This window comes from Equus asinus, chromosome 1, assembly GCF_041296235.1.
Source record: "Equus asinus isolate D_3611 breed Donkey chromosome 1, EquAss-T2T_v2, whole genome shotgun sequence".
Lineage (NCBI taxonomy): Eukaryota > Metazoa > Chordata > Mammalia > Perissodactyla > Equidae > Equus > Equus asinus.
The window spans coordinates 160,768,576-160,831,134 of NC_091790.1; the positions used below are offsets into that span (position 1 = coordinate 160,768,576).

The 62,559-nt window shown below is 41.7% G+C and overlaps 1 protein-coding gene across 1 annotated transcript; it reads left to right on the forward strand.

The window, feature by feature from the left end:
• The first annotated feature begins 16,851 nt into the window (after positions 1-16,851).
• On the forward strand, positions 16,852-60,666 carry GARS1 (glycyl-tRNA synthetase 1). The gene is made up of 17 exons (XM_044765301.2): positions 16,852-17,207; positions 28,475-28,576; positions 29,328-29,430; positions 30,696-30,837; positions 32,092-32,180; positions 32,557-32,633; positions 36,278-36,423; positions 38,698-38,847; positions 42,396-42,558; positions 43,895-44,059; positions 47,205-47,312; positions 48,116-48,261; positions 52,994-53,079; positions 55,243-55,352; positions 58,031-58,124; positions 58,807-58,997; positions 60,374-60,666. Exons 1-17 carry the CDS (start codon positions 16,986-16,988, stop codon positions 60,497-60,499), a joined length of 2,220 nt encoding a protein of 739 aa, XP_044621236.1. The 5' UTR covers positions 16,852-16,985; the 3' UTR covers positions 60,500-60,666.
• Positions 60,667-62,559: the final 1,893 nt, after the last annotated feature.

Genomic DNA, 62,559 nt, shown 5'->3' on the forward strand with positions numbered 1-62,559 from the left:
ACAGCAGCTCCATAACTGACACTGGCCAGGGCCCTTACGGCCCTTGAAACAAATTCTGTCGTTTTCAGCTTTCCACACAATTAGAGTCAATAACACAAAGGCCACCCCACAAAGGGCCCATAGTCAAGTATTCCATGGACCTCTCATGCTCCCGCCCATCTACAGGCATCTGGTATTACCCAGCATTGGAACAGCCTCCTCAAAACTTAACCTACAAAGACTTCTAACTTTGCCCCCATCACCTCCTCCTTAGCTTGGTTGCTGTTATGGATGGATTGTGTCCACCCCACATCCAAATTCATAGGTCAAAGCCTTAACCCCCAATGTGTCTGTATTCAGAGACAGGGCCTTTAGGGAGGTAACTAAGGTTAAATAAGGTCATCGGGTGGGGCCCTGATCCAATAGAACTGGTGTCCTGATAAGAAGAGGAAGGGCCCCCAGAAGTGCTGGCACACAGAGAGAAGGCTGTGTGAGCACACCATGAGAAGGCAGCTGCCTACAAGCCAGGAGAGGGCTCTCATCTGACACCCAACTTGCCAGCCCCTTGATGGTGGGCTTCCAGCCTCCAGAACTGGGAGAGAGTAAATGCCTGTTGTTTAAGCTCCCCGGCCTGTGGTATTTGGTTACGGCAGCCCAAGCTGAATAGTCCAGTCACTGAATGGGCCCCGCCTAGAATGGGATCTTCTACTTCTGCCGCGGCCTGATTGATGATCAGGACAAAAGCGGTGGTGAGCTCTATAAACCTAGTTTGAAAACCTGGGATTCTACCCTGACCACTCCTGGGCATGATGCTTCTCTATTTCCCCTGAAAGCAACACCAGGCCAGGTTGGGGTGGACCCTCTGGGTGACAGACTAGCCAAAAAGGGACCAAGGGGACCCAAACTTAATTCTTTTTCAGCCACCCAGATTTTCTTGTTGGCTTGAGATAGTCCTAGATCACAAAGATAACAGCCACGTGGTCGAGAGCCCTGCACACTGAATCCTCCTGCGGTGGTCCGCACAGCACCGCGGTGGGTCTTTGTAAAGTTTGTGTAAGTGTCCTTGTCACTCTCACACTTGACCCTTCAGGACAGAAGGACTGGGCATATTGTGGGGATGACTGAAGGAAAGATGAAAGCACAGGCACTGGAAGGGGACGTGCGATTGTGCGGTGGTAGAGGGAGAACAATAACCCCAGCATCTGGGGGGCACACCTGGGACCCACCCTGGAGGTGTTGAGTTTTGGGCTCAGGCGTGCAATGAGTGGCGCCTTGTCCTCTAGACCCGGCACAGTCACAGTCTGCCTGGGTCAGGCAGCAGCTGCCGCTACAATCTGCCCCCCTGTGGGGTTTGTCGTCCCTGTCCACATGCTATGAAAATAGGAAAAATTCACATGGCTCTGGCCGCTCCTGAAGTATTCTTCTGGGCCTGATGCTGCCAGTTGTAGCTCTGGAATATGGCTCCCAGTATGATGGCATACTGTTCAAACACTGGACTGTGCAGCCTTGTTTCTATCTGTCTGATACGAAGTCACATGCTTCTGATGCCCAGGTGGTCCTGGGTCACGCCATGTGTGGCAATCAGGGCTGCAATGACTCCGTGACCTGTTTATGTTCCCTGACCACACCAATGTAATGGTGATCCAAATCACATCTGACAACAAATCCCAAACTGGAGTGACCTCTGCCCCTTGAACTGTATTGTTGTGTGTGAGGGGAACGGGCCACAGAACGTCTCTCTGGTGGGGGATGAATCTCAGCCTTGGGGAGGCCTTTCTCAAGAGAGTTTCTTCCTTGGGCGGTTTCTGCTTCAGTCCTGGAGCTCGTGCCTGCTCCTTATATCCACTATTCTAGTGCTCTTTTTATTCTATTGCGTAAAAAATATTTAAATAAAATTTACCAGTTTTAAATGTACAATTCAGTGGCATTAAGCATGTTCACAATGTTGGGCAATCATCACTAGTATCTATTTCCAGAACTCTTCCATCACCCCAAACTGAAACCCGTACCCATTAAACACTAACTCCTCATTCCCCCTCCCCCAGCTCCTGGAAACCTCTATTCTACTTTCTGTGTCTATGAATTTGCCTTTTCCGGGCACTTCATATAAGTGGAATTGTACAATATTTATCCTTTTGAGTCTTTCTTATTTCACTTAACGTACTGTCTTCAAGGTTCATCCATGTTGTTGCATGTGTCAGGATTTCCTTTCTTTTTATGGTGGAATAATATTGCATAGTATGTAGATACCACATTTTGGTTATCCATTTGCCTGTTCCTGTATTCTGTAGAATTCTCTTTACCTTTCAGTGTTAACCCTCTGTTATCAGTTAATAATTATTTGTATTCAGGCTTCCTGTTCACCTTGTGTAGTCTTGTCTCCTGATTGAGACCTGGCTGACACACCTGGCTCCAGGAACCTTCTCTCACTCCAAGTGCCTTTGATGGGGCCAATCATGGGACCTCATTTCCCTCATAAATCATGTTGCCCCATCAGTGAAACCAATATGAGAAGAGAAATAGAGATGGAAATGAGAAATGGAGAGGTTTCTAATACACGTCGGGGCAGCACAGCCTGAGAAGAAGGTTAGAACTTAGGGAAGAGAGGGAGTAAATCAGAAGGGTGAGCAAGAGCAGCCAGATGGCAGCAGAAACATCAGGAGAAGCGGGCATCATCTCTCACGATCATCCTGATAGCAAGAGAGGATGTTTTAAGAGAAAGGAGGGGGTAAAAAATGGCCTGGAAAACAGCCCCTGGACTGTACAGTAGGCTGTGGTGGACCCCAGTGAGAGCAGTGTCAGCAGAGTGCTCTGGGTTAGCACCTCTGCCTCCCCCTGCCCATCTCCAGGACCCTCGAGAGCCCTGGGCCCCGGCCAAACTTGCTGTTCCCTGAAGATGCCGCAGCTCTCAAGCTTCCCCAGCTCATCCTTTTGACCAACTTGGACCAACTCTCCAAAACTCAGCTTGAGCTCAGCTCTTCAGAGAGGCCCAGCAGCTCAGTTCCTTGACCCGGAGAGGAGGAGCGGCTCCTGCAGCACCCGGCGTGTCTGTCCTTGGATCACTTGTTATGCTGTTGGCTCTGCACGCCTGTCTCCTCCTCCAACCCGTGGCCTCCTTTCAAGCAGAGACTTGGGTGATGCATCTTTGTATTCCGAGCACTCGGCACAGGGCCTGGCCTTGAAAGGAGCTCGGTGCACACTGAGCAATCAACGCCTGCAGGGGTGTGCTCGCTGATCCTCTTGTCATAGGAGGATGTAATCTGGTTGCCATGGCGCTGAGAGAGAGGTGTATCCACCTGCTGGTTTCAGGAGGAACAAATCACACTGAGCTGACTGCATTTTGGCCCCTGGCCAGAAGGATCTGCAGAATCCAGCAGGATGGATGCCGGGCCAACCCCGAGATGGCCGAGACAATTTTCCAACTACACAGACCTTTTCAACCTTTTCTCCCACACATGTCAACTGCTGAGTAACTTCAAAGAATTTCCTTCTTTTTGTTGCTGGAAGATTTAAAGGGCTCCTCTTTTGCCAATATCCCCCTAGCTCTCACGCCAGTTTTTCTCCCCTCCTGCCTGGTCCTTTCTATCTCCTTGGCTGCTGCTTTCCCTAAGACAAAGGCTTCTAAACTATGGCCTGTGGGCCAAACCCTCAGAGGACGTCTGTCTTTTTCTTAAGGCCTTCAACTATTGGGTGAGGCCCATCACATTATGGAGGTTTACTTTACTCAAAGTCTACTGATTTAAATGTTAATCTCAGGTTAAAAATGCCTCCACAGCAACCTCCAGACATGTCTGGCCAAATATCTGAATACCATTGCCTGGCCAAGGTGACACGTAAAAGTAACCATCACACCACATGACGCAGTTCTGGTCAGTGAGAGGTTGGCAGGAGTTGCTGAGTGGGCTTCTAGGGCTCCTGAGGAGGGACGCAGCTACGCTGGCCCATGTCCTGTTCCCTTTTTCTCATCCCTTTTGGCTGAGAAGTTAGCCTAGCAGTTGGCACTTCATCAGCCATCTTGAACTAGCCCTGAGGGAAGAGCCAAGAGATGCTCTGAGAATTCAGCCCCAACATCCTTAAGCCTTGTGCCTGCCCTGGAGTTCTCCTCTTTGTGCTTCTTTTTAGATGAGAGAGAAATGGAGCACCATGTTGTTAGGCCTCTGTTTTTCATGTCTCTGTTACTTGCAGCCAAACGCAATTCCTAACTAATACACCACTCTCTGCTTCTTGGCCAGTCAGAGCTGTCTCAAGTCTGAGCATTCTTGGCCTCCAGGCTCTCATTGACTCTGTAAGTGTCCCTTCCACTAGATGACCTGTCATTTGGGCAGCCTGAATGGGATCCTGTTCGATCCAAGAGCCCTCACCCAGATAAGGCATAAGCCAGGTGGGAGGGACTGAGGAGACTAGGGGTGAGATGGGGGAGAGGGGACGGAAGAGATAAAAGAAAATGTTCGAGGTGGAGGTACAAGTACGTGCAGAGGCCACACCTCCTGCAGGTTAGCAAGGCTGGATCGCAGACTGTGAGGGGTACTGGTTAGAGTGAGGCTGAGAGGTGACCCCGGTGAGACTGGACTTTATCCTGAAGGATCTGGGGAGTCGTGGGCAGGTTTTATGTGTGTGGGAGTCACATGATCACATTTCCACATGGGGAGGCTCACTGTCAGTGTAGCAGGGAGCCAGTCTGAAGACAGAGAAACTTGCCGCAGGAATCCAGGTAAAGGACGACGGGGGCGGTGGGGAAAGGAGAAACAGATTTTACAGAGGCTTGGAGATAAATAAAATAAGCAAGAACTGTATCGGGTGGGTAAAGGAGAGAAAGACGTCAAGTTCAGAATCAAGAATGCTGGCTTGAGAACCTGGATGGATACCATTCCCTCCTCCAGCAGGCAGTTTATCATCCTCGCACCACACCCCTGTACCCGTGGAAGAGTTCCTGGTGGCCAAAGAACCTGTCATCTCTCATCCCTCTCCTGCAGTCACAATGGTCACAATCGTTCAGATGGTCTCAGCCAGCATCATCAAAGGTATTGAGCTCAGAACCAGGGAGGTGACGCTCTTTCCCCCTTAACTCTTGGTAGAACATATAGCAGGTGTGTCATGTCCAGTCTTGGTCTCTAACTACAAGGGGGGTTTTAACAACTGGAGCCTGTCCAGGTCAGGTGACCATCAGGAAACCATACCAGTGAGGAAGTTCTGAGGCACCTGGGACTAGACAACTTTTTAGGGGATAAGACTCCCGTGTGCACATGTCTAAAGGCAGAGGGAGCACAAGATTCTGTGTGGCCGAGAGTACAGGGCAAGGACTGGCGGGCGGAAGCTGTAGGGAGGTGATTGTTAGCCAACATAAAGAACCTTCTCTGGGCCAGAGCTGCCCCGTGTGGACAGGAACCCGGGGAGGAAATGAACAGCCCACCCTGAGAGCAGTTTGGGAGGAGGCTGAGGGGTCCCCCTTGCAGCCCTCCAGGGAAGGGTGGAGCAGAGACCACGGCTCAGACCCGCATGGGAGCCAGCGAGGCGTTGAGCCGTCCAGCCAAAGGCAGGCAAATTCAAGATTGAAACCAACACAGCGACAAACACTGTGAACCTGAGCATGGCCCGCTGCAGAGCTGGGGTCCAGTCACACCTCTGCCTTGGAAGGTGGGGGGGACGGAGGGCTGCCGTGACAAAGGCTCCCAACCTGGGGGTTTAAACAACAGAAGTGTATCATCTCACAGTTCTGGAGGCTAGAAGTCCAAAATCAAAGTGTTGGCAGAGCCACATTCCCCTTGAAGCCTCCAGGGGAGGGTCCTTCCAGCTTCTGGCAGCCCCCGGTGTTACTTGGCTTCTGGCAGCACAACTCCGATCTCTGCCTCCATCTTCACGTGGCCGTCTTCCCTCTGTGGCCAAACTCCCCCTCTTCTTATAAGGATGCCAGACCTATTGGATGAAAGGTCCACCCCACTCCATTATGAACTCAACTTAATTATAGTAATTACATCTGCCAAGAGTATTTCCAAATAAGTCGCCGTTCTGAGTAAGGGGGACACAATTCAGTCTATATAACCAGGAGTCTGAGGCCCCATCCAGCTGGAGACTTGTCAACCTGGGAGTGACCCCAGCTTTGGTGAGCCTTGTGTGTATCTGTCTGTTTTTGCCTGCCGTGTCTTCCTCGCTTGCATAAGCTTCCTCCTCCCCACCAACTGGCAAAGCCAGAGCCTGGCTGCTGTTTAGTTCTGACCCACCCTCTCTCTACAGGCGAGGCATTGGGGCCGGGGAGCCTTAGGTAAGAGCTCAGAGGGACTTGCAGGGCTTCCCTGGGCTCAGCCTCTGGGGCAGGGTATCCTGGGCTCGGAACTCTGGCTTAGAGGCTACTTCCTGCATGGAAGGCCCTGGAAGGCCCAGCCTGCACGTGCCTGTCCCAGCCCTCTCTGCCTGCGTGCTAGTTTGTGGAGAGCTGCTCCCCTCTGCTGGACAGAGGGAAACCTGCTCTCCTTCCATTCTTTAGGGATTCTGTTTCCCTAAATCACAAGTTCACAAACCCAGAAGAAGAGCACAAAGGGGCCAGCGGTCAGCAGGTCCAGTCCTCTTCACTGTTCACAGGGGAGACTGAGACAAGAGAGGGGAAAGGCCTTGTCTAAGGTCACCCAGAGAGTTAGAGGAGGAGCCAGGACTGGACATGTGCCACCTTCCTCACCCAGCAATTTCTGGGAAGCATCCTTTAGCATCCTGGAGGCACGGACTGGAAGAAAACCAGGTGGGGCTCCTGGGAAGCCATGCACACCTTAGCTTGGAGGACAAACAGTAGGAGACGGAGGAGCCAAAGGAGACGGGTGGGTACATTACTTCAAGGAGCGGCATCAGAAAGCTGGAGAGATACTCACTCAGAGAGGAGTACCAGGAGCACCAGTCAGTCCACTTACTCTGGATAATTCCCCCTCAGCCTGTGTGAGGGATCCCAGCTCTGCCTCACTTCATATTCCCATAAAGGCAAGTATAAACATCAACGGAACTTTCGTAAATCGAATGCTCTTTTCACCCTCCCCCTCCTTCCCCTGTGTCCCAGATGCTCTTCTCATCTTTTTCATACACAGCCCAGTGGTGGTAGAGTACTTAGGGCAAACTTCCTGCTCTAATGCACAGACCAGAATGTATCATGGCTCAAACGCAATGGGAATTTCCTTTTTGCTCGTATCAACAGTTCAAAGAGCTTATCAGAAAGGGGTGGGGAACGGCTCTGTTCTACATAGTCACTCAGGGACCAGGCTTTGCCCTCTTTAGCCTATGGACATTGATGTCCAGCAGCAGAAAAGGAAGCACATGGAGGACGGAACATGGGAGTTCTCACAGGTTAGGCTGGGAAGTAGTGTACAGCAAATTCAGTTGTGTTCCATTGGCTAGAACTCAAAGGATCCAGACAGGACAAGAAAAAACTAAGTCCTTGGAGCTGGCCCCATGGCTTAGTGGTTAAGTTTGGTGCATCCTGCTTTGGTGGCCTGGGTTCGTGGGTTCGTATCCCTGGCACAGACCTACACTACTCGTCAGCTGTTGCCCACAGCTGCAAAGGGCAAGGAATGACAGGTACTGCCAAGCCTACTTGGTTGTTTAAGCAATCAAAGTTTATTGATAAAGGGAAACAGAACAAGGAGCAGGGATAAAGGGGAACAACAAATCGGTACTTACAACATCTACACCACAATCAGCTGGGGAAGTCTCACTGAGGAAAGGACGCTTTGCCTCAGACCTGGACAATCGGCACTCCCACCTGCTGTACAAACTATTGGGACTTCCCTGGCTGATTGTGGTGTGGATGTTGTAAGTACCAATTTGTTGTTCCCCTTTATCCCTGCTCCTTGTTCTGTCTCCCTTTATCAATAAACTTTGATTGCTTAAACAACCAAGTAGGCTTGGCGGTACCTGTCATTCCTTGCCCTTTGTGGCTGCGGGCAACATCAGCCATGCTGTGGTGGCGACCCACATATAACAGAGGAAGACTGGCACAGATCTTAGCTCAGGGCTAAGCTTCCTCAAGCAAAAAAAGAGGAGGATTGGCAACAGATGTTAGCCCAGAGCTAATCTTCCTCAGCAAAAAAAAAAAGAAGAAAGAAAGAAAAGAAAAAACTGAGTCTAAACCTGGGTTAGATGTTGATCTGATGGGAGGTATGGCACTGCAAGAATACTCCTCACAGCCCTCCTACTACAGGGAATGTCATTGACCTGGGGCCCCAGCTGCTCCTCTTTGAAATCCATGACAGACTTGTGCCAAAGCACGACCCCCCACAGGCTGCTCCCTGCCAATGACTGAGAGCAGCTGACACGCTAAGGCAGATGGTTCCTGCGAGTCCAGGGGGCTCTTGTGTTGTTGCTTTGCTTCCAGAACTCCCCAACGGCTTTGCTGAACCTTCCTTAGACTATGTGGGAGGCTAGGATGCTTCGCACCACTGTCGCTCCTTCTCTCCTTCACTCTGGGTCAGACTAGCATGGTGGTCTGGTGGTTCTCCTGGCCTCCCCGGCTTCCTCCCTGTTTCCTTTCATGCAGGTGTTTCCTCTGATAAAATCTGTGCACACTTAATCCTGTCTTGCTGTCTGCATCCTGGGGGACCCAGCCTAGTGCAGGAGACTACTCCCTGGTATTCTGACCATTTCAGCTCTAGTTGGGGTCATCTAGTGCAGGTGGACTAGTCTTGTCCACCTAGTGCAGGTGAAGATGGACAAGACTTGTTTGAACAAAAGATGCTCTGGGTAAACCTGGAACTTGCTAATTTAACATAGCGGTACCAGGGGTTAGGATTTCAACATGCCTTTTTGGGGGACACAATTCAACCCATAACAGTCTCCATCCTCGGTTGGGCCTCCAGTGTGACCTGACTCTTTCCACATTTCTCCAATGGGGTTTATTCTGTCTTTCTTCACACAGGCTTTCTCATCCCTTCTCCGTCCTCCTCAACATGACAGCCCTGCAACCTTCTGCCTCTCATTCCACAAACGATGTGACCTCCTCCTTCACAGAAAAACAGACATTGACAGAAGGGCAGTCCCGTGACTTCATGCAGCGTCTGCCTCTCACCTTCCCCATCTCCTTCTCCAGCCCTCCCTTGCTGTATTCTTCTTCAGGTCTAATCTGTACCCTATTTTTTGGATCCCTTCCCTCTGAGGCAGGGACCCTGCTCCTCATCCACTTTTCTCCATATCAGGAAATGACATCACGTTCTACCCATTTGCTCCGGCTCACAATATCTATGAGTCAATCTATTATTTTCTTTTCCTGACTCTCCTTCCTCTTCCAACATGACTAATCCATCAGTGTCTGATCTGCTTTACCTTCAAAATATTTCCCAAATTGTACCCCTCTCAGCATCTCCACTGTTACTACTCTGACCCAGGCAATCTAACAGGCAGCTACAATAACCGCTTAACTGGTCTCCTCGCCTCCATTTTTGTCTCATTCCAGCCCAATCTCCACACACAGCCAGAATGATCATCTTAAAACAGACATCAGACCATTCTCTCTCCTGCTTAAAATGCTTCTGACATCCTATTGCACTGAAAAGAAATGTAAAAATGTTTACCACCGCCTACAAGATCTCTATGTTCTGGACTCTGCTTACCACTCTGGTTCTGGATCAGGGTCTCCTACAAGGGTAGAATCAAGATGTTGGCTGGGGCTGCCATCATCTGAAGGCTGGACTGGGGCTGGAGGACTTGCTTCCCAGATGGCTCACTCACATAGCTGTTGGCAGGAGGCCTCACTTCTTTGTCGGTCATTGGCACTAATCATAAAAAGCTGGAGTGGCTATATTAGTATGAGAATAAATAGATTTAAATATAAGAGGTATATTTAGAGATGAAGAAGATTATTTCATAACTATAAAAATGTCATTCATCAGGAAGATGTAACAATTATAAATGTGTATATGCCTAATAAATTCAAAATACTGAAGCAAGCATGACAGAACTAAAGGGAGAAATAGATGAATTCAAAATCACAGAGATTTTAACATCCTTTCTCAGTTATTGATAGAACAACTAGACAAAAAGTTAGTAATGATATAGAAGATCTGAACAACACTATCAACCACCTTGTCTAATTGACATTTATGAAACACTACACACAACTGCGTAGTGTACATTCTTTTAAGTACCCATGGAACGTTCACCAAGGTATGCCATATGTTGGGTCATAAAACGAGTCAATAAATTTCAAAAGTTTTTTTCAGACCACATGGGAATTAAACTAGAAAGCAATAATAAAAACAATAGCATATGTTTAAAAGCCCCAAATATTTGGAAATTAAACAACACTCTTCTAGATAGTCAATAGGTCAAGGAAGAAATCATAAGGGAAATTAGAAAGCATTTTGAACTAAATGAAAATGAAAACATAATGTACCCAAAATTTTGGGATTCAATGAAAGCAGTACTTAGAGGCAAATCTATAGTTTTAAATGTTAGTTTTAGAAAAGAAGAAAGGCTTACAGTAAATTATCTAAGTTTCTAACTTGAAAAGCTAGAAAAAGAAGGGCAACTTAACTCCAAATTAAGCAAAAGGAAAAAATTATAAAGATAAAAGCAGAAATCAATGGAACAGAAAATGGACAAAACAATAGAGAATATTAACAAAGCCAAAAGTAGGATGTTTTAAAAAATTGGTAAATTGGTAAATGCTTTGCAAGAATGATCAAGACTAAAGAGAGGAAGAGAAAAAAACAATTACTGGTCCCAGGAATGAAAGAGGAAATTTTACCTCAGATCTTACACATATTTAAAGGGTAATATTGGACTGTTACGAACAATGTTATGCCAATAAGCTTGACAACTTATATAAAATGCCCAGATTCCTCAAAAAAGAAAACTTACCAAAAGTAACAAAAGATGAAATAAAAAACATGGATACTTCCATTCTATGAAAAGACCTCTTCACAAATTCCCTGGTGAATTCTATCAAACAGTTATGGAAGAAATCATACCAATCCTACAAAGATTGGCATTTCAGGAAATAGAGAAGAAAGAAACTCTTCCCAATTCGTTTTATAAAGCCGACCTAACCTTGACACCAAGATCTCACAAAGCTATTGCAAGAAAAGAAAATTATAGGCTAATATTGTTCAAGAATATAGAGGCAAAAATCCTGATCAAAATACTAGCAAATCAAATCTAACAAAATATAAGAAGGATAAAACCAAGTGGGATTTGTCCCAGCAATGTAAGGTTGATATAACATTTGAAAAATCCAACAGTTTAATTCACCACATTAAGACAATAAAGGGGAAAAACCCTATGGTCGTCTTCATAGATGCAGACAGAGCACTTTTACAAAGTTCCACACCCATTCATGACAAAATCTTTAAGCGAATTGGAAATAGGCAGGAACTTCCTTAAAATGATAAAGGCATCTGCTAAAAATTCTGCATCTAATATGATACTCGATGGAGAAACACCCAATATTTTCCCTCTAAGATCAGGAACAAGGCAAGATGTTCACTCTCACCACTTCTATCCAATATTGTGCAAAATGACTTAGGCCATGCAATTAGGCAAGTGAAAAAAAAGCCTAAATATTAAAAAGGAAGAAATAAAACATTCTATATACAAATGACATGATTATTAACGTAGAAAATCCCAAGGAATCTACAACAACAACCAAAAAACCCAAATACTAAAATTAATAAGTGAAAGTCTCAGGACTCAAGATCACTACACTAAATCAATTATACTTCTATACACTAAAAACAAACCATTGGAAAACAAAATAAAACTCAGAGTGAAAGAATAAAATACTTAGGAATGGGGCCGGCCCTGTGGCTGAGCGGTTAGGTTTGCGCACTCCACTTTGGCGGCCCAGGGTTTCGCCGGTTGGGATTCTGGGCGTGGACATGGCACTGCTTGTCAGGCCATGTTGAGGTGGCATCCCACATGCCACAACCAGAAGGACCCACAACTAAAACATACAACTATGTACTGGGGGGACTTGGGGAGATAAAGGAAAAACTAAAATCTTTAAAAAATATATACTTAGGAATAAATTTAACAAAAGACATCCAAGGTCTGTGTTGCTAAGCTATCAATTCTCCTAAAATTGACCTACGGATTCACAATCCCAGCAGGAATTTTTTTTTAATTGACAAGTCAATTCTAAAATTTATATGGAAATAGAAAGGACCTAAAATAGTTAAACAATTTTGAAAAAGAAGAAAAGGTGGAAAATGTACATTACCTGACATCAAGACTTACTATAAAGCAGTAGTAATCAAGGAAGTGTGATACTGACACAAAGACTGATAGACAGATGGATCAGTGGAACAGAACAGGGATCACAGAAATAGACCCACACTTACTTAGTCAATTTATTTTCGACAAAGTCACCATACTTGATCAATGGTGAAATCAGTAATTTATCACAAGCCTTTCTTCTTTTCAACAAATGGTGCTGGAGCAAATGGATACCTACACAGGAAAAAACTGAACTTTGATTTCAAACTGTACACAGATATTAATTCATAATGGATCACAGATCTAAACACAAAAGCTAAAACTATTAAAATTTTAGACAAAAATGTGGGAGGATATCTTTGTGATCTGAGTGTAGGCAAAGATTTCTTAGGACCCAGAAGAAAACAATTGATAAATTAGACTTGATTGAAAGAAAAAAATTTCTGCTTATCAAAAATCAGTATTAACAAAATGAATGGGCAAGCCACAGACTGGAAGAAAATATTCACGAAACATACATCCGGCAAAGGACTTGTATCCAGAATATGTAAAACTCCTACAACTCAATATTAAAAGCAAAGAACCCAGTTAAAAATGAACCAAAAATTTGAACACACACTTCACAAAAGAAGACATACAAATGGCCGGTAAGCCATGAAAACGCATGAAACACCATTACACATGCAGGGAAAGGCCATTTAAAACCATAATGAGACACCACTACACCCATTGCAATAGCTAAAATCTGAAAGACTGGCAACCTCAAACGTCCACAAGGATGTGTAGCAACTAGAATTCTCATATGTTGCTCATGAGAATATAAAATGATACAGCCACATTGGAAAAACTCGTGGCAATTTCTAATAAAACTTTTGACCCAGCAATTCCCTCCTAGGTACTTACTCAAGGGAAGTGAAAACCTCCACAAAAAGAGATGTGTAAGAATATTTACAGCAGCTTTATTCATAATAGCCCAGAACAGGAAACAACCCAAATGTTCATCAACTGGTGGATAGATTAACAATTTATGGCATATTCATACAATGGAATACCGCTAAGCGATAGAAAGGATGAATTACTTATACATGAAACAACACGCATTAATCTCTCAGACATTAAGCTCAATGAAAGAAGTCAGACACAGAATACATATCACGTTATTCCATTTATGCTACAGTCTAGAATAGAAGAAACTAAACTAAGAAGAAAGAAACCAGAATAGTGGTTGCCTGGTTCTGCGGGGTGGGATAACTAGGAAGAGACAGAAGGGGACTTTGTGGAGTGAGGGAAATGTTCTTTATCTTGATTGGGGTGTGGGTTATAAGAGGGTATTCCTTTGTCAAGACCCATTGAACTGTACACTTAAGATATGTGCATTTCAGTGAATGCAAATTCTATTCCCTCAAATAAAGAAAAGAACTTTAACAAAGAAAGAAAGAAAAAAATATGACCATGAGTATACACTGTGAGGGCTTCTCGCAGGCCTGTGAAAGACCCCACCCAAATGAGGGGTCCTGAAGCTCACTTAAACCTTCATTAGTAATGAAAATAACAAGAAATTTTCGCATACTGAGGTACATGGGAAAGCAATTTTCATTTAAACCTGATTGGCCCAAACTTGTTTTTCCCAGAGCAGCCTGACTTACGGCCTGTCAAACATGCATTGTACATCTGCTTTAAACACTAAACATTATCCCAAAGCAAGGAATGCACTCTTTGAAGACAGAGATGAATGCCACCCTTCCCCTGACGTCAACACCAGTACTCCTTTGAAGATAAGCTTTCCTTCCCAGAATCTGCACCAGCTAACTGCCCCAAGTTGCTTAAACAGGCACTTAAAGAGTTGCTTAGTGGCTTAAAAAAGCAAAGTTCCATGAGCAGTTAACAGCTCCTCAAAGTAGCTGGGAAGTCCTTAAAACAACTTTCTATACCCAGCACTTCGTTTTGAAGTTAAGCTTGCTTCCAGGAACTAAGGTCACACATTGAGACAGAATGTTTTCAGATGGCCAAACCACAGAACTGGCCCAAACGAGAAAGATCCAAGATGGCGATGGGGTGCCACGCGCAGAGGGAGATGTGCAAAAGGTGCTAGGTGTAAAAGAAGACATGAGCAGAAGGCGCTGTGCATAAGAAAGGAGATCAGTGCGTGCCTCAAGACAAAGCTTCCTCTATGCATATTCATCCCCTACCCCAAATAAAAGGCACCCACTCCCTGTGCTCACAGAGCCATAGCTTTGTGAAATTATTCCCTATGGTCCCCATTTTGTTTGCTGCATGCTGTTAATAAAATTAGGCTTTGTGTGACAACTACTTCTGGTGTAGTCTGATTAACTCACCAAGGAGCGGACTCACTTTGGTCTGGTAACAAAACCAGGGTAAAGTTGACCCATACATGCAAAGTTGCAGCATATTATCTCCGTCTGAAAAAAAATGTATTCCTGTCATGCTTGACGTGTGTTTTTTGTTCTGAAACAGTACATAATCATGCCATAAACCATGCTTCTCTGGAGTGCTTTCTTCCATGGTGGAGACTGCACTTCTGGGCTAGTCCTCAGCGTGCCTCAAATAAATCTCACCGTGTCATTCTTATCTATAGATTGGTTATTGATTATTCACATGAACATTAGCCTCATTAGCTACATGGTAAAACTGACACTGCTCCCAACTCTCATTCTGGTCCTTCACTCACTTAGTAGTTGTGTGACCATGGACAAGTTGTTTAATATCTTATGCCTTGAATCCTGAATCTATAAAATGGGAATTACTATGGAGCCTATCTCATTGGATAGGTGAATAAATTACATGAGATAACTTAGAACACTAACTGGTACATAGTAAGCCCTCAAAAAATATAAGCTATTATTATTGTCTTGCAGATGTTGTTTTCTAAGGAAAATCGCTTAGGGGATTCTGCTAAGGGCCATTTGGACCTATTGAAGTGTTCTGAGCATAAGAGCAACATGCACAGCTTTGTCTTTTAGAAATAATCACTAAGGTGCAATGGGGAGGATGAACCCGAAGGGGGAAAGAAAGGACTTGGAGACCAGTGATAGGACTGTCTTCACATGAGACATTACTGATCTAAAGAATTAAAAAATATATATAATTGTATTCAAAGCGTACAGAATTTGAATGTTTTAATAAAAATGTAAATAAGAATGTGTAAAAATTAAAATGGTTTTTCATATTTAAAAATATTAAGATAAATTAAAAATTACCTATTAAAATAAAAATTACAATTAATAAATATCAAATCTTGAAATAATTTTTTTTTTTGAGGAAGATCAGCCCTGAGCTAACATCTGCCAATCCTCCTCTTTTTGCTGAGGAAGACTAGCCCTGAGCTAACATCCATGCCCATCTTCCTTTACTTTATATGTGGGATGCTTATCACAGCGTGGCTTGCCAAGCAGTGCCATGTCTGCACCCAGGATCCCAACCGATGAACCGGGGCAGCTGAAGCTGAGCGTGCACACTGAACCGCTGTGCCACTGGGCTGGCTCCTGAAATAAGCTTTAAAAGTATAAATTGTTTAATACTGCAGAAGGTTCTTCTGCACCTGCCCTGCTAATGCTAAACTGTCAGTACTTCTTTAGAACCATGAACTGAAACAGGAGAAGTAACATGGACTTTCATCTGCTGGGAGAGGCAACTTCATTCTGGTGAGGCTGTCTGCTCTTGCAGGCTCCTGGGGTGGAACTGCTGGTTACAGGGAAGATGTGTATAACCACAAACAGGTAGATACTGTCTAGCACTTCTTCAGAGTGGCTGCACCAGTTGACACTCCTCTCAGCAGCATGGGAGAGTCCCAGAGCATCACTTGGCATTTTCTATCATTTTCATTTTAGGCATCCTGGTGGGTGTCTGCAATGCTATTTCCATAACCAACACATTCTTTGTTTTTTTTTTATTCTCTCTCTGGAAAGGGAATCTAGCTTTTCCTGCCAACCCACCCTTGGGGCAGGAGGGAAGGAAGAAGCTGTCTCTGGATGGTCGATGGTCGTCAGCTGGGGCCTAACCACAAGAGGGGACTCTGCTGAGGCGAAGTCACACAGAGGGAATCCCGGGCACCTGGATTCTCATCTCCACTTCCCCTTACCTCATCTCTTTCCCTTTTGTCTTGCCTCAACTCTGCTGGTTCAAATCCTGCGTGCCCTGCAAACGGTGCTCAGAATTGACCTTCTCCAAAAAGCTCCTCACTTCCGCCTCCCCCTCTTCCCGCCCCCCAGCTTTTGTCTTGACAAGACATGGAAGTGAAGAGTTGGGCAAATCATTAACCTCTCTTGACCTGTTTCCTCATTTGAGGAACACCTGAGCTGGAGCAAGACTGAATCTAAGTCCCTAACTGATTTGATGTTTTATGACCCGTTAAGGCTCAGGGGGTGAAAGAACAGAAACAGAAGTGTTGTATTCCCATAGGTCAGCTCGAGCGTCAGTGCCCGTGTACGAAGCCTATGCTTTGAGGGTCCTTGCGCGTCTCAGTCTGCATGTCTCGGATGCAGCTCCGTCCTTGAACGTCCACCCTATTGGGGTGGCCTGACGCCTCTTTGTGCCAATCCGTTCGCAGGCAGGCGATCTGAGACCACGCAGCCCTCCCTGGTGCCCAACGTGAAGCAAGCCTTCTCTAGACTCAAGGATTCCAGCTCCTTTCAGGGTTCTGTGTCGAATCTGCCGGCGACGACGCGGCGCCGCGCCGCGGGGTGGGGAATGTGCGGCTGCGCGCGCGCCGCGGCGTTTACGCGGCGATTTCATCATGCTCCGGGCCGGGCCGCGCGCGCCGCTTCCGCCGCCGCCTGCTTCGGACCTGCCAGGGCCGCCGGCTCATGCCCTCTCCGCGCCCGGTGCTGCTTAGAGTCGCCCGCGCCGCTCTGCTGCTGTCGCTGCCGCCCCGGCTCCCCGCCCGGCCTCCGCCACCCGCCCGCCGGCCGCTCAGCACGCCCGCCCGCTCCCCGACATCGCTCCCCGCCCTCGCCTCCCGGAGCAGCATGGACGGCGCGGGGGCTGAGGAGGTGCTGGCTCCTCTCAGGCTAGCCGTGCGCCAGCAGGTACCGGCATTTTGCGCCTTCCCCTCGGCCCGCGGCTCTCCTCCCCTGGTCCCCTCCTGGTCATCCTCTGTTCTTCCCGGGCACCTGCATCTCGCCGGTTACCCCTCTCCTTCATCCTCTGAAAGCCCTTGGTGCCCTGGCATCTCCCTCGCCTCCCCCACTTTGGACCCAAGTCCCCGCGTGGGCCGGCCACCTGCCCTCCCGTGGACCCCGGTCCTCCCCTCTCCCTGGGTGACTCCTCGGATCCCCTTCGACATCCTGCGTCCCTCCCCTCGCGATCTGCTTTTCTTTCCCGTTCCTGGTGACTGCCCGCGCCTCCTCTTCCTACGAAGGATTTCTGACCTTTGGGTCTCCTCCTGTCCTCGCTCAGTCACCTCAACTTCAGTTTTCCAGTCTCAGCTGTCTTCTTTGTACACCCTGGGTGGCGAGGCTGCCAATTCTTCCCTGGTCCATTATGAGCCGAAGCTGCCGGTTCTTTCTTCATACGGCCACACTCTCTTTTTTAATCTTCGGGATGCTTTGAATACTGTTTCCTCTTTGTCGTCTTCCTCCATTCAGGGCTTAGTTAGCCGAATGATCGGCTAGGGAAATAAAAATAGTTGAAACGTGGATGTGGGGAGGTGTCAAACTTTTTTTTCCCCCTAATAATGATGTGAGTTCATCGTCCTTCGCTCTGGTCATCTTTTCTGGGTTCTGAAAGGGCCATTCGGAATGAGTGAGCTTTCAGACGGTAAACCTGGGAAACTGTAAATGTTGCTGACTTCCTCGGTGAAGTCAGCCGTCCTTCGTATGGAACATTTTGAAATTTGCTTTTGCAGAAAGGAGGGAGGTTTCACGGGCTGAAGGGCTTGTGATTCAATGCGGGCCTCCTTTTTCTGGGGGCACTGCATGGATGTCAGAATTTAGAGGGGACGGGAAAAAGGTTAATTCAAATGGATCCTCACATCCAGTCAGTTAGAGCCCAAAGCTTGGAATAGGACCCCGGGGATCGATCACCTAGTAGTAAACACCGAACGGGTTTCTCCTGCACGGGTGCCTGATGCAATAACTTGCCTTAGCTAGGGAGGGAGGAACCCTCTCTCAGAAATAATTCACTGGGGCAGAGCTGCTGCAAATTCAGCAAATTCTGCCACTTTGCCGTGTCGTCTTCTCTCCAGTTTGAGTCTGACTGATTCAGTAGTATGTTATTTTGAAATTTCACTGTGGGCCTAATTTTTTCTTTTTTATTGTTGGTATCAGAATGCTGTGTATGCGTCTCCCTCCACCCACCCTCCCCAAATAAAATTACGTGTGGCTCCTTTGTCTTTTCTGTAACTCTCAATTTTTTTTTTTCATCTCCTTCTCTGTAGAAGGCAGAATACATCTAATTTGGAAAAACACACACCCAAACCCCTCCCTCTGCCACGTTAGCCTGGAACTGCACTGCAAATTATCCATCTGTACTAAGACTGTGGAACTAGTTAACTGAAGTAAACTTTCATCGTGGAACAAGCGTCCGATGCGAGTACTGTCTTGTCTATTGTTTATGTTGGCTTGGTTGTTAACTTTTTTTGTACTTGAAGATATTTTTCTGAATGTGAAAGTTAGTTCAGGTTCTTTTTCTAATTTTCTGGGACCACACTTATATCAGTTAACTCTGGAGCTTTGAATCACACTGATTCCAGTGTCAGCTGGAAGGGAATTTACAGATTATTTAGTTAAACCTCTGTTTTTGTTTATGAGGAAATGGGGCACACTGTCACATCTATCCGTTTTACATATTTTCATTGTGAAGTTTGTGCAATTGAAGACATCCTTGGAGGGGGAAGGTGCTTAACAGCTGGCCTTGTTAGTGACGTGTTTCATGCAAATATGTGTTTTATATAGATTTGCTACTCTACTAGGCTATGTGGGTGCTGGGTTTTTTTTCTATATTTTTATTTTTTGTGAGGAAGATTGGCCCTGAGCTAACATGTGTTGCCAATCTTCCTCTTTTTGCTTGAGGAAAATAGTCCCTGAGCTAACATCTGTGCCAGTCTTCCTCTGTTTTGTATATGTGATGCTGCCACAGCATGCCTTGATGAGTGGTGTGTAGGTCTGTGCCCAGGATCTGAACCCATGAACCCTGGGCTGGCAAAGCAGAGCATGCAGTCTTAACCACTATGCAACCAGGCCAGCCCTGATGCTGTTATTTTTTAAAGGTTTGGTTTGTTGATTGACGGAAATGTATTTGCCCATGGCATTTCCTTCCAGTTATTTCCTGGAGAATTAGTTATGGAACTTGTAGGAAGGCTTCAGAGCATCGAGACAACTGCTTTCACTGTTTGCTGAAGAGCACCCTAGGACAATTGATTTTCTAAAAAATTGGGAAGTGTGTAGGGTGGCCAGTCTTTATTTTGCCAAGTAAGGGCATTAAAAAAATCAGTACAGTCATCAAACTACCCTCTGATTTCCCCTTTCTATTTATAAAAGAAAGGATATTTTAATACATAAAAAGGGCAGATCATACCCAGAGTAAAGGACAGTCTTTTTCCTTTTTCTTTGTTTTTTGTCAGCAAGATTCTCCCTGAGCTAACATCTGCTGCCAGTTCTCCTCTTTTTCTTGCTTGAGGAAGATTAGCCCTGAGCTAACATCTCTACCAGTCTTCTCTACTTTATATGTGGGATGGCTCCACAGCATGGCTGATGAGTGGAGTAGGTCCACACCCAGGATCCAAACCTGCGAACCTGGGCCACCAAAGTGGGGCGTATGGAAGTTGAACCCCTGGGCCACGGGGCTGGCCCCCAGTCATCTGTATTTAGTAGGTTTAGCTTTGAAAAAAGATGTAATACATTGTCCTTTGTTTCCCACCTTTTACCATATTTTGGTGAAAACTCTGTCCTGGAGTGTCTTGTTTGGGAATTGTTGGTCTAGGGCAGTGGTTCTCAAAGTGTGGTCTCCAGACCCTTGGAAGTCCCCAGGGTAACAGCCATTTTCATATTAAAATTAAGACATTATTTTCATTTTTCACTGTGTTGATATTTGCACTGACGGTGCAAAAACAGTGGTGGGTAAAACTGCCTGCGCTTAGCACTAATCAAGTAAGGGACACCAAAATGAGTTATTGTATTCTCTGTCATACTCCAACAGCTAAAAAAACCAAATCAGTTTTGCTTTGGAGTATCCTTGATGGAGTGTAAAAATTATTAACTTTGTTAACTCCAGACCTTTGTTCTTACATCTTATTAATATTCTGTGTGACAAAGTGGGAAGTGTGCATAAAGCATACTGAAATATGATTGTCTCAGGAAAAACACTCGTATGATTGAGTTGCAAGCTGAACTGTCTGCTCTTTTTCATAGAACATTGTAAAATGTCTGACGAAAGTACTGTTAGGCATTCATTTTCTGGAAAGTGAGTGAAGTGAGCCTGTCGTTTCGAGAAAACAATTGATAGTATTTGTGACCATCAAGCTTTTGATGTGATGAGTGGTGATATTAACAAATGTGGGGTTTTGATACTGTATAGTAAATGGATCACTATTTGGAAGATCTACTTAACTCCATTTACCAATATTTTCCAAATGACCAATGCATGATGTTATAAAATCAGGTATTGTTAAAAGATCCAGGGACCGGCCCTGTGGCATAGTGGTTAAGTTTGGCACGTGTCCCGTTAGCGGCCTAGGTTTTCGGGTTTGGATCCCCGGGTTCGTGGGTTTGGATCTCCCACGTGGACCTACACCACTTGTCAGCCATGCTGTGTTGACAACCCACATATAAAGTAGAGGAAGACTGGCACAGATGTTAGGCTAATCTTCCTCAGCCAGAAAATGAGGAGGACTGCCAATGGATGTTAGCTCAGGGCTAATCTTCCTCAGAAAAAAAAAAGATCTGGCCATTCTGAGTCTAAGATATGTTAATGGATTTAATGAAACAGAGTACCAAAAATTCATTGCTGTAGTTTCCAATTCCCTGTTGCTACTAATCTTTAAGAAATAAACTTTAAGAAACTATCACTTGTCAGAGTTTTGGTGTAGTATCAGAGAAGAATATCCACGATAATTTGAAAAGGCTTTTAAAATTCTCCGTTTTCTAACTATGTTTGATATTCTTCGTCAGCTTCACCCACAATCCCACATTGCGACAGAGCCAGATACACAAATCTAGCTGTCTTCTATTAAGCTAGAAATTGACATCTGCAAAATTATAAAACTATCGTTCTTCTCACTAGTTTTTGTCTTATTTTGGAAAATAGTTATTTTCACAAAATGTTGTTTTTACACATGTTAGCGCATATCAAGCTTTTATTACTTTAAAAAAATTAGTAAATATTATAAAATCTGCATTTTAATTTCTAATACAGGAAAAAATTGATAGAAATAACCCACAATGTCAAAAACTTTTTGGGGTCCTCACTAATTTTTAACACTATGAGGGAATTCTGAGACCAAAAAGCTGTAGCGCTGTTGCTGTAGGGAAGTGGAACTGTCTGATCTGTGTGAAGACAGATTTGGGCTGTTACCTGGAACTCAGCCCCCAGAAGCTCCATTCCCTCAGCCCATTTTTCGCTTTACAGGCCAGGGTTCTCCACTGTGTATTTCTCACTGTCTCTGCTTTCTCGTTTCCCGTTCATTCTTCTGTCTGCTGCTCTCTGCCCTCAGCCTCCACCACTGCCCCTGCCTGGTACCCTGAAGGGTGCTCTCCTGTGATCATATTTTACTGTCTTCAGCATTTAACTGTGTTGACCACACTCTTCTGTCAAGAGTTGTCCCCCTCCCCCGCCCCCCCCCCCCCCCCCCCCCGCCTTGACTTTGTCTAAACATTAAGTGAGAATCAGTAGCTGAAGAAGTATATGTCTCAAGGTCCCTCAGTGCCAGCAAACCTGTTCAGGTGGCGTTCACTTGATCTGGAGGTTTAGGGAGGAGCTGGTGTAGAGATTTGCTTAGGTATTTTTAGTATCATTGTCTGGACTTAAGAGGCTGCTTTGAAATGATTTAGGTGGATGTAGCTTGATGCTCTAGCAAAGTAACTAGTATGGAGAAAAATAACCAAGAAGCATTTATTTTAACTATTTTTTTTTTTTTGAGGAAGATCAGCCCTGAGCTAACATCTGCTGCCAATCTTCCTCTTTTTGCTGAGGAAGACTGGCCCTGAGCTAACATGCATGCCCGTCTTCCTCTATTTTATATGCGGGATGCCTGTCACAGCACGGCTTGCCAAGAGGTGCCATGTCCGCACCCGGGATCCCAACTGGCAAACCCCGGCCCACCGACGCGGACCATGTGAACTTAACTGCGGCGCCACTGGGCTGGCCCTGTGAAGAATTTATTTTAACCTGCAGTGAAACTTAATAATTGTCAAGATAGGAAAGGTTTTTGAAGAATGGCTAGATGGGCTGTCTTTATACCCCTGCCTATTTTTGTGTTGGTATGCCTGGGAATTAAAAGTGTAGGCTCTGAAATTATATTTCCCGAGTTTGGGTCTGACTCCACTATCTACTGGCTAGTGATGTTCAGCAAATTTTTTTAACCTCTCTGTAGCCAAACTTCTTCATCCATAATATGGGAATGGAGTTAAAATGAGATAGTTCATGTGAAGTGCTGAGAATGCTGCCCACAGTACTGAGTAAGCACTTGGTAAAATGTTAGGTATTATTCTGAAATGATTGTGGCTTATTGGAATGCTGGTTTTATGAAACCAGTGCTGGCTGGCATGGAGCTCACATATTTTCTTGTGATTGCCGGTTTGATAACATTTAGAATCTTTACTAGAGGATTGATGTCTTCTGGGTTTGGTAAAATAGGATGATAGAAAACCCTTTTTAATGATTTCTTGGGTGGTCTTTAAATGATGATTTATTGTCTAAATCATATAGGAATAGATGTGTGAATAACATTACTTGTGTTTTAGTATTTCATATTTTCTTGTACTGTAATTGGGAGGACACAGATAAAACCCAGATCTTAGTAGTAGTAAGAAGACTTAGGATTCTTCTTAAGTAGTAAGAGGAGCCCTGGATTTTCCTCTTCTTTGGTTTTCTGAACTGACAGTGCCCATTAAAGCTCTTGCTTAAACCCCAAAGGGCAAATGGAAAGTTTATGAAGTTTTGTCAATAGCTGGAAAACACTTGGAAATCTGAGATGAACTCATCTTAACAAGAACCCTCTCGCCCCATGTGTGTAAAGCCAAACACCTTACAAAGGTGAGGAACTGTTTTCCTGTTGTTCTTTCTTGGCCAGCTGGATATGCACCACGGTCTGTGTGAAGGATCCAAGAAGCAGATCCCTTGGAATGGTTTCTCATCTAGTACCACTTTGCTTTATAATCGCAGGCTCTTAGTTTGAATCTATGTCTTTATGGTAAGAGGATATTCAGGAACTATACTTCTAGTTGACATTTCTTAAGAGTAATTTAGAGATGTTGGTAATGTTTCTCATCAGTTTCTTTTAATACACACACCCATACCCCAAAATATAGTTGGATGGTGAAGAAAGAAGAAAAATAATTGGAAATTAGGAATCCCTAAGTACTTTCATCCACGTTTAGGTTACCTCCAATTCTTTTTTTTTCAGAATTGGATCATTACAAATCATTTTAATTATTCCATTATTCAGAATAAGCATCATTATTTCCTTTCTTTGTGCATTTTAGAGATGATTGACTCAGTGTAGAAATCCTCAGCCAGCCCTGGTGATCTAATAGTGGTTAAGATTTGACACACTCACCACTGCTCCCTGGGTTCATTTCATCGTCAGGGAACCACACTGCCCATCTGTTGGTTGTCACACTGTGGCAGCTGCATGTTGCTGTGATGTTAAAAGCTGTGCCACCGACATTTCAAATACCAGCGGGTCACCCATGGTGGACAGGGTTCAGTGGAGCTTCCAGACTAAGACAGATTAGGAAGAAGGAGCTGGCCACCCACTTCCGAAAAATAGGCCGTGAAAACCCTATTAGTAGCAGCAGAGCATTGTCTGATAAAGTGCCGGAGGGTAGTGGCACAAAAAGGCTGGGCAGGGTTCTGCTCTGCTGTACACAGCATTGCTAGAAATTGGAATTGACTCAATGGCACTAACAACCAGGAGTCCTCACTCTCACGCTGCTTCTGTGTGATAGCTAGCTCTCCTTGAATGTATGTGTGCCTAATTCTTTGCCCGAACCTTAAAAGATGAAAAAGTGATTCAGGGAAATTACTTTTAAATTTTTCCTGCCTTTACCTTTACTTGTGTTCTTGCTTGCCACTGTCCTTTGAGAAGCTCCAAAAGAAAAGGTAAGCTGAGATTCTCACCAATACTCTTAAGGGCCCACAAATTCTATGAGAGAAAAAGTAGATGAAATATGTGGGAGTGCCAGTACTTGACACACAGGGGTAGATGTTCAGAAGAACTGCTTGCCTGCTTCTGTCAGGCATTCAAAAAGAACTGCTACCTGCCAGCCTCTTTTCAGAACAAAGGCTTCCACAGGGTTCTCATCCCCATCAAAAAGCACTGTTGGCGAACATTTATGAGCTAGGTGTTCTGATAGGTAGAGGAAGGGAAAAGAACCACTGAATGCGTAAAGAATAAGCCAGTAGATACTAACTGAAAACTAAGTGCTTGGCACTGTGCTAGGTTCAGGTTGTGAGATCAGTCAACAAATATTTGAGTGCCAGAACCGACATGCCAAAATTCCTGTCTTCAGACGGGGGCAGGTAAAATGCGTGTATGGAAATAAGCCAACGCATTGATAGGGTGATTTCAGGTATCGTAAGTGTAACGAAGAAGCTAACATAAAGTTAGAAGGTGACTGAGGATGTTGCTTTAGCTAGAGAGGTCAAGATAATAGAATAAAAACTGCTAGTATAATAACAGAACAGACTCATTTGTGTATGATAAGGAATAAGAGAATAACTAATTCAGTGGCTCTGAACTCTCAGACCCAGTGTCCTCTTTTACACCAGATATTTTGGAATTCCCTGTTACTATCCTGTAATGAAATTCATACAAAATATCTACTAAATCTAATTAAAGAAAAAATACGTGTACTCATAATGCTCTAAATGTAACACAACGAAATAAAGTAATATGTACTTCAGTATGTAACTTTTTGGGTGTGATTCCATTAAAGTTATGCTGAAGCAAGCAGATGCTCATACCTCTACATAGATTTGCTGTGAATACAGGTGCTGTAAATGCACCAGGATAAGGGATAGTGTGTTGGTTGCTCAGATACCACAGCAGCATTGCCATTGGTCACATGATTTTTGTTTGTTTCAAGTAATAACTTCTTGTAAAATTCTGAACAAAGCAATATATAGCCTTCCTTTAAATTACATTTTCCTGGGTACGTTCCTGGGAAATTCAGTGTATTTTAAATCTGGGGCGGGCTGGCCTGGTGGTGCAGCGAAGTGTGCACATTCCACTTCGGCGGCCCGGGGTTCACTGGTTCGGATCCCAGGTGCAGACATGGCACTGCTTGGCACACCATGCTGTGGTAGGCGTCCCACATAGAATGTCAAGGAAGATGGGCATGGATGTTAGCTCAAGGCCAGTCTTCCTCAGCAAAAAGAAGAGGATTGGCAGCAGTTAGCTCAGGGCTAATCTTCCTCAAAACAAAACAAAACAAAAAAAACTGCAAAACTACTTCTGATTATAGGTAAGCTCTAGGTTCAGGTGATTATAAATGGTTGTTTCACCTCCTGACTGGGACATTCCACAGTAGCCTGAATTGCGGGAGAGGGAGACTGTCGTTGAAGGAGGGGAAGTAAGTGGGAGCTTGGAAAACGTCAACAACAAGGGGAAATGGTGATGACGGGTCCTGCAAAGGAGTTGGAGTTGTAGAAGGAGGAAAGAGGAATCAGTTTGAAAGTACAGAGGGGAATAAGGAGGACATTGATCCCATTTCCAGCCCCTGAGGATCAAAGGGATATGGGAGAAAACCCCTACCTGAGACAGCTTCAAGGGGAGAAACGTCCTCAAGGAGCTATTGTGAGGTTGGAGTATTAGGGAAATGCTTCATGAAGGATGTGGAAGAATTTCTTTAAGTGTAGGGAAGCATTTTTGGGTAAGAGGATAAACATTGTTGAAGGCATGGAGGTAGGAATAGTCATCAAATTGGAGAGGCTCTGTGCTGTGAACAGAAGCCTTGTGAAAGTGAGAGAGAAATGACATGAATTAGGGCAACTAGGGCCAAGTGTAATCTTAGTGTAGACACCTTTGGATGAGAGACAAACTGGTAGTCTGTTGTAGCAGTCTCGTCTATAAGGGGAGAAAGGGAGAGATTAGATTTGAAATTCTGAAGTGAAATTGACCAGAATTTGGAAATAAACTTGATGTTTCTTGTTTGGAAAATGGTAAATTTTGTTGCCCTTAACAAATGAGGAGCATTATGCAGGAGAAGAAACAAATTTGGGGCAGAGAAAAATAATTCAGTTCTGAACAAGTTGGATTCAAAGTATCTGAAAAATAACTTGGCTACAGTTAATTGAGAGGTTTTATAGCATAACAACAACTCATTTTTTTGTATACTTACTGTGTATTAGGTACTGTTGAAAATGTTCTTCCTAAATTGTTTCATTCACTCCTTATAAGAGTCCAGTGAGGTAAGTATTGTAATCTTGATTTTGTAGTTGAGGCAGCTGAAGCTCAAAGAGGTTTCAGCTTGCTCAGGATTTTGCAATTAGCTGATTAGGGAATAAAACCCAGGTCTTTAACTCTAACTCCTCTTAAGCACTCTGTTTTATACAGCTTGTCTAGGTATGGATTTTTGTTTTGTATATTGTTTAGATATCATTCTGTTTCCTAAATCTGAGAATTCATGTCTTTGAGCAGTTAGAGAAAAATTAGTAGCCAGTATCTTTTTAAATATAACCTTTATAACTTTATTCTTTTCTTCTGGAATTCTGGTTGGATGAATGTCAGACTCTCATTCTCTTCTCTATGTCTCATTACCTCATTTATATTTCTAGATCTTTTTCTGCTACGTTCAGTGGATTATCCATGGATAATTTCTTTAGGTCTGTCTTCTTGGTCACTAATTCTCTCTTCACCTCTGTCTGATCAGCTTTTTAACCTGTCTAGTGAATTTTTCATTTCAGTGATTCATTTCCAGATGATCCATGTGGTTCTTTTTCAAGTTCCCTGATTGCTTTTGGTAGTTTTGTTCTTTACTCCGATGTTTTTGATTTCTCCTTTTATTTTTTTTAGATTTTATTTTTTTCCTTTTTCTCCCCAAAGCCCCCCAGTACATAGTTGTATATTCTCTGTTGTGGGTCCTTCTAGTTGTGGCATGTGGGACGCTGCCTCAGCGTGGTTTGATGAGCAGTGCCATGTCCGTGCCCAGGATTTGAACCAAGGAACGTGCGTGAACTTAACCACTCGGCCATGGGGCCAGCCCCTCTCCTTTTATTTTTTAAAAACATCTTAAGTATTTAAAAAGGATATTTCATCATTCTATTACTTTTGGAGGATCTAATTCTATTATTTGTCATTTCTGCTGAGTCTCACTAATGGTGGCTTGTTTCCACATGGGTTTTAACATTTCGAATTGAGTGCTTGTTATTTTGATGAGCTTAATCTGTGAAAATCCTGAAAGCCCTATGTGGAAAGTTTACTCCTCTAAACAGCAGTTGCTTCCCTTGGGCACCAAGGGCTCTATCAGTCTGATTACTTTCTCAGCTTGAAGTACCCAGACCACGTATGTAGTGTTTTGTTTGTTTGCTTTCCCATAGTGCTTGTTCCGCCACATTACTGCAAGTGTGGGAATCAGTGGACAGATGGGAGGTTGTTGGAAATGAACAAAGTAATATAGAGAAATTACCAAGGAAAAAATTCTAAATTAAGAAAAAGGTAGAAGAAGATGAGTCAGTAGTGACTGAGAAGAGATGGTCAGAGAAGTAGGTGGAAAACCAAGACAGTCATTTTTCTAAGTGAGAGAGGAGAGATTCAAAGAGAGTGTGGTCTGTTTATTGGTTCTTCTGTGCTCTCAGTAAGAATCTTGCTCTTTCCTACTTTTATCAATGCTTTTCTCTCCTCCTTTCTACCTGTCCCCTCCCCTAAAAGAAAGAAAAAAACACACTAGTAGTAATCATCCTTAGAGCATAGTGATTTGTATACTTGTTTGTGTATTCTCCTGGGTTATAAATGCTGAGGGTGGAGACCTTCAGTTACTCATAACGACCTCTTGCATATTAAACATTTGAATTGCCTCATTCTTTCACAGATACTTTTTAAAAGGCAGGCTTAAAAACACATTTCTAACTTTTCTTGACTTTTGATTTTCTTGACTACTGAAACCAATCCTGAGTATAAATTCTCTTTGTTGGCTAGGGAGATCTTGTGCGAAAACTGAAAGAAGATAAAGCACCCCAAGTAGATGTAGACAAAGCAGTAGCTGAGCTCAAAGCCCGGAAGAGGGTTCTGGAAGCAAAGGTGAGTCTTGGGATCCTAAAATAGGAACGTAAATAGGTATAGGATTGTTCATCTTTATTCAATCTCTTTGGGTGGGAACGACCTAGAAAAGTTTCTGAACAAGCATCATTTGCTTTATCTCCGTTTATCCAGAATGCCTTCTCCTCCTCCTCTACCTCGGGACTCCTCATCCTTTCAAAGTACGCCTCAAAGTGTCACCTTTTCTGGGAAGCCTTCCTGACCCCTGACCTGCCCCTTCCCCCAAATGCTAGACTCAGTACACTCCATGAATTTCCCGGGAGGGCGTTATACTTGCTCTTCCTTATGAATTCTCCTATGCCTGGAAATAATGGTTTTGTGTTAAAAAATTTTTTTTAAGGGAAAGTTCTATCCATCTAATACCTGCTCCCAAATCTTTCAAGCAATAAATCTCCCATCACCAAACTGAAATAGTGTGGAGTGTTAAGTCACTATTTTGCTACAGTGAGCCACTAAAAGTTCAGATATTGCTCATGAGTATCTGCATCTAAGCAAGCTTAGTCTTGTAATCTTGGGAATGATTGTATACTTTCCTAAATAATTAAGTAATGGTATCTTTTCTGTAACTCAAAGGGGAAAAAAACCCTAAGGTTTCTGTTTTTTCTAAGAGTATCAAAATCTTTCTGATAAATTATATTGAATTCTACTGGGGAATAAACTAACTTCATGCATATAAATTCAAATTCCTACTCATTCCTCCAACTGCATGTTTTCTTTTTAAAAATCCTTACAGGAGTTAGCATTACAGCCCAAAGATGACATTGTAGACAGAGCAAAAATGGAAGATACACTGAAGAGGAGGTTTTTCTACGATCAAGCTTTTGCTATTTATGGAGGTAGGGGATTAATGATGGAACAGTTGTGTTGTCAGTGGCTTTACTATTTTTCTTAAATCAAAAATGTGGCTTGCCAGTTGATGTCTCACTGTATCAGCTCACATGCAGCAGAGGGTAGATATTTTGTTTTCGTTTGCCTAGAGTCATCCATTGCTGTAACACCTGTCCTTGTTTCCCTCCACCCTACTTAATCTTGAAAATGGCTTTTCTCCATTAGGACATAGGGAATTTTTGGCAGCCCAGGTCTTAAGCCTTTGATGTGTCTGTGTGCATATCAGATAGACTCTTCTTAAAATGCAGTTGAGATTTCGGAGCACTAGAGGGCCCTAGTAACACTGGCCAACAGTACTGTGCACTTCCACACAAGCGCACAAGAGCAGTGATAAACCTAGTTCCTGCATTGTTCCTTATGGCAACTGCCGGGAGAAAACACTTTTCACAGGTATGTAGATAAATCTCAACATCTTCCTCAATGCTATCTGAAGATATGTAGGCAAATAAAATGGACGGATTAAATATAGAATGATATTTTTCGTAGTCAACAGAGATCATTGCACCAATATTAAACTTTTAGTACTTTGCCACTGAAACTTGATTTGAATTTGGCTAAGCAGATCTCTAAATGTTTAACTTCTTGAGGTTTAAATAGTGGCTCAAATATCCAAGAATAAGTTAGAGAATTGGGTGCTAAAATTTTAGATCACTGCTATCAGCTGATGTAACATTATTGTCTAATTTCTATGACACATAACTGTGCAGTCATGCATCGCTTAACAACAAGGATTCATTTTGAGAAACGGGTCGTTGGTGATTTTGTCATCATGCGAACATCATAGAGTGTGCTTACACAAACCTTGATGGTACAGCCTACTACACACCTAGCTGTACGGTACTAATCTTATGGGACCACTGTCGTATATGCGGGCTGTCACTGACCAAAACGTCGTTGTGTGGCGCATGACTGTAATCTGCTTTCTCCTTCTATTTCTCCTATGTGGGGGAACTTCTTTTGCTTTTAGTTTTTTGCTAATCCTACTTGAAATTCTTAATATGGAAATAGTAAATGGAATAGGAGCTTTTTAATTTTACTTCTGTCAGCGAGCCGAAAGTAAGGCTCTTTGGTGTCGAGGGACTAGAATTGTTGACTTTAATGCATCTTTAGGGAGTATGTGAAGTCCTGCAGGTGTCAGTTTCTCATGTCTCCTTGCCTTCATTTGTCAGAGTGACCAGGTAAAGTAGACATTCTCCTTGTTCATGATTTACAGGTGTAAGTGGTCTGTATGATTTTGGGCCGGTTGGATGTGCTTTGAAGAACAATATTATTCAGACCTGGAGGCAGCACTTTATCCAGGAGGAACAGATCCTGGAGATTGATTGCACCATGCTCACCCCTGAGCCAGTTTTAAAGTAAGGTTTCTACTTTGACAGCTAGAGTTCTTTAACATGCATATATAAGTAACTTTTTCTGATTACAAAAACTACCCACATTCATTGTGAAAGTCTGGAAAATGAAAAACAGAGAAGATAGACACCTACTGCCCACATATACCCATGTTAAAATTGTTGTGTTTATCTTTCCTGTCTTTTTTCTCTGTAAGTCTCTATATCAATATACGTTAGTAGCACACTGCTTTTTTTCACATAATGTAGGTGAACATTTATTTATGTTATTAAATATTCTTCTACATTTTTAATGACAGTGTAGTATTCTATTTTGTGGCTGTGCCATAATTTATTTAGCTAGCACCATATCAGAGGCATTTAAATTGTTTCTGACTTTTGACTGAACTGAACAACCTGATAGATGAATTTTTGTGTCTATCCCCAATTATTGCCTTAGTATTGTTCTTAGAAGTTCTGGGCAAAGGTGTGTATACATTTTAAATCAAATACTACTATTTGTATTGAAGTTTCAAGGCAGAAATTTAGATTATTCCTACCAAATTTGTTGAAAGCAAGGCAGAGTTTCTCCAATATAAAAAAACTGTGAAAGGGGAATTCTTACCATTTTGTATCTCATCATTTCATTCTTTTAATGTTGCCTGCTTTAACTAAAAAGAGCTGATTTTCACTGTTTGCATTCTTTAGGCTTTCTCTTAATAATTTCAGTCAGTTAGGACAATGAATTCCTGATGATGGATCTAAAAGATCAGGACAACCTACGCTTTAGCAACTTGTTCCACTAATAAGAACCGTATAGAGATAATATCAGTGTCTTTACAGGTTTCAGTTGGCGGAAAACTCTTTCCTTAAGATTCAGTGTCTATACTGAATTATAACAAATTCTTGGTTAGCCAGATTCCCCGTGGTTTTAGCCTTTGCTTAGATCAAATAATAATAGGATAGGCATGGATTAATTGATTCTGCAAAGTAGCACAGATGTTATGACAACTTGTGAAAAAGTATAATCTAGTTGTCTTTTTTCCCGTGGGAAGCAAGAACTTGGGGAGAGGGTGGGAATAGATTCAAGGAAGAATTTTCTCTGGCATATACATTATTATCTACCATGGATGCACCTTTATAGATATGGGAGTGTCCATGTTTTGGATATACAAATATAAACTATTGATAAACATATAAAAGGAAGATTGTCTTATAAGGTAAAATCTATATGTTAATTTGTATGAAAATGACAAATTGGCTTGGTATTTGTTAACTTAGGACTTCTGGCCATGTAGACAAATTTGCTGACTTCATGGTGAAAGATGTAAAAAATGGAGAGTGTTTTCGTGCTGACCATCTATTAAAAGGTATGATTCTTCATCTCAGATAAATATCCTTTCAAGTAGGATTAATCAAAACAAAGGGTTTAGATTAAACTTTTCGCAAATATTTCTATTAAATTTTTTGGGGAGGCATAACAAATAAAGAGTAAAGTGCACAGGTCTTAAGTTTACAGATCAAGTCCCTTATTTTAAAGAAAGTAGTTATATACAGATAGAGATTCTAAGTCAGCAAAAGAAGACAGTATCACGACTATCTCTGTAAAATTAACCATGGAATTCATATAAGTTAAGAACAGTATCCTTAGATTCATTTTTTTACCTGTCCAGCATTGAAACTCAAAAGTGCATTGTCCTTTTTCCCAATGATTGAAATTGACTTGTACCAATACTGTTCTTATAGCTCATTTACAGAAATTGATGTCTGATAAGAAGTGTTCTGCTGAGAAGAAATCAGAGATGGAAAGTGTCTTGGCTCAGGTGAGTCCTTGAGAAATGTTGTCACAGGAACTCAGGTGGCTGCTGTCTTTGTCTCAGCATTTGATGACTGTTGAAGTCCATGTTGTGCTGGCCCAGGCCGCCATTGGAAGGAAGCAGAGTTTGCCTTCGCTCCCTCATAGCATCTCTTTTTGTACTTGTATTTTCTTCTCTCTCTACCTTTTGTGGCTGACCTTTTATATTACCCAAAACCAACAAGTCAGTGTAAATAGGCGTAGAATTTGTTCTCTCTCCTTGGAAACCAGTTTTCTGGATTTAATAGCAAAAACCCGCGGAGTGACAAATGATGAATGCTGTTCAGTGTTAGTGTGGAGATTGGGGGGCAATATCTTTATGAGCACTGTCTCATCAGCTGCTTGATCTGCCTCTGGTTGCACTTCCCCAAAGACATGCTGCTGTTCTTAGAAACTGGTCAGCAGACCCCTGCTTTTCCTGTAGACTAATGTTCTATAATTTCTATTTGAGTTGACAAATTTTAGGGAAGCCAAAAGGGACCATTGAGATAATCTATTCTGACTTTCACCAAGTGCAGGACTACCTTCTGTATCATAAGTAGTTCTTATCTTCTTTTTGGGTTACACAGTACTTTAAGAATATGATCAAAACTGCACGTCTTTGCCCCAGGAAGATGCACATGTCCATGTGTACATGTTGCTGATGTCTCACCTCATGTACCCATTTAAGCAAAGTACATTTCTGCAACACCATGTTTGATCATGAGGTCCGCCAATGCTCACCTCTTAAATTTTATTTACTTCCCTGGGTCAAAAAAACAACCACCACTGCTGTGTTTATATATATTTTCTTTACATTGGTATGTACATATGTGAGGCTGAAATGTAGGACTCCCCAACTGTTTGCTTTTTTCTCATGAGAATTTACTGGATACTCTTCCACTGTTGCCCTAATTTATTTTAACCTGCTAACTTTTCTCTGTGATGTCTAGCTTTCTAACATTAGCTGAGAAAGTTTTTCCTTCCTCATTTAAATTGAAAATCTTCTTAATCTGACTGTTGACTCATCTGCCAATTTATTTTGGTCCTCGTCAAGTATATTTTATCCCTTGCTTGAAGCTCACTGCTTTAGTATTGTTACTCATGGTTTAGAAAATTGATTCTTGTATTTTGACACTTATAGCTGCACATTTGTTTCTCATTTCCTTACTTTTCCAAAGGCATGATCTTTATTAGAAAGAAGAAATGAAAAGCACTTCTAATTACCCCTAAATTATTCTGTTTCCCATTCAGAATGTTAGATTTACTAAGGTTTTGTGTATATGTGTCTTCAATCCTAACAGTTTCATTCATTTTCAAGTGAATTGTCAGAAGCAGGAAGTAATTAGTTGATTTATTACATCATAATTTATGGTTTGAGCACTGACTTTCTGTTTCATCTCAAATTCATGTTCTAGGAGTGCACTCTGTTTTTTGATTTGCCTTATCGGATATAGATAGCTAGATAGGTAGATAGATACATACGGCTGTCAATATAATCTTCAGTGAAAAGTTAGGGGCTCATAGGAAGTGGCCCTGGTGGATTCATGGCTCAAGGCCTATCTGTTGCTTGAGCACATAATAGCATTTTCTGCACCTGTTAGTGTCTGTGACTCCTTTTCAGCTTTAATGAAGCATGATGACTTCTTTAAAAGGCACTGACTCACCCTCCGTGGTAGGAAGAGCTGTATTCCTCTTACGTGGATTCAATGCTCAGGATTAATTCTCTTGTTTTTCTTCTCTGTCCGTTTTTCCTGACCCATCTCTGCATGTACCAGTTTTTAAAATCATTTTTTAACTTTTTATTGTGAAAAATTCACTACATATAAAAATAGAAAATAGTATAATAAGTACTTATGTACCCATCAGCTTGCTTCAGTATTATCAGATTTTGTTGAATCTGTTCCCTACTCACTTTCCTGCCTTCTTCCTCTGAATTTTTTTTGTTTTTTTGAGGAAGATCAGCCCTGAGCTAACATCTGCTGCCAATCCTCCTCTTTTTGCTGAGGAAGACTGGCCCTGCACTAACATGCATGCCCATCTTCCTCTACTTTATACGTGGGACGCCTGCTACAGCATGGCTTGCCAAGCGGTGCCATGTCTGCACCTGGGATCCAAACCAGCGAACTCTGGGCCACTGAAGTGGAACGTGCACACTTAACCGCTGTGCCACTGGACTGGCCCCCCTCGGAATTTTTTTGAACATCAGTTTTTACATCTGCAAATATTTCATTATATATCTCTAAAAAATAAAAATCTTTTAAAAGCGAACCTCCTTGCTGTTACCTTGGTAAATATTAATAATTTTATGATATTGCCAAATTCCCCTCCATAGGGGTTTTGATTCCTGTGTGTAGCCTCGGAATCTTTTCTTCCTGACTTCTTTTTTCATTATATCTTCTATTGAAAAGCACTGTATATTCTTGAGTTGCCTGGGAACCACTGATGTTCCACAGACTCTTTGACTTTCTCCTCGAGTCCTGGGGAGACCAGCCAATGTTTATGGTATTCTTATCTTGAAGTCCCTGGAACACTTTCCTCAGTGATCCAGTCTCCTGGCTAATGGTATGAATATGATAGTTTGTGCATTCCCCCTAGAATTTCTATAGAAATAGAGTCCAGATGGCTTAATTTTTTAAAGAATTATTTATTCAAATTTGGAGCAGGTAGTTAGTGTGAGTAGGTTACCTTTCTGTGGAGTAAAAATGTTCATTGCATTTATGAGGGGAGCAAATTTAGTTGTAATAGTCGTCTTTTATTGAGTAGCTACTGTGTGCTAGGCCCTGTGCTATATACTTTACATATATTATTTTATGTATTCACTCTTCATAGTAGCCCTTCATAGTGAGGTAGATTATGTTCTCCCCATTTCACAAATAAGCAGACTGAGGCTCAGAGAGCTTAGGTAAGGACTTAATCTTGGGTCACACAACCCAAGTAAGTGGTAAAGTTGGGTGATTTACCCAGGTTTTTCTGGTTTCAAAGCCTCAGTTCTTATGGCCATGAGTTGATTTATCTAATTATTTTGTTTCTATTACGAGATTATTTCTTTTTAAGTTTTAAATATTCTTTACTATTAGATGGCTTGTTGAAGTCATTTGGAATTCTTGAATTGGAGGTCATTCATCATTTTAGGGGGTTGGCATTGATCATCAGTGTGTAGAATGTGGAGGACGCTGGAAAATGCAGAGATGAGTAAGACATAGCTTCTGCCTTCAAGGAACAACATCTAGCAGGAAAGGAAAGTTACATGCACATTTAATTAATAGGGAAGTGCACCTGACTCTTAAATATGCGCAGAGTGGTAAAATTCAACTTTGAAAACTTTACGTGATTTCAGATTCTTGCCAACCAGTGACTGTTGCAATTGAACAAGAGGTATTCTGCCTTATCTTTCATTGTGTAAGGGTGAATGTGTGGGTTTTAGGTCAGTCCCAGAAAGATACTCCGTTTCTCTGTTGGTAAATGCAAAGTGTATAGACTGGTTATGGTTTTACTGTGCATATCTTAAGAGTTAGGTGAATTGTAGTGTTCTTATTTTGTGTGAGTTTTAATGAAAGATGGGGTTTTATATGTAATATCTTATGCCTTGTTTTTTCTCAGTCTTAATTTTTTCCTTGACTTATTCTTTAGCTCGATAACTATGGACAGCAAGAACTCGGGGATCTTTTTGTGAATTACAATGTAAAATCCCCAATTACTGGAAATGATCTGTCCCCTCCGGTGTCTTTTAACTTGATGTTCAAGACCTTCATTGGGCCTGGAGGAAACATGCCTGGGTACGTATCACTTATTGTTTATGTAACACAGTTATTAAAATTGCTTGAAATAAAGGGTAAATATCAATATCAATCATGAAGGAAAAATTTTGAGAAGTGATATGTGGAAAGTGCAGATAAATATATTAAGGAGAAATAATGACAAACATATTCTTAAATTTTATTTCTTCTAATTCTTTCCGAATATAATTTTTTTTTAGTGAATATGATGATTTTTTTGCCGTAAAATAAAAGTGTGTGGTCATCTTATCTTGTAGTTACAGCTGCAAAGGGCAGAAGAGACAGTTGAAGAATGATTCTGAAAGTCATTGCACTTATGCTGAAGGAGACTGTAGATCCTATTTAGTCTAGATCAGCACTGTCCAACAGAACTTTCTCCCGTGATGGAAATGTTCTATAATCCGTGCTGTCCAATATGCTAGCCGTTAGCCACATGTGGCTGTTGAGCACTTGAAATGGGGCTCTGTGCTTCTGAGGAACTGAATTTCAAAATTTATTTAATTTTGATTAATTTAAATTTAAATAGACGTGTGACTAGTGGCCTACCGTATTGTTCAACATAAGTTTAGCTTGTTGATTTAAAAGATGTGGTTTTCACAGATAAGGAAAACCTGAGCAGTTTACAATGTCATCCAGAACTAGAATCTGTATTTCCAGATTCCTTGTCCATCGTTAACAAACTTTTCCAGAGTATTCCATTTCATAGCTTCAGATATTTTTCTTATGGTCTCATTTTAGGGTGAGAGAGAGTAGGTTTTTGCTAGGTGAAGCTAGATAGATCTTGTTTCCTGGAGTAGAAACTAAAGAGTAATAAACATTAATTGTGACAGAATGTATTACTGGGGTTATTTTAATAAGACACCGGATTGATTTGAGGTATTTTGTGGAAAAGAGGCCAAAGGTAAGGCTTTTATTTTGGCCATATATACAGAGATTCATAAAATTGTCCGTACCCTCTGACTTGTCATCCCACTGCTAGGAATTTATCTAAGGAAATAATTCAAAAGGAAAGGAAGGGCTGACCCAGTGGCGCAGTGGTTAAGTGTGCACGTTCCACTTCAGTGGCCCGGGCTTTGCCAGTTCGGATCCTGGGTGCGGACCTACGCACTGTTTGGCAAGCCATGCTGTGGCAGGCGTCCCATATATAATGTAGAGGAAGATGGACATGGATGTTAGCTCAGGGCCAGTCTTCCTCAACAAAAAGAGGAGGATTGGCGGTAGATGTTACTCAGGGCTAATCTTCCTCAAAAAAAAAAAAGTAAAAAAGAAAAGAAAAGAAAAACAAAGGGAAAGGAAACTATACTTACCAAGAGGATATAAATTAAAAGTAGAAATAACCTCTTTATCCAATAATTTAGGAGTGGTTAAATAAAGTAGATCATTTTAGTAGAATACTCTGCAGCTGTTAAATAGGAGCAATTTTTACGATTATTTAGAAAATGGAAAGTATAAAATAAATGAAAGGATACATAATTATATACATTCTGCTTATAAGTATGCATATAAACTGTAGCTATACGTATATTTGGATGAAATCTGGAAAGGACCACAAAAATGAAGAGTTGGTGTGTTAGAGTGAGAAGAGGGTAAAATTTTATTTTGTTTTTTGTTTTAAAGTTGTTTTCACAGAACATTTATTTTGAAGTAGGTTCTTGGGAACACTTTCTTAGTTGATGTTTTGTGCAGAATATTTTCTGTGAAATTGAAAAGAGGACAATGGCTGTAATGGTGTATTGCTTGACTATATCTTTAAAATGTGGAGAAATACAGAAGAAGCCTCTGGCTGAAAATGTAAAATACCGCAAAGAAGGAAAGAGTATGAAAAACCTCAAAAATTGCCTGGCTTCTTGTGATGAGTGAGCTCTAATGTTGACTGTTAGCCTGTACTGGCTTCCTTAGCTCCACAGTGCTGCTCTAATTCGTGGGTCTTATTTTCGAAAAGATCTAAAATTGTCATCTGCTTCCATGTACATGATAGTCAGGAGAATATCAGAGGTTTTGGGGACATTATGAGAGAGGTGGTGTTTGACTAATGAGTGATTAAATAAAAATTTAAAAAACAGTAGTATTGCTATACCAATTACCTGATACATTCTCTAATACTTGAGAATGTTTGTTATCGAGGGAAATAGCTATTTCTGAAACTCCGTTTTAGGGCCCGTACAGCTTTGTATGAATATATTTAGGACTTTTAGGATCTATATCTAGAATTTCAGATTTGTTGGAGAACATAATTTCTTTCTTTGTAACAGACTGATTTATTTAAATTTATAGGTACTTGAGACCAGAAACTGCACAGGGGATTTTCCTGAATTTCAAACGACTTTTGGAATTCAACCAAGGAAAATTGCCTTTTGCTGCTGCCCAGATTGGAAATTCTTTTAGAAATGAGATCTCCCCTCGATCTGGACTGATCAGAGTCAGGTACTGCCTGTGTTATTCTTCTGGTAAAATTAGTGAATGATGTTGGCGTTGAATTGGAAACGAAAGCTTGCTATTTTGAAACAGTTCTGCTTCATTCTTACATCGTTATGTATTTATTTTTGTCCTTCACAAAAGCATGTTTTACGTCTGTAATCTCCAGATGTAGTCTCTGGGATGACAGGCAGTTTTGAGTGATCTGGTGAACTTGAAGGGAAGGGAAAGGGGATGAAGAGTAGCTTCGGTTTCTGACCTGCTCCAGAACTGTCTTTTCTCTTTTTCATCGTGTTTTGATGATGGCAAGGTCTTGATTGTCTAAACCAAGGCATTTTCTGCTAATGGCGATATATGTCAGCGGAGGGTGAGGTGATGGAGTGATGGTTATGACAGGAGGATCATTCTAGGTGTCCAGGGCAACAGCATTGCTAGAGTTGGGGTGAGGGTGTTTCAATAACCCATTGGTGTTTGTCCAGATATTTGGGGGGCCTCTGTGACAGAAAGGCCAGCTAGCAGGCTTACCTCTATCTGCTCTAGTTCAGACACTCCCTTGCCTCTATTCTAATAACTTCCTGTTGTCACATGGATCCAGGAGTGTGTGGGAAGGCATGCTGGCACTGTTCAGTTCCATTTTTCCTTGGACACTTATTATGACTTAGCTGTTTATGGCTTAAGCTTTTTCTGATTTCTATACATTTTCTTACTGATATCTCTTAAGGTATTAAATTCCATATTTTAGGATGCATAGGTAAACTTTTAACTTTCTTAGGCTCCAGAAGTATTTCCCAACGCCCCACCCATTTCCTGTCTTTTCTTCTTACTCTTTATAATTACAGACTTCAGTGATGGTGTATCCCAGCCACTGACTCTACGTGAAAGCACCCAGAGCACTAGCCTAAACCTGTTAGTCCCCATGGCAGCTGAGGGAATGCCCCTATGTTCTGACCAGACTATATTTTCAAGCCTGTTGTCCCTTCAGCCTCATGGTCTAGAGAGGGGAGACAGCATGGAGGAAAGTGCTGGCACAACTTAGAGAAATGGAGGGGGGAGGACCCCTGGGCCTTCACGCGGAAAGAAGAGGTAGTCAGAAATTCTAAGCAGGATTATATCTATGGAAAACTTGTCAGATTTGAGTCTGTTTTATTACCCAACATCTGGGTTTTTTGTATCTTTTTCCGTTTTGTTTTTTGGCTTCCCCTCAGTTGCGGTGGTGTCTGCAAGCATGCTGTCAAAATACCGAGGAAGCTGTGTAAGGCTGACCTTGTCTAAACCCAGTGTTTTGGAGAGGATTTACATCAAGTAGCATAGCTATTGGCAGATTATAAAGGACCGTGAAGTGAGGCAAAAACCTGTGGAGTGAAAAGTGGTAAATAGGAAAACCAGCTCAGAACTGAGGAGCCATCCCGGGGGTTACGTGGTGAAAGGCCCTGGGGCTTTCTGACCTTTTAGTCCTTGGTCATTTTCACTTCCAAGCGTCCTGTCTGGATTTTGGTGGGTTTTGTTGCGTGCCTCTGCAAGATCCTGACTAGAAGTCCGCTCATTCTTCCATGAGTCAACATCCCTGTGGTTTTTGTGCCGTGGTAGGGCTAGGATTTGTTTGTTTAGTGTTAGGTTTCTTCTTGATGACGTAGCGTTACTAGTTGCTGATTAGTCTTGGTATAGCTGTGATTCCTTTTGTTCAGATTAGGAATATTAGATTGTTCATATGAAATTTTTAAAAACTTTAATTGTCTGGTTCGTCCTCTAGGTCTATATGTGCAGTTCCAGGTACAGTCTCTGAACTCAAAGATAAGAGACAGCTGGTAAAATCAGTGTTAGTGTCGATTTCTGTCTCCTCTCTGTGAGCTGGGATTATTGGACAGCAGATGGAAAGACTTTGGCAGCAGATTCATTTGGGATTCTGGGCAAGGCCCTTATTTTGATCTGCCCTGCATCTTAGATATTCTGTTGCTGTCAGCCCAGTTATAAGCCCTGTGAGGACAGATATCGTGCTTCTCCGTCTCTCTCATCTCTGTGTGGACATCGAAGATGTTTGATGGTTGTTGAAAGACAGTTAAGACATAGGTGCTGCAGGACCAAATAAGAAATACCATTAAAAAATAAAAGTTAAAAATCAGAGCTCTTTTGCAATGCGTTTCATGTATTTTTAGGACCCATTTAAGCAATTTTTCATTGCCTCTAAAACATCTGAGATAGTCATGAAAGTGCACTGGTAAATTTGTGTGTGTGTGTTTAAAGAAGAGAGATTTGATTTTGACTCATAAAATTAACTTAAAACTGTTTTTTCCCGAATAGCTACTAAATTGCCATTAAGAGAAATTTCTTTGGGAAACCATTACTATGTGGATATTTATTTCATCATTGTGCTGTTAGCTTATTCAATTCATGCCTTACGTCCTCTGCGTTGAATAACATTTTATTTAAGCAGCTCTTACTCTAAAGAAACCAGCTGTGTGGTGCCATTCTCAGTCATTTACTTGTTCAGAGCAATAAAAAAGAAGAAATCAAACTACTGTAAAAGCTAAAGAACAATTTCAATTTACTTTAAATTTCCCATTCTGAAAAGTGAAAAGTAAATATCAGGAGCTTCATTTGGTGTATATTTATAAAGACTTGCTAATGCTTTAAGGAAAGCCATTTTATTTGAAAGTCAGTATTCAATATGTCATTTCTTTTTTGTGTCTGACATTTGCTTAAATTTTCCTGATTTTAAAAACTGTATCAAAACTGTTCTTTAAAAATTATTTTCCATTAAAAGTAATAATCTTTTGTGGTTGTGGCTAGTGTTAAAGAAAAAACAGAGATGGACAGTAGTTAAAGTGGTAAGAGCAGATTTTATTCAGGACTGTTGCAGTAGGAGAGCAGAGACCTCAGTATAGAACAGGACTCGGTTCCAAATACGGCAGGGCAAGTGAAGATTTATAGCCAGGAGCAGGATGGGCTCAGTGGATGGAGAATTAGTAAGAGGGAACATCAGGAACGAGGGGGGCTCTCTGACTAAACCCACCTAACAGAGTAGAGTTAGTGCTGCTGAAGACAGGCCAGGGTGATCAGACATCACCTGGGGGATGGTGGAGGGTGACAAACCTGATAAAATACCAATGGTGATCAGACAGCAAGGCGGGGAGTGGTTCTGGTTAAACTGACTTATTAGCAGAGTTCTTGCTAAAACTGGGTTTGACAAGGAAGTGCACAGATGGGCCTAGGAGAAGGTTCAGGAGACTGACTGAAGTTTGGTCAAGTAAAGAATCCGGGACCAGACAGAAGGAATTAATATTTGAGAGAAGTTTGATTGTGTTTATTTATGTAGAATACTGTTTAAGGGAGGAATAAAGTTTTCATTAATGTGTTTAAAAATAGCAACCACCCAGACAAACCTAATCCAACTTTTTTTCTTTGGCCATTCCTTTAGGAGACAATTTTCTGTTTAGCGAAAAGAGGTTCCTGTAGCGTGAGGGCCTATATCATTGTAGAATGAAGTTGAAAATAAAGGCCTTGTTTATGTTTTTTATAGCTAATCATGCAATTTTTGCTCCTTACGTTTTTAATTTCAGAGAATTCACAATGGCAGAAATCGAGCACTTTGTAGATCCCAGTGAGAAAGACCATCCCAAGTTCCAGAATGTGGCGGACCTCCACCTTTACTTGTATTCAGCAAAAGCCCAGGTCACCGGACAGTCTGCTCGGAAAATGCGCCTTGGGGATGCTGTTGAACAGGTGAGATTCCATGGGCAACGTAATTGAGGTTATATCTATTCGGGTTTGCAGAACTTAGCAAATTCTGTGTACTGGCTGGCAAAACAGTTTATTTTAGCAGTCGTTTTATTTTTTTATACAGTATTTATGATACACTGTTATTATAGTGGGAGGAAATTACCTGAACATGCCAATTTGCAGGCCACTAGGGCTAACACGAAAAAAATGTTTAGCGGAGCACTTGGAAAAAAGATCTTGGTTTGAACTGTACCCCATCAATCCGACTTTTAACAATATGTACTACTTTTTGGGAGACATTTTGACTCACAGAAAGCAAGCCCTTTGGATTTTAAACTTCTATATTACCCATAGCAATTGGGGTAAAGTCTTGTATATAATAGAATTCCTCTAATTATTTGCCTGAAGAAATGAGTGAGTGAGAACTTTCCCGCAGTAGCTGCTGCCCAAGGGTAGAATGAATTGCCCTGGGGAACAAGAGCTTCCTGCCCCTGAAAATATTCGAGAGGCTGGCTGAGAACTTGGCGGCCATTTTGTAGAAAAGAGCCCTGCAGTGGGTAGGAGACGGGGCTGGATCATTTCTAAGGGCCTTCCGGTACTGAAATTGTAGGATTACGTATACTATGGGGTTCACAAATTTCGGTAGATAAGAATATGTTAAAATCCCCTCAGCATGTCATTCCTTTTGTTAATTCAGAAGGAATATATTTGCCATTCCGTAGGGTCATTATTATGCATGTCATTTTTGTATTGTAGATTTAGAAAGTGTAAGATGCTAGGCTGAATTTTTGCTGACCCAGTGAGTATGATAGAAAGATTTCGAATAACTCTGTTATTATGAGCTTGTTAACTTGACACAAACCCCTTTAAAAATGGCCGAGGGGCCAGCCCCATGGCTGAGTGGTTAAGCTCTCATGTTCCGCTTCGGGGCCCAGGGTTTCACCTCTTCAGATCCTGGGGGCAGACACGGCACCACTCATCAAGCTGTGCTGAGGTGGCGTCCCACATAGGACGACAAGAAGGACCTACAAGAAGAATCTACAACTATGTACTGAGGGGCTTTGGGGAGAAGAAGGAAAAAAAAAAAGAAGATTGGCAACAGATGTTAGCTCAGGTGTCAATCTTTAAAAAAAAAAAGACCAAGATCACATTCTGGGTATTTGAGATTATTCTGAAAGCTAGATAAATTAGCTTACCTTATATTTCAAATATTTTTCAGTAGATGATGAACAACTCAATGGAAAATGGTACCTTGGCCTTCAGAAGTGTTAATGTGTGTGATTTTTCCTTCCTCTGTGCTTGCTTACTTATTTATTTACTTTTTTTCGTTTATTTTTAGGGTGTGATTAACAACTCAGTATTAGGCTATTTCATCGGCCGCATCTACCTCTACCTCACTAAGGTTGGAGTATCTCCCGATAAGCTCCGCTTCCGACAGCACATGGAGAACGAGATGGCCCATTATGCCTGTGACTGTTGGGATGCCGAATCCAAAACGTCCTATGTAAGTAGAATAGGATGGTTTTCACTGCGTGATTTTCACTTTGTTAACTTGGAAGCATGGATGTCATAGTTGCCTTTTTTGTGCTTTATGTCAGAGTGAAACAAGAAGAAAAGAGATCTTTTCCTGAGCAAAATGGAAAAAGCAGTTGCCCCCTGCCCTCTTAGAAGGAGGGGGTGACTCTTGTGTTCCAGGAGCCCTTGGTAGGCCTCAGAGGCTTTACTGAGAGAATGAGAGAGAGAGGGAAGGCCAGTGATGGGGCAGTGCTGGCGTGTCCACTCCTGGGGTGGGCAGTGTTTCTGGTAATATCCCTGAATGCAGCTAAGATGGGGTGGCCTCCCTCCTGACAGGGACCCCAGCAAATGTTGGAGATGGTGGACTGAGTAAGGAAAGTCATAGTGCTGTTGGTTTAGAGAGCTTTTTGGTAGATCTTGGGGATAGACCAGTAGATTCTAATCTCTTGTTTAGGAACTACCTTTTCTCAAATTCTACGTATTTATTTAATACTAATTCAGAGAAGAGCTCCAGGTTACCTCTTCACTGTACTTTCCCATTCCTGCCCCCCGAACATGAACATTAGGACTGAAGGACTGCAAGGCATTTGGATATGGGAGATGCTTTCTGTGTTGGTGGCAGTGGAAACAAGGGGGCTGAGAGTTAGTGCTAGAGAGGCTCCTTGCCCAGGTAGAGACTCTAGCCAGGGTCTTTGGTTCCATGTGCTCTTGGCTTTACTTTTTATAGTGACTTTATTTTAATAGATTCATTTTTTTAATTAAAAATAAAAATTAGTCATTTAAAGAAAATAATGACTCCTTTTTGTGATACAAAAAGCAAAGAATAATTCTGAAGAATATTGTGTAGAAAGTGAAACTTCCAATTCTGTGCGCCCCTCCCCAAAAGTGTTTCATGTCTCTTTGTCTGGATCAGGAATTGGCAAACGTTTTCTGTAGTAAATATAGGAAATAGTTTAGGCTTGGTGGGTCTCTGTCGTCTCTCTTCTTTGTTGTTGTTTTTACAGCCCTTTAAAGATGTGAAAGCCATTCTTAGGCCCATGGGCCTTGTTTTTTCAACCCGTGTTCTAGATGATTTTATATGCATTACAAACATACAGATGTATACCTGGATAATGATACACATATGTCTATAGTAACTGTTATTTATATATTCTTTTTTCTATGTCAAATTAGGAAAGAATTACTATAATCTGTTAGGTTTTTCTTGTTACTTTATTGTCTTCACAAGCTTGCTTGACATATGTGTGCCAAAATGATAGCAGTAATTATTTTTTGATTGTAGATGATCATTAATTTCTTTATATGTTTTAGATTTTTGGGAATTTCTTGTTACGTTTAAATCATACCAATAAAATGTTTTCTGTTTTGTGTGAGAAAAGATTACTTTTTTTCTCTTTGTTCCACACCAGTTCCCTCCCCTAGTTTGCTCTGACCCTAATTTCAAGTTAAACCAGACACAGACTCTTGCTGTCTCAATGTAGATTCTGAATCTGGCCTGGATTACGTTTCATGTATTTCATTTGTTTGTGCATTCACCATTTGTAGTTGTTAAGGGCTGGATACCATTCTCAGTGCTTCACATGTGTAATCTTATGTAGTCCTCACAGTAGTCCTGTTCCTGAGGAAACCGGAGTGCTGAGAAGTTGTGTAACGGGCTTGGGTGTCACAGCTAGTGAGTGGTGGTGCTGGTGTAGGAACCCGGCCGTCCGACTCCAGGCCCACGCTCTTAACCACAGGGCTGCGTTGCTTTAATAAACCTGATGGCATTCCTGCTCGTCTTTATCTGAGGGCTGCTGTGAGCTGAGGCCAAGCCCTAGTGGGCCGGGGCTCAGAAAATGCGGGCCCAGCATAGAGGTTAGGCTGCAGTGTTTTGTGTAAGGTCATTGGAAGACAGGACTAAACAAAACCCGAGGTTTTGAAGTAACAGAAGCTTTTGAGGAGAGGGGAGAACTCCTTTAAAGATTTTAGTATTTCTTTTTGTGTGCTTCACATTTTATTTTTTTGGTAAAAAATGTTAGCAATGCAGCTAATGCTCCACCCTTTTGCTCTCCTTCCTCAGAGGTAACCAGTGTCCCAACGTTGTTGTTTATCATTCTCAGGCATGTTTTTGTAATTTTACCTTTTACTACATAAATATGTTAGTTGACATCTTTGGTAACTAACCACCAAGTTATATGTTTAAGAACAGAAATACACTAGGTGACATCTTTGGTGGCTGGCAGATGATCAAGGTGCGTGTGTTTAGGCTTTGTTCTTTAATTCCCTGTTGTTACCTGTTGGGCTTTCGGAGCTTATGTGAGTTTTACGTTTGCCCTCCATTCCAGGCACCCCAGGAGGTAACATGTGCTTGGAAAGCTTAGTCCTTGTGATGGGTGAATTTCCCCAAACTCTTTGGATCAAAGGGAAAACATAAATACTCATGAGAATGACTAATTAGATATCTACTAAAATAAGCATTTTACCTCTTTTGTTCTTATTCAAATAATACATTCTTAAGGGGCTTTGAAAACAATTTAGATTTTGCTTTTGAAAAGTATCTTAGGTATTAACAAGAAATGGAACCTGGTACTAATGTGATAGTAACGCTGTTGTTAAGTTTTGTTCCGTGACCTAAACATCATGTGCTCTTCCTGAGTTTTGTTTTGTTGGGTAGGGAGCTGAATTGAGCACAGGTGCTCAGGCTCGTGGCCGGCTGAGGTGTACATTAGGAGAGCTCTCTGATGCCCAGGTGTGAGAGCCGCAGACACTTCATCCAAAGAGAGTGGTGGTTTCTTCTAGATTCATTTTGAGTCCTGGTCACAAATTTAAAACAAAATCTACTGGTTTTGTCTAGGTTCACATTTTATTTCCATTATTAAATCCTAGAATATGTTAGTTTACCCCACATGTACAATATGGCAAAATCTGTCCAGAGAATAAGAGGACTACTCTGTGTACATGCGTAAATTACATTTTATAGGGTTGTTAGCTGCCTGATGTGTGAAACTATTCCCATTTCAAACCTTTGTAAAAGCTGAGTGGAGATTCTCTTATTGAATTATTCTCGAGTATGTGGAAGAGTTGTTATAATCCACATGCATCTGTGAATGAACCCAATATAAGTAATAAGTGTTTTGTCTATTGTGTCTTTTTAGGGTTGGATTGAGATTGTCGGATGTGCTGATCGTTCCTGTTATGACCTTTCCTGTCATGCACGAGCCACCAAAGTCCCACTTGTAGCTGAGAAGCCTCTGAAAGAGCCCATATCCTTTCTGGTCACTTTAAAAACTCAGGACTGAAGTGTAAACAGACATCTTGGAAATGGATAAGTCCAAGTCTGTATCTTGTTCTATGGATAAATTGAGGTGTTTTGGATATTGTGGTAACACTTACTTAAACACTTTTTAGCCGTCACCTTGCTCCTTTCCTATTCTCTTCACTTGTAATCTGACATGTGCCACCTCAGTGTTTGGTCCTTAAAAGCAGCCTATTCAGAGAAATGCTCTGAATGTCTTTCAGAGTGTTGACTAATTTTTCTCAGCCTTCTCCAAAGTGTATTTCTCCACACCTGCACCTGCCTACGCACTCTTTAAATAAAGAGTATCTAGTGAATACTTTCTCTATTAGAAGATGAGTGCCATTTTATAGTAGATGAAATAATAATTTAGCTTACTTGATCTGTAAGTCAGCAAGGTAGGAATTTCCTTCCTCTATCAGGCACTGAGGTTGCGAGCTGATCTCAGGGCAAGGCCAGCGACAGGAAAGAGCTCCTGTTCTGTTGGGACATTTTAGAAATGGATGAACTGTTATCAAAGGTTGTTAGGCTGTGTATCAGGTTATATCGCTGATTAGCTAATACTACTTTTACGGTGTTTGCTTAGTTTGAGAGAGGTTTGTCTGAATGGTTTTGTGGCTAGTTGTTTCCATCTTAAGTCAGCATCCACAGGATCTAGAATACCAATAGAGAACTGGTGATTGTATTCAGTCAGTGATTGATCGTTCTCAAGACCGTTTCTTGAAATACTGAGGCAGCTCTGTATTTTTGGATTCCTTGACTACTTCATACAAAACAGTCAATGTTGTTCAGTTTGAACCCAATAAGGGAGCAATTGGTAAGGCGTATAAGAAAGATGCAAAGCTGGTGATGGAGTACCTTGCCGTTTGTGATGAGTGTTACATTACAGAAATGGAGGAACTACTGAATGAAAAAGGGTAAGATGTAAGATGCAGGCTTGCCATGGACTCCAGTCAGATACGTCCTCTCTGCCAGGTTCTGAAGGTTCGGGTGAGATTAGTTTCTTCAGAAAACTTTTTGCAGGAAGGTATTAGACTTAAAAGACTGTGTTTGCCAAGATTTTAGCATTATAGCCTCAAAATAGATTTGAAATGGACTATAAAATGATTTTTCCCCCCAATAACTCTCTTAGAGGAAGAGACTTGTCCAAGATAGTGACTGAGAAAGGATTAGAAGCTACGCCTGTCTCTCAAGTCAGTGCTCTTTTTCTGAGCTTTGGAATGGTCTCTGTAGTTGTTCTAAGCATAAATATAAAAACAGTAGAGAAAAATCTTTAAAGGAATACAAGAAAATCCAGCACTGAACAATGTAAAATTTACTATGTCTGGCAAACAATAAAAATTTTCTAGACATAGAAAACATGAAAATGTGACCCATAATGAGGAGAAAAGTAAGTCAAAAGGAATACCCAGAAATGACAAACATGATGGAATTAATACATAAAGATGTTAAAAGAGTTATTATAAATATGCTTCGTATGCTCAAGGATGTAAGGAAAAACATGAACATACGAGGTGAGAAGTGGAGTATATATAAAAAAGAACCAAATGGAATATCTAGAGGTAATATTTCAAATGAAAATTTCACTAAATGCAATTAGCAGTATATTAAATATTGAGAAGAAAGGTCACTGAACTTAAAGACATAGCGATAGAAACTGTCCAAAATGAAGCAGAGAAAAAATAGCCTTTGGGGCAATATGAGGCAGTCAACATACGTGTAATTGGGAGTCACAGACAGAGGGCGTACGGAGAAAATATCTGAAGATACGTACAGTAGCTGAAAATTTTCCAAATTTAATGCAAACTATAAAACCGCAGATTCAAGAAGTTCAGTCCCAGGCAGAATAAACACAAAGAAAACCACATGAAGGCACGTCAGAATCAAATTGCCAAAAACCAATAATGAAGAGAAAAATCTGTAAACGGGGAAAAAGGCTCATTACATAAAAAGGAGCAAAGATGAGAATGATTAGAGTCCTTGTCAAAAATCATGCAAGTGACAGTACAATAGAATGAAGTCTTTTAAAGCACTTACAGAAATTCTATACTTAGCGAAAACATCTTTCAAAAATGAAGAGGAAGTACTTTCAGATAAACAAAAGCTCAGAGAGTACGTTGCCAGCAGACCTACACTACAAGAAATGTTGAAGTTCTTTAGGCAGAAGTGTGGAAATTGAGATCTACCCAAAGAAATTAAGATCTCTAGAAATGGTAAATGCGCGAGTGAATATAAATGACATTTGCTTTCATTTCTTTAAAATCACATCTCTTAATTTCTTTAAATGATAATGGGCTGTTTAAAGCAAAAACAATAACAATATATTGTGAAGTTTATAATGTATAGATATAAAATGAGTGCCATTAGTAGGCCAAACGATGGGAGCAAAGAATTAGGAACATGCTGTTGTAAGGTATATACATTATATGTGAAGGTGCATAATATTATTTGAAGGTAGACTATGATAAGTTTTAAAAAGTACAAATAGGAAACTCTAGAGCAGTTACCTGGAAAAAATCCCACAAAAACCAAAGGGATATGACTGATAAGCCAATAAGAGAGATAAAATAGAATAATAATGAAATACTCCAGAGGTAGACAGGAGAAGAGGAAAAATGAACGAAGAACAGATGGGAGAAAAAGAAAGTAACTTGTAAGATGGTAGATTTAAACTCAACAATGTCAATAATTACATTAAATACAGTGATCTTTATACTCAAATTAATAGCCATTGATTGTCAGACTGGTTAAAAAATTCAAGACTCAATTAAATGCTGTTTACAGGAAATTCAGTAATTGTAATAGATTTAAAAGTAAAAAGATCAAAATATTTCCCGTACAAATAATTAAAAAGTTGGAGTTGCTGTATTAATATCAAAGTAAACTTCAGAACAAAGAAAATTACCTGGGACAAAGTTGCATTTCATAATGATAAAGGGATCAATTCATCAAGAAGGCATGTTGCTTCTAACTGTGTGCAGCTAAAAACAACCTCAAAATATACAAAGCAAACTTGACAGAACTGAAAGGAAAAATGGACAAATCCACAGTTATAGTTGATTTCTTTTTCTTTTTTTTTTCCATTTAGCAAAAAGATAAGTTTAGTAATAGCCATGAATACTTCTATGGGAATATAAATTCTTTGGAATCCAAAGCAAATGTCTGTGTAAGCTTGGTGAGATGGGTATTCCTGTGAATTTCGGGTAGTACCCATCACTGAAGCCAGAGGGCTGGAGTGGGCTGGCAAATTGTTCAGAATGTCCTCCTGTTTTTCGTTTGTTTGTTTGTTTTTTATTGAGTTAATGATAGGTTACAATCTTGTGAAATTTCAGTTGTACATTAATGTTTGTCAGTCGTGTTGTAGGTGCACCACTTCACCCTTTGTGCCCACCCCCCCACCCCACCTTTCCCCTGGTATCCACTAAACTGTTCTTAGTCCACATTTTTAAATTCCTCATATGAGTGAAGTCATATACAGATTATCCTTCTCTAGCTGGCTTATTTCACTTAACATAATTCCCTCAGGGTCCATCCATATTATTGCAAATGGAATGATTTTGTTCTGTTTAGCAGCTGAGTAGTATTCCATTGTATATATGTACCACATCTTTATCCATTCGTCTGTTGCTGGGCACTTAGGTTGCTTCCACGTCTTGGCTATTGTAAACAGTGCTGCAATGAACATTGGGGTACATAGGACTTTTGGGATTGCTGACTTCAAGCTCTTTGGATAAATAGCCAGTAGTGGGATGGCTGGATCGTATGGTAGTTCTATTTTTAATTTTTTGAGGAATCTTATAGTTGGAGATTTCTATACCTCTCTTTCAGTAATTGGTAGAGCAAGTAGACAAAAAAAAATCAGTAGGAATTCTAAAATATAAACACTGTTAATCAACTTAACTGCCATTTGTAGAATACCTAATAACCAGAGTACACATTTTTTTAAGTACACCTAAGACGTCTTTCGTATTGTTTTTTGTACAGCCTTCCAGATAAGAATGAGGTTTGCATTTTCAAAGGGTTGTTTAGAAAAACAAAGAATACAAGAGAGGACTGCATATGGCCTGCAAACCCTAAAATACCTTGTATCTGATGCTATACAGAAAGTTTACCAACCCCTGTCTTAGACATTAGGCCAGGTGAAAGAAGTCTTATACAAAATATTATTCGCAAAACTCTAGGAAAGACAAATCTAGTTTATAGTGATAGACATCAGTGGTCGACTAGGTTGGAGGAGGTTGAAAGAGAAGGGACACAAGGGAACATTTGGGGTGATGGTGGTTGCATGTGCTTATACATTTGTCAAAAGACCTATCATCAGATGAACTCTTGTAAGTTGAAGATAGAATTGCCCATGTCAGTAGGAAAATTTTTAAAACCTTTCTGGTCTCCCAGAATTAACATCCATTTATGCTAAAACAACATCAAATCCCATTAAAATAGACATAGTTAGATCTCACTATCCAGAAACAAGACAGTTTCCTTTACTAATTATTCTCATACACAAACTTCAGGTAGAGTAGTAAAAATGGAGGAAATCAATGAAAATCATTGGTATGCTGCATGAGATGATCACTGCAAGAAACTAGCAAGACACGTTGCAACGTGTGCCAACTCTGCAGCTTCAAAGACAGCCACACGAGGGCTCTCTGTTCCCAGCACTGAGCTGCCTGTGAGACGCAAGTCCAAACTGATCTTCATACTGTGGGGAAAAAGCTGAAATAGGGGTATTGCATCAAGCACTTTGTAAGGGTGGATCCTTAGGACCTAAAATGAAAGGGGCACATCTCAGGATATGAACATACTGCAGTCAGTGATTTTGGGGTGGGGGCAGGGGGGCAGAAATGTTTTATATTGACATCTCAAACAGAATCATTAAAATTTTTTAAGCTGATCTTCGTCAACCTAAGTGTCAAAGTTCATTTTGGAAATAGTGTGAGAGTTTTAAAATTACTTTCTGTAAGATGAAAATCTGGTCATTTTTACATTTGTTGTGATAGTAATGAGAATGGTGGTCTTTTGCCAACAGGCCAGCTTCTGATAAATTTATTGGAATTGTTCTAAAAATGAACTTTTTAAAAATTGTTTTTGGTTTTACCTTGATCTCAGAACCAAAGGAATTAGTCATAAAGTCACTTGTGGAATTTTATAAAACTAGTGACATTTTGAGTGGCTCCCAGAATACTGTTTGGTACCATTAGAATAATACTTAATTTAGTATTCCTTATGGAGTAATTTAAATGTGACTTCAGCTTTTGTATCTGGAGAGTTGACCAAGTTATATTACACTTAAAATGAAAGGGCCAGCTCCGTGGCCGAGTGGTTAAGGTCGCACGCTCCGCTGCAGTGGCCCAGGGTTCGGATCCTGGGCGTGGACATGGCACCGCTCGTCAGGCCACGTTGAGGCGGCGTCCCTCATCCCACAGCTAGAAGGACGTGCAACTAAGATATACAACTGTGTACAGGGGGGTTTGGGGAGATAAAGCAGAAAAAAAAAAAAAAAAAGATTGGCAACAGTTGTTAGCCCAGGTGCCAATCTTTGAAAAAAAAAACCATGAAAAACAGTTCACCAGTCTGTAAAACTCCTTTAAATTAAGACATAGGAATGTGTGTTTTCACTAATATATAATGTGCTTTGTTTCTTTGTAGGGAATTCACTGTTGAAACTGAAGGGAAAACATTTCAGTTAACAAAAGACATGGTCAATGTGAAGAGATTCCAGAAAACGCTATATGGTAAATTTGTAAAAATAATTAAGAAACAAAAAAATAATATTACTCCTTAAAGTTATTTTTTTTTTTTTTAAGTTTTAGAACAACCATTTTACAGAAAATTTGAATAGGAAAAATAGTTGTTTTTTTTTTTGGAGGAAGATTGGCCCTGAGCTAACATCCATTGCCAATCCTCCTCCTCTTCTTGCTTGAAGAAGATTCTCCCTGAGCTAACATCTGTGGCAGTCTTCTTCTATTTTGTATGTGGGACGCCACCACAGCATGGCTTGAGTGGTGTGGAGGTCCATGCCTGGGATCTGAACCCATAAACCCTGGGCTGCCAAAGCAGAGTGCATGAACCTAACCACCACACTACTGGGCTGGCCCTGGAAAGATAAATTCTTAATGCCACAACTCTAAGTTTGATGACTATGTTTAAGGCATTATCTTGGGCCTTTTTAAAAAAATATATATGTAAAATATAAACTGAAGAACTGAAGAATAATTTATTATGCTGCCTTTAAATTTCTTATGACCTGAGGTGCATATGAAGAATATCTCTTTGATTACGAAATCTTTTTTTTAATTTTTATTTTAAGGAAAAATCCTTCTATTTCCTAAGCAAAAGAGGGAACTTACCCCTTCTGTCTTTTTTGGGCAAATTAACTTGTTAAAAGTCATTTGGATTAGTGATCTTTCATGCTTTTTTAAAAGCCAGGGAGATGATTATTTTTTGTAAAACAAATTCGATGAATTGGGAAATGAGTATTTTGGAGAATATATAAAGGATGCTTGCGGTTAATTGTGGCTGCATTGAAGCTCCTGGACAGTGAGAGTAGTGGGTATTTGAGAAGCTGCTGGCAGTGGAGAGAGCAGGCCTGCTTCTCCATCTGTTTGTGGCCTGCCTTGTGAGCAGGCTACAGCAAGCTGTGACAGCAGTCTGAGCAGTGACAGGAGTGAGCAGGGCTCCTTCTTCATGCTCTGGGGCTTTTTAGCGCCCATCCTGACAGCGGGTTCAGAGTGGTAGTTCACCATTGCTCGGTTGCCACGGACGGATGGGCAGAAGATGTCTTGATCATATTTCTAAAATGTTACTCTTACTGTTTATCACAGACAAAAGAAACAGGCTCTCTTTTCTTCCACATATGTGAGTTTTTGATTCTAGTTATCTCATTTCTCTTAAAACATAAACTCTCCAAGCTTAGGGTTGGTTACCTCAGATCTGGACAGTTCTTAGCAGTGCTTCCTTTCAGAAAAATAGGGAATAATGAATACATTTCCTGTGTATACCACAAGTGTAGGCTTACCCATGGGAAGAGCCGTGAGGCCCTTGGTAAATGTCTTTGACTGAGTGCTGATCCCTTGGCTGACTCTTCTCTAAGGGACCCCTGACGCCAGAACCTTGGAAGTACACAATGGCAGTAACTTGGCTCTTAAAGTGTTCTCATCAAGATGGGGCTGCCCCTTGGCTGAGTGTTGAAGTTCACGCGCTACAATTCGGTGGCCCAGGATTTCCCCGGTTGGGATCCTGGGCGGGGACCTAGCACTGCTCATCAGCCATGCTGAGGTGGCATCCCACATAGCACAACCAGAAGGACCTACAACTGGAATATACAACTATGTACTGGGGAGCTTTGGAGAGAAGAAGAAAAAAAAAGATTGGCAACAGATGTTAGCTCAGGTGCCAGTCTTTTAAAAAGAAAAAAAAGCAAGATAAAAAGTGAAACAAATACAAACCGTGTGATACTTGTTGCATGTAGGAATTGTTTTTGTTAATTTTTCCAGCTACGTTGGTGGATTTTTAATTCTAGCAAAGTCTTATAAAAGGTCTAGAGTTTTAGTAGTTTCTGTATAGGCAAGGCAGATGATAGAGTAGAGCTGCTGCTGTTCATAGCTTACCAGCTAGGGAGGGAATACCCTGGTATCTTGTTTCATTTTTATGCTATATAAACAAAGAATTAAATTTGGTGAAACTTATTTTTCCTTCAGCTTTCTCTTTAAAAGCATCATGTTTCCTACCAGCAATAGTTTCTAGGAATGTTCTGATTTTTTCGTCCTGCCGTACAGAATTGATCAACATCTGTCTAGAATAGAGCTATTTTTAGTGTTAATAAGAATTAGTTAGAGAGGACCTGAAATGCGTTATGTGGGCTTTGAGAGAATGTTATTGAATTTCTCTCTTTGCAGTGGAAGAAGTTGTTCCAAATGTAATTGAACCCTCCTTTGGCCTGGGCAGGATCATGTATACGGTGTTTGAACATACATTCCATGTACGCGAGGGGGATGAACAGAGAACGGTGAGTCCTTTGTACAGTATGCTGTTGTCTTCCAGGGTCAGAGAATGAAATTTACTGAGGTGTGACTCTGGAATGATCAGTTAGCTGTTATTTACTGTAATGTACTAGTGGTTAACACTCATCTTTGCTTACCTGTTTACAAAGCAAAGCACTTTGTTATGTTGCCTCATTTGAGTGATGTGTAGGTGATTGATTCGGATGTGTAGGTTGCTCTAGATGCTTTTCTTTTTGTTGCCTGGTGCTGTCTATTCTGAGCCAGAACATATTACTTGGGGGGAACTATCTGTATTGCATCAGTGGAAGGAACGGTACTTTCAGAAAATTGAGAAGGAAGGGATAGCTCATAGAATTTGACCAAACCAAACACTGTGTCTGTGCACTGGTAAAGCATTAAAGGGAATCTTTCAAACTGCATAAAATTGTCTGGAGTACTTTTGGGGTAAAGATGTGAATTCCTAGGTTCTATTCCAGGGTTACTGATTGACTAGGTCTGAGACCTAGGCCTGTATTTTTTATAGGAACCCCAGGTGATTCCAGTGTAGGAGACTGACCGATGATAAATTGGGTAATAGGATTTGAGATGGAGCCTTTCCTAGCATTCAAGCATCGCTAAAGATAGATGTTTATAAGAAGTCTTCACCTCCAGCAAGTGGTCTTTTGCGCTGATGCCTCTGAATCGCTGCTCCACGTCTTCCACTTTGTCTCTTCATTTTGCCTGCCTTCACCTTTCTCACCTCGCCTCTGCCTGCAGAAATTATACTCCTTTAATTTATAGGCACAGATTTCTAGGCAAATCAATCAGAAGAATGACTAGAGAGGAAATGTCATTTATGTCAAATTAGTAGAAAGAAACATTCTATCTGCATGACCATTCTAAAGCCAGGTGTGTGCCTAAGGTTGGACATCAACTCTAGTTCTTTCTAGGACATTTAACCTTGAAGAATGGTGCCAGTATTTTAAAAAGTCTGACATCCTGTTGGTAATATGTAGCTAAGAAAGTTACTATTTTATTCTCTGCCTTAGAATTGCATCATATTTCCTAACATTTAAGGAGCAGCTTTTCATTCATTCAATAGTAAGAACCTGGGCCAGGCCCCAGACATGCAAACATAAGGCGTGGTTCTTCCTGAGGAATGACATATATAACTGAATATATTCTTTTCAGATGTCAAGTTTGCTTCAAGCTTTTCCTGCTTATTTTTGTAATAAAAAAGTTAAGAGGGGTCAGGCCCGGTGGCCGAGTGGTTAAGTTCGTGCACTCTGCTTCGGTGGCCCAGGGTTTCCCCAGTTTGGATCCTGGGTGTAGACATGGCACCACTCTTCAAGCCATGCCGAGGCAGTGTCCCACATAGCACAACCAAAAGGACCTACAACTAAAAATATACAACTATTTACTAGGGGGGCTTTGGGGAGAAAAAGGAAAAAATAAAATCTTGAAAAAGAAGAAAAGTTAAAAAAAGTCTTTGTGTTCTTCCTTTGACTCTCACAATATTGATGTAACTAGAGTTTTAACAGGAATTTCATAAAGGCTAAGCAAGACTAAATTAGTGACAGTGTTTTATGAATTGCATAGAGATTCCCGTCATGAAGAGAAATTTGATTAGGCTGTGGGAAGCCAAAAATGTTTCTAAATTATTAGCACACAGTCCCTCAATCGATTTTCCTATAAATTTGGTATAAAAACATTGCTAATGAGATTAAAAAAAATTTTTTTTCTTTAAAGGCAGGTCCCTGCTTCTCGGTCACATTCAATAGAATTATCCCACGATGGAGGAGCATTCTGAGTGTTCTGTGGTCCAGGCAGCCGTATTGGTGGAGTCCAGGGTTTACCTACAGGGGGATAGTCCCTGTTGCTTGGCATTTAAGGTTAAATTGGGCTTTGGGGGGACTAAACTGGAACCTGTGTCATTCGTTGTTTTTATGGGACCTATTCATTCCGAGTTCCATATTCTTGCTCTCAGGTGAACCTTTTGTACAAATATTTAGGAACTGTTTTCAGCTCTCACTTCCAACCAGAAATGGCAGCCTACTTTGCCTTCCACAGAGTCTCTTTGCCTTCTTTGATTTTGAGTACCTGCAGCCTGTTGAGGAGCAGTTCAGGAGGTCTGTACTCTTCAGTGTAGGTGCACAGACCATCTCTTTGTTTCATACTGTTTATTTGGAAATACGTTTGTGAGCTAATTAAACTTCTCTGTTGTACTTGGTTACTAAGGCTTGTAGACCTTTCTGCTATGCTGCATCTCTTAAAGGACAGAATGGGACTGTTTTTGGCACTACCACTTATTTGATGACTTGGAGAGAGGTTCTTCAAGGGTCTCACAGAAGTAAGGCTTTTATGTGGTAGCAAAAAATTACCATCTTCTATGGTAGCTTCCAGAGTGTTTTTACATCATTGAACTTTTACAGCAGACCTGTGAAGTGAGCAGAGCAGATGGTAGACACTGACTTTTTAGATGGAGAAACTAAGGTCCAGATAGAGAGAGTTCACTGAGTTGGTCCCAATTTAGAGCTGAAAACCAGCTCTTTCTGATTCAGGTTCTGGGTGTCTTGCTTTTTCTCTTTTGTCACACTGCTTTTCGCATCATGTTTTCTAGTATTTTGATAGTGAAATTTGGGCATTGACATTTTGATCTTTATAAACTAATGTGTTTGGATTTCTTTCTTTTAAAACCATCTAGTTTTTCAGTTTCCCTGCCGTGGTCGCTCCATTCAAGTGTTCCGTTCTTCCACTGAGCCAAAACCAGGAGTTCATGCCGTTCGTCAAGGAATTATGTAAGCAAAGCTGATTGGGTAATCTCTATGGGGACCCTTTCAATTAGACTGAATTTTCAGAAATGTGTCTTTTCTGCAATAAAAATGCGCATTGAATAAAGAATAAATCTAAGTGATTTTAGCCTCTGCTCTTATTTCTAAGAGAAAGATTGCTTGCTCAGGATGTTTCCTCCTAGCATTTAAATGAGTCAGGGTGGGACCTGAGAATCAGATGAAAACATCCTTGCTTCTCCTAGTGACCTTGGTGCTCACTTTATCAGGGGAACCCTAGTGACGTGTGTCAACCCTAGAGGATCTACAGCCACTGGACCCAAAGCACTGATAGGGATCCTAGTGGTCATCTGGTGCGGCCCACTTACTTCATGGTGGGACATGGGAAGAGCTCACTGAGCTGCTCAGGGTCCTGCCCGTAGAGGTGGTAGAGTCAGGAGCGGCCTCCTGGCCTGGGCTTTTAGGTGACACTCCTTCCCCTGCAGCTGTGTGAGAGCGAGGTCCGAGTGAGGGCTTGGGCTCCAGGCAGGGACTTACTCAACTTACAGGATTTTTTTCTCTTGCAACTGTAACCTATTTCTCTCATTTCAGTCCCTTTTATAAGTTTCCTCAGCTTGTAAGATGACATTTAGATGATATTGGGACTTTCGGTATTTCTCAATTTTTAATTTACTCCATTTATTTTGGATAGCGGAAGCCCTGACCAGGAATGGCGTCTCTCACAAAGTAGACGATTCTTCTGGGTCTATTGGAAGACGCTATGCCAGGACTGATGAGATCGGCGTGGCTTTTGGCATCACCATCGACTTTGATACAGTCAACAAGACCCCTCACACTGCAACCCTGCGGGACCGAGACTCCATGCGGCAGATCAGAGCAGAGGTGCTGGGCTTCTCTCTGGCATTTTTAGTTCTAGAAATGTGTGCTGGTTCCTACTGATTTGAGCTAAATTTTGATGTACTTATGTTTCCCTTCCTTCTTTGTTTTTCTTTTTAATCAGAGGCTTGTATCAGACAGAGCACAGATTCCCAAATCCCTTTGGTTTAATTATGAAAATATCCATTCACACTTCTCTAATATTTTACAGCCATTTGGATCACCCTGGGCTCATTCTCTAGCAGTTTGTTTTTATAGTTTGTTTATTTGGGCAAGAGAAATATGATCCCAAGTGGTTGTTGCCATAGTTTTATTGGCGGGCTTTGGGTGGCTTAGACATTTTTATCTTTATATTTCTGTATAAATGTATACATGGGTATAAACTTTTCCATGTTAATCCATTCAAAACCATAAATAATGTTTCAGTAATTCTACTTAATGGGAAGGGAATCATGGAGATGGGAAGAGTGAAGAGGGAATGGAAAGAGTGGCCTCTTTAATTGACAACCACCTAATTGATTCGTTTTGAGCAGGTTTTTATTCAGAGTGCCTATTATATGCTCAGCTTGATACAGAGAGTTAGTCATAGAGAAAACAGAAGTAAAAGACTGCTTTTTTCCAAAGGAGTTTATAGTCTAATTCAGAAGTCACAGATTTCTGGCTTGTCTTTCTACAAAACCAGATCTGGCTACTTAACCTACATTCCCATTTTGCAGCAGTTCTCAGAGTGTGGTCTCTGGACCAGCAGCATCCATACCACCTGAGAGCTTGTGAGATAAGGAAAATCTCCACCCCATACCTACTCAGTCAGAAGCCACCCACCCGGGGTGGGGTGGGAGGTTGCAGAGGGAGAGAGGGTGTGCGGAACTGTTTTAACAAGGTCTCCAGATGATTCTGACGCACACTCAGGTTTGAGAACTGCTGCTCTCTGGCAGCCAACGTTCAGTCTTGGCTGGGGAGCAGCTGGCCCCTAAGTTAGGGCTCTCCAGTTTGCCAGTCCCTCCTGGCTCCCCTCACTCACGTTACTTGACTGACTCCTGTTCTAAGAGTTAAGTCTAATACACATGAAGGAACTTCAGGTGACAAGGAGATGGAGAATAATTAGGAAAGGCCTTGTGGAGAGTTGAGTTACCCAGGGGAGCCAGCAGGCACCCGGGGCTAGAGGAGGGGCATGAGCCTGGCCTGGGAGGCAGGTGAGTGTAATTCAGTAAGGAGGCTTCAGTGAGAGTGACGAGAAACATTCTGTGGGGACCAGTTTCTAGAGGGTCTTGTCATTTAGACACTGGTTTGGCTCTCTATGGTTTCCTGATTTCGAGGTGAATCCTCTTTTTGACAGTCCGAGCAAGTTGGCTGATTCTTGGACTTCTTTCCTTTTACTCCAGGTCTCTGAACTGCCCAGTGTAGTCCGCGATCTGGCCAATGGCAGCACCACGTGGGCCGATGTGGAGGCCAGGTATCCTCTCTTTGAAGGCCAAGAGACTGGTAAAAAAGAGACAATCGAGGAATGAGGACAACTTTGGCAACTTTTGACAACTTGAGCTAATAAAAAAATAACTCTTATCATGTCCACTTTACAAACAAACAGCATTGCAATTGCTCCCGGGGACTGCGTGTTATCCTCAGTGGCTGCCTGATCTTACCCCCAACAATTAAAGTTGAAGGAATTCTGAACAAACTTGTAATCCATCTGTTCATGTTTGCACGTTTTCGGCAAACCTATTTCTTCCACCTTTGGGTAGACACGCTGATGGCTTAATGTTAAACACAATTAATACATTGTTTTAATTAACAGCTTTATTGGGGTAAAATTTACATACCATAAAATTCACCCATTTTAAGTGTACAATTCAGTGATGTTTAGTGTAGTTACAGAGTTGTGCAACCACCACCACAATCAAGTTTTAGAACATTTCCATCACTCCAAAAAGAAGTCTCATGTGCATTTAACATCACTCACCATTCCAACCCCAGCTCCAAGCAACTGCTTTTCTACTTTCTCGTTCTATAGATTTGCCTTTTCTATTCTTTCTCTCTTTTTATTTTTTGAGGAAGGTTAGTCCTGAGCTAACTACTGCCAATCCTCCTCTTTTTGCTGTGGAAGACTGACTCTGAGCTAACATCTGTGCCCATCTTCCTCTACTTTATATGTGGGATGCTTACCACAGCATGGCTTTTGCCAAGCAGTGCCCTGTCATACCCGGGACTCGAACCAGTGAACCCCGGGCCACCGAGAAGCAGAACGTGCGCACTTAACTGCTGCGCCACTGGGCCGGCCCCTCTTTTTTTTTTTTTTTTTTTTTTTTATGTTGACGAAGATAGCCCTGAGCTAAAATCCATTGCTAATCCTCCTCTTTTTTGCTTGAGGAAGATTAGCCCTAAGCTAGCATCTGTACCAGTCTTCCTTTATTTTTTTGTATGTGGGACACGTCCATAGCGTGGCTGGTGAGCAGAGCAGATCTGTGCCTGGAATCTGAACCTGTGAACACCCGCCACAGAAGCAGAGCAGTGTGCAGAACTTTAACCACTTGGCCACCGGGCCGGGCCCTATTCTTTCCCTTTTTTTGAGAAAATGATGCATTGTGCTAAAGAGATGGCAGGCACTCAGGAGGTGGAATGGCTTCTGGGAAAAGCTGAGGTGGGGAGAGGGTGGCGGGAGCAGTGGAGGAGGATGAGGAGGCTGCTAACCCTCGTGTTCTGGCGACAGAAGTCCTTGCTCTTCAGAGTCTGCAGGAGGGGCTGCCCTGACAGAAGCCCTCTCTTTTAAGGGGGGCTGATGCTTGGCCTCCCAAGTAGCCTGGGAAGTTGTTGAACGCCCGCTGCTGGAAGAACCCCATCCGCCTTGTCTGACTTAGCACTTCTCAGCCACCGCGGTGTCTTGATTCTGGCCTTGTAGTTTTTGGCTCAGCTTTTGAGGGACTTGACTTCTATTATGTTTTTGTGTGGAACACTCCAAACATGTCTGTTTATTTCTTAGGAAAAAATTCAAGGATGTGCCAATCTGAACAGCTCTTTATTTGTGGAGCTAAGACTTTGTAGTGTCCCAGCTTCCTCTGGGACAGTATAGGGTCGGGGAGGGGTGACCTCCGGAATGGCTTCCTCTGTCTTGGGTGTGAAGAGCAATTGAAGTACTGGGTCCCCAGGGATGCCCTCGTTTTCATCTCACCTCCAGTGAGGCCCACAGTGCTGTACGTAGTAGGTGCTCAATAAATAGACTTTGACTGAGCCTAAAATTTTCGAACAGAACTTTTGAGGAAGAAAGCCTTTTACAGAAGCCTGGTGCTTTATTAAATTAGAAGGAACTAGACTTTAAATAAACTGAGCTTTCATCTTCTAGGGGTTCCTTTCACCTCAGATTCCGTATACTAGAGCTCTTAACTTGCGTATGTTCCAGCATCCTCACACTGGGGCTGGGCAGGGGTGGTTTTTATTTCTTCCCATGATTTCCTTCCTTTTACAGCGAGTACCTCCATAGTCACATATTCCCCACCACCTCAGACATTGTCATGAGCTCATTAATAGGAAAGATGTAGTAAATGCATAGTGGCATTTACTTACTTTGGATCATAAG

Bases quoted from the DNA above. Each gene is read 5' to 3' on its own strand.
- GARS1 (XM_044765301.2), top strand. From the start codon at position 16,986: ATGCCCTCTCCGCGCCCGGTGCTGCTTAGAGTCGCCCGCGCCGCTCTG. The intron at 30,838-32,091 runs GTAAGGTTTCTA...TTGTTAACTTAG, and splicing joins ACCCCTGAGCCAGTTTTAAA to GACTTCTGGCCATGTAGACA. The intron at 55,353-58,030 runs GTGAGTCCTTTG...AAAACCATCTAG, and splicing joins AGGGGGATGAACAGAGAACG to TTTTTCAGTTTCCCTGCCGT.